General features: G+C 42.4%; 1 protein-coding gene across 1 annotated transcript; it reads right to left on the bottom strand.

Annotated features, from left to right (window-relative positions):
* Nucleotides 1-23,036: 23,036 nt before the first annotated feature.
* On the bottom strand, nt 23,037-45,757 carry LOC140466558 (cathepsin J-like). The gene is made up of 7 exons (XM_072562032.1): nt 45,618-45,757; nt 44,676-44,798; nt 41,086-41,265; nt 36,177-36,395; nt 28,219-28,384; nt 25,895-25,997; nt 23,037-23,432 (listed from the first exon to the last, which is right to left on the bottom strand). Exons 1-7 carry the CDS (start codon nt 45,747-45,749, stop codon nt 23,333-23,335), a joined length of 1,023 nt encoding a protein of 340 aa, XP_072418133.1. The 5' UTR covers nt 45,750-45,757; the 3' UTR covers nt 23,037-23,332.
* Between the last annotated feature and the right edge of the window lie 26,332 nt (nt 45,758-72,089).

Here is a 72,089-nt window from a genome sequence, read left to right as displayed (position 1 = left end):
CAAGGTCAATTGAGGGCTTAGGATCAGGATGATAGTGCCTGAGAATGTGTCCGAGGCAGGTTCATAGACTTGTGCAGCACGGAGACAGGTCCTTCAGCCCAAACTGGTCCATGCCGACCAAATTGTCCATCAATTGTTACCCTATTTCCCTGGACCTGGCCCGGATCCTTGTAAACTTTTCCTATCCATGTATTTGTTCAAATGTTTTTTTAAAATATGTTGTCAATTGAAGGGTTAAGGTACTGAACACATTGAATGAGACTGCTTCTCAAGAATTGAGGGTATGAACATGCTGCCTGATGGAATAATAGATTTAGGGTCCACAAAACACTGCCTGAGAGTGTGGGTAAGGCAGGGTCAATCGAGGGTTTAGCGTCTGGACATGCTGCCTGACAATGTGGGGAAAGCAGATTCGATCGAGGATTTAGGGTCTGAACATGCTGCCTGAGAGTGTTGCTAAGACAGGGTCAATCGAGGTGTTCAGGCCTGAAACGTGCTGCCTTAGTGTGAGAGGGAGGCAGGATTGATGAAGGGGTTGGGGTCTCGAACATTCTCCCTGAAAAAGCAGTGCGAGCAAATTCAATCGGGAACCTGTGGAGCAGAGTTCGACCAAAATGGAAAGGGACACTCCAATACTGCGGCACTTCTTCAATACTAACCCCTGACAGTGCGGCACTGCATCTCTACTGTCCTCATACAGGATAGTACTAAGGATTCGATAGTACAGCACTCCCTTAGTAGTGATCCTTCCAACAATACAGCACTCCCTAAGTACTGATCCTCCAACAGTATGGTGATTCCTAAGTTATGACCCTCCAACAGTGCAGCACTCCTTCACTATTGACCCTCAGTTGCTACCTTTCCTGTTAATTTATCTGCCCAGTTTACCTTCGCTGTTCTGACAGTCATTTCATTGTAATTGAGTTTGATGCAAATTACTCGCTCCCAAACTGAATATTATATTCTGTCATGATATAATTGCAGCATCCGAGAGGATCTTTCACTCAGAGGTCCTCCCTTAAACATGCCCCATTCCCATTTTCAGATCCATTGTAAACCACAATAACAAAGTCAGAACAAGGAGCACACATAGTCCAATTGGCCCATTGAGCATGCTCAGCCATTCAATAAGATCATGTCTAATCTTTTCATGGGCTCAGCCCCACTTCCCACCTTCTCACCATCGCCCTTAATTCATTTACTTTCCAAAAAGTTATTTATCTTCGCCTTAAGACATTCAATGAGGAAGCTTCAACCATTTCATTGGGCAAGAAATTCTACAGATTCACTGCCCTCTGGATGAAGAAGTTCCTCCTCAATTCAGTCCCAAATTTGCTCCCCCTAACGTTGAGGTTTATGCCTTCTTGTTTCAGTTTCACTTGCCAATGAAAACATTCCCTCTAATTTGATACTATCTATTCACCTCATAGTTTGATATGTTTCTTTTAGATCCCCCACTATTCTTCTAAGCTGCAATTTATATATTCCCAGTAACCTCAGCCTCACGTCATAGGTCAATCCCTTCAACTCCAGAATCAAACAAATGAATCTCCTCTTCTCCCTCTCCAGAGCTAGTACATCGTTTCTCAATTAAGGAGACCAAAAGTGCACACAGTGGCCTCAACAGCACCCTGTAGCATACACGCCCATTTGCAATGAAGGACAAAATTCTAAATTACCTACTGTACTTGTATACCAACCTTCTGTATATCTTGTGCAATTCCACTGAGGTCCCTGTCCGCAGCAGTTTGTTGCAATTTTTACCATTCAAACAATATTCTTTTTAAATGTTATTCCTACTAAATTGGATGACATCACGTTTATTAACATGCATTCTTTCTGTCAGACGTTTGTCCACTCATTTAAACCATCTCTGCTCCTCTGCAAGCTTTCACAGTCTTTTGCACACGTTGCTCAACCACTCACACTAATGTCCTCTGCAAACTTTGACACCACTACACATGGTCCCCAATTCCAAACCATCGATGCAAAGTGTGAATAATTGTGGTCGCTACACTGATTCCTGAGATGCAACACTCGTCACTGATCACAAACCAACAATGCTCATTTATCACCACTCTGATTCCTGTTAGTTAACCAATCCTCTGTTCATGCTAACAGATTGCCCATAACGCCACACAACCTTGTCTTATCCAGCAGCCTCTTGTGAGGCACCTTGCCGAATGGCTTTTGGAAATCTGGATACACTGCATCTACTGTGTCCACATTGTTCACAGTGCTTGAAATGTCTTCATAGAATTTCAGTATATTGTGAAGGATGATCTGCCTTTCATGAACCCATGCTGCATCTGTCCAATGGAGTAATTTAAATCTCGGTGTTTTGCTAATTCTTCCTTGATAATAGATTCAAGTATTTTTCCCATTGCTGATGTTAATATCACCTCCCTATAATTCCCCATCTTTTGTCTACCTCCTTTTAAAAAACAAAATCGTTGTCACATTTGCTGTTCTCCGATCTTCCGGAACTGCCCTTGAGTCCAGCGAATTTTGGAAAATTACCAAAAGTGCACTTTGTATTTCTGTCCCTATCGCTTTTCATACCCTGAGACGCATTTCATTAGGACCAGTAGAGTTGTGTTATGTTTAGCTTCATTAGCTTCACCAACACTACTTCTTTTGTGATAATGATCATTTGTAAGTCCTAACCTACATTACACTCCTTGACAATTACTGACATGTTATTCGTGTCCTCCACGGTGATGACTGACAAAAAAAGCTTTTCCATATTCCACACATTTATTCATATCCCATTATTAAATCACTCTTCTTGTCTTCTAAAGGACCAATGTTTACCTGAGCCACAACTTTTCATTTGATATGCTTGAAACCTTTGCTATCAGTCTTTACATGCTAAGCTAGTTTACTCTCATAATTTATCCTACTTTGCGTTATAATCTTTTTGTGGCTTTTTGTTGTCCTTTGATGTTTTCCCAATCTTCTAGATTCAGGCAGGTCTCTGCCACTTTGTATGCCTTCTCTTTCAATTTGATAGCCTCTCTTGTTTCCTTTGACATCCGTGGCAGATTACCACTTTTCCTACAGTCCTTCCTTTTCGCTGGTATATACCTTTCATGAGCACTTTGAAGAATTGTGTTTGAAAGTCCTCCACTGTTCGTCAACTGACCTACATTAAAGTCTTTGCTTCCAGTCTACTTCAGCCATCTCCTCCCTCAACCTATTGTCGTCTCCTTTATTTTAGTACCTGATCTTGATGTGCGATTTTCTTTTCTGAGTTCCATCTGTATTCTAAACTCAACCATACTGCAATCTTACCTACTAACAGGATCTCTGACTAGGAGATCATGAATTATTCCTGTCTCATTGCACAGGACCAGACCTCGGGTAGCTTATTCCATTGTTGGTTCCGTTACTTACTGTTGAAGAAAACTATTTTGGATACTTTCAATGAACTCCTCCTCAGGTCTACCTTGATTGACCTGGTTCAATCAATCGACATGTAGATTAAAATCCCATAATACTTACCATACTATTTTTACAGGCAAATGGTACATCATTGTTCGTTGTGTACACCACTGTGATGCTATTATTTCGTGGCCGACAAACTATGCCTTTCACTGACTTTTTAGAATTTCTAATCTCTACCCAAATGAATTCAATCTTATTCTCCACAGAACGTACATCATCTCTCACCATCGCCTTTATCCTTAAATATGAAAGCTACATTACCTTACTTACCTTCTTTTCTGTCATCCTGAAGCGTCTGAATCACCTGGATATTAAAATCCCAGTTGTGATCTTCGTCAACCATGTCTCTGTAATGGCTACGAAATGATATTCCTTCTCAATGATTTGTGCCATTAACTCACCTACCTTGTTTCAAATGCTAACAGCATTCATGCAAATTGCCTTTATGGTAGTTTTTATAACCTCTTTTTGAATTGTAACATCCCTATTAATAATATCTCCTGAGCTGTCCTTCCTTTCAACTTCTTTCTTAGTTAAACTCTGCGTAGTTAAACGCTGCGTAATTAAACTCTGCACGCATGTAAACATGCTGCTTCCCTGTCGTTTGCCCCTCCAATCCTCCCCACCAATGCACTCGTGTGAATTCCAAGTGACGACCCTATTTGGCCTTTTCGCTGCAACACTGGTTCTATATCGGTTCAGACGTTGACCATCTCATTAGGTCAGATTCCCTCGTTCTAAAATTTATGACAATACCCCATGAAATGGAACCCCTCTTCCCACACCACTCCAAAAGCCATGTGTTTCCTTGCTAATTTTCTTATTACTCAGCAAAGTTGCAAGCGGTTCAGGTAGTAACCCAAAGATTATAAACCTTGAGGACCTGATTCCTAATTACTTTTCGAGGGCTTGATAATCCCCAAACAGATCATCCCGCTGCGGCATGCCTATGTGGTTGGTCCCAAAGTGGACCACAGCAACTGGATTATCCACCTCCCTCTCAATCTCGTTTCAGGCCGGTCAGCGATGTCCCTCTGCCGAACTAGGGTAGGCAACAGACCGTATGAGACCTGTGATCCTCCTTATAATGTATACTACCTATCCCCCAATTAGAAATCCCCTACAACTCTCACTTAGCTTTCCCTGCCTTGTTTTTTCTCTCTGATTTCTCTCCCATACCGCTCCTCTCAGTCATGATATTGATACAAAGCATCCATTAAGACCACTACCGCCATCATCTGGTTTCAGACGCGAATTATCACTGTGGTCCTGAATGCAATCTGTTTTTCTCTGGTTTTAGTTGTCTCCTGAAAGTTCCAATAAAGGTCATTGATTTTACTTTATTTTCTCAAAATTGTTCTTTCATGTCTGTGTTTTTCCTCTTATCTTATTGTTAAGTTTTCCCTTGATCATTCTGTACTCCTGTATAAGTTCTGCTGTCTTCAGCGCACAGTATTGACGATAAGGATGTGTAGAAAATACTGATCTTGAGGGTTTCACGATTTTTATTTAATTGAACATCCTGGCATGTACTCTCCTCACTTTATTCTTGAATGTGCAAACTTTCTGACACTTTCCGACTTGTCGAGAAAACGTCTTCTTCCTGTCCTCTCTGGCCAAACCTCACATGACTTTATTTAAAGCGGCCTTTCTCTCATTGAGAACTTCGATTCCAAACCGATTCTCGTCTTTTGTTTTCCATACAAATCTTGATTAAAACGGAGTCTCTAATCTCTAGCATTTGCAGTTCTCACTTTCTCCTTGATTATAGTGGATTTGTGAACTGCTAGATGTACTTTAAGAATTCTCCTGCCTCTAAGCCATTCACATTATCATTATTCCAATTAATAACCGGAAAGTTGAAATCGCCAAACCAGCTCCATATGAATTTGAAAATTCCTGCAAATTTACCGAAATATATAAAAATTTGTTTATCCCGGAGTAATAGAGGGCATATAGTACATTCCATGGTGATGTAATTGATCATTTTGGGTTTGTTTTTATTTACATTTAATGGGATAACTTCACATGAGGAAATTCTTCATGCTTTATCATTCTGTACTCGTGCAAAATGATCGCTGATCAATATTATGACTTGCCCTCCAATTTTAACTGCTTCTCTGTATCGCTTGAAGCCTGTACATTCTGGAAAACTGACTTACCTATCCCTCTGCTTGCCTTCAGTGACATTAATGACTTCAATCCCTTTCTCTTAACTTGTGATATCAAATCCTCCGTCTTTGTTCTTCAGAACCCTTGCTTGAAAATATGTATTATTCAATCTTAACAATTCTAATTTCGCTTCACCGTGACTGGATTTCCACTTATTAGAACCTCCTAATTTATTTCCGGACTGTTTTTTCTCGATCTTACTCTGTATCTCCCCCGGATGACTCATCCCTCGGGATACCTCCCCCAACCATCTTAGTTTAATCCTGCCACAACAGAATGAGCAATCATTACCGGAGGGATTCAGTTCTCATTCTGCTTAATGTACAAATAGTATGGCTTTGCTCCTACCTGACCAACAATTGTCACAATATCCCAGAAAGCAAAATCATCAAGATAAATTTCATGCAGACTAAAAACAAAAGCAAGATTTATTCTTATCGAGAAAGACCTATGATGTAATTTCATGGTTTGCAAAACAATTTAAGACCAATATAAATAAAATCAATGAGTGAAACAAAGAAATTCAAAGGATGTGAGAGATAAGAGCGGGGCTAATGAGAATGGTCGGGGGAATATCCATCCTAGTAGAGCAGCCGACCAACTGTACAATCCTTAGAAAAAGGATTCTTGAATGAGCATCAGATAAACCATAACATTCAAGTCTATGGATCACATGGTCAAAAGTGGGAAGAGTTGATATACCGTAGTTTTGGCAGAGTAGCCTCGATGGTCCAAAGGCCTTATTATTTAGTGGGTGATTCGATGATCATGTCTTATGACACGAGGTAAACACACACACCCACTCCTCCGGCTCGCTACGTTAAACGAGCAAGACAGATAAGATTTACCCCATGTGGTAATATGAACCTTTGAGATGCAAAGAACTATCCCAAAAGTCACTATTTAAAGGAAAAATTTGCATCTTTGTTGAATGTCTATCAGGGAATATTAACTAACAACTGATTACAACTCATTTACCTCACCCTATCGATTACCTTCCACTCTACAATACTGGTCTGATAAAACACCTGATTAAGCTTTGCTGAAAAATTCAAATTTCAAAAAACAGCCAGCTGTTGAATCTTCTCTTGGCATCTTCCTCTGTAGGTTTGCTCTCCGGGTCGGTGTAGATCTTTTTTTACTGTTCAAATTCCATCTCCAGACAGGTAACTCTCAGAGAGCTCTGTAGAGCAGCCTACATTTGCTCGTATTTTAGCAAATCTCTCTCAACTGATCAAGACTTTTTTTTCTGGTTTTATACACCAAAACATCGGATCACTTCATGGTTTTAATATTGGCAAAATATCAAATTCAAATTTGATTAGAATTTGGTGTCTTGGGCATAATGCACACTGACTGGTTGAATTTGCATTTGCTTTTGTCTCACAGCAGGTCAGCCCGTGCTAGTTGTTCTGACCAAAAGTTACATTATTATCTTGTTCTTGTCTCTGTTCCTCTCTGATTCCTTGCTAGCTTTCAACTGTCTTAAATGTACAGCACCCCTCACGTCATTAATGATTGCAAAAGAATAAAAATTGTTACAAGTCAATTATTTTTTTCAGGTATGTGGAAATCAACAATATTACTCCTTGAAATCACAGCAACCCAAGCTCACACGGAAGTTATGTATCATACGTCATATTTAATGTAGCACATAATTTATTCAACATGTAATACATATCACACAGTTTACATTACAACATCTTGCGAAGGTGGCCAGCACTCTGGCCAGCATCATGGAACAGCACACTCCATTTCAGTGATGTTGTGAATAAAATATATCAAGTTGCATTTCAGCTTGATGAATCCCCACTAGACCTGGAAAATGTTTGAGATGTTCAAAATCCAGTTTCAAAAACGCATTTTTCATAACCTTTGGTTTTCTACAGATACCATGCAGTCACTTGGCAATAATTCCTCCTTGGTCAACAGAGAGCTCCGTTTCATCACAGTTTTCGTCATTTCATTCCTCCCAAAAATTTGTAAGTTCTGAAACAAAACAACAGATTCATGGCCTATTCAAGAGAAGAATATAAAACTTAGAACTTGGGCTGGCATGATGGCTCAGGGGTTAGCATTGCTACGTCACAGTGCCTAGCAGCTGGGTTCAATTCCCGTCGCGTGAGACTATTTGTGTGGAGTTGACACAATCTTCCTGAGCTTGCAAGGGTTTCCTCCCGAAATCCAAAAGATGGGCAGACCAGGTGAATTGTCCATGCTAAGTTACCCGTAGTGTTCGGTGCATTTGTCAGGATTAAATGAAGGGAAATGGGTCTGGGTTGGTTTCTCTTTGGAGGGTTGGGCCTAATGGCTTGTTTCCACACGACAGTGAATCTAATGTACAAAAAAACATGAAGGCACTTCAGCCCATTGAGTGCGTGCTGTCCATGTCGTCGTTCTAAACATACACCGTTTGTCTGCACATTGTCCATTTGCCAATTCGTTGGCTTTTCATGCATGTATCTGAATGATTCTTTGGTGTCCTTATCGTGTCCATTTCTAAAATTTGTCCTGGCAGCATATTCCAGGCCCTGTTCACGTGCTGTGTAAAAAGATTTTTTGTTGCAAATCCCCCTTAAACTGTTCCACTCCCCCTCCGCCACTAACTTCAAACTAGGCAGACTATTATGTGACATTTCCACCCTGGGATAAAGGCTCTGACTATTGACCCTATTAATTCATCCCAACCTTTTGCAATTCTATCAGGTTTTCCCTTGGTCTCTGAACCCTCTTGAGGTCATTAATCCAAGTACATCCTTCTTCTACTGATAACTAATGGATTCCGATCCATGAAATATCCTGGTAAACCTTTTTCACACGCGAAACCAAGACTTTATATCCTTTCCTAAATTTCAAACAGAACTGCATGCAATACTCCAATGTGGCTCAAATCTTACATGCTTACAATATGACTGGCCAACTATCGCAGTGAAGGATCATACCGATGTCAAAAAGCAGAGCATTTGCCTTCTTTATCACCTTATGCACTTGTGTTGTCACTTTCGGGTACAAATGGTATTTATCCCATCTAATACTTCATCCAAAATGAAAAAGGAAATCTGAAGTAAGTTTGGAAAGCGTGAAATTGAATTCAATAAAATCTACAATTACGTTTAGATTTAATTAAAATTAAACTAGTTTGATGGATATCATGTAACTACTTAAACCGCTGAAAATAACATCTAGTTTACGAACATGCTTCTTTGAAGGAAATTTGCATTTCTTACCGGGCGTGGTCTACATGTCATTAAAGAGATATAAACATTCCGGTTGATTCTGAAATGGTTTTTGAAGCAGCATCGGAAGCCAGTCATGTGTGTAGATAATTGTGAACTATAATAGGTCTTGAATTACTCATTGAGAATCAAATTATTCATTTCTAGTGTGTGGTAATGTATACATATCACCTAAGCATATAAACATAAAAATCAATGTATTTCTCGGTCACAGTTAACTGTCAGAATCAACATAATGGGATGATTAACCATCGTAGCCGCAACTTATTATCAATAGTATACAGAACATTCTTGGCTTCGTCGGAATTAATTATTTTCTGACACTTTTGTCCTGTGAAATTTATTTGAAAATGATCACTTCTAATCTGGAAGTTGTGCAGCTCATTAAGTACGCCGACATGGTTGATTTGGGTTCTGAGATGTCACTAATATCGTACAACCCTTGAACATCATTGGTCGAGATGGACAAATGTGATAATTCCTCATTTATTAAGATGTAATGCATCACTTGGTATGGCTCGACTGAGCACATTGGGCTGAGGAACACCTGAATTGGCAAGGTGTGATAATTGTAATCGCTATTAAGCATAACAATCTTGTATGATTCCTGAGTTGACAGTCCTGAGACTTCCCGATGGCTGCAATTGATTTAAGATGCATTTGGATTCTTCGATGTTGTATTATTCAATAGCTTACTCCAGGTCATGGGTAGTTAGCCATAGTATGCACATTTCCTGATCGCGCTCATCCATTAGGCCAAATGGAACAAAATTTGTTCCTTTCATCAAGTTCTGCAGAAATTGTGCATAGTTGAGAGGATGGTATGTCACATCTGATTTGCTGAGACCTCCGATATGTTACTAATGGGAAACAATTAGACAAACTGATCTTGTCACGTTTTCTGTCAAGTAATTGTCATCTTTCCCCAACAATGCACTGGTGCAGACTTGGTCAGTGTGCAAGTCACCCTGAACAATACTTTAGACAATGGGATAGATACAAGTTGCTGCTGCCAGGTCTGAAGCCACTGGAAGATTGATCTCTGCATGAGATGACATGTCTGCACTATTTATAACGTCTGGATTTGCACAACCTGTTCGGAGGACCGGGTTCGTTGACGGCCATATGTCTGTTGAACATTAACCCATTGTTGGTATTTATACATCACAGAACCATGTCAGCTCGAGGTGAAGGTGGTTCAATTTCAGTTTCTTTGTTGAATAGTTTATATCCTTGAAGAATCTCTACTGTTCGGTGAATCATTACAGATTGGGAGATAATCTGGAGTTGAACCTTAAGCACTTGTTGGAGAGTGTCTGTTTTTTGGATGATATTACTCATTATATATTAGATTGAGGGACTGGGCATTCAACTTACAATATGATGTGTTGGGATCATTTGTGTTAATTGCACTTATTTCAAAAGTCGAATACGCTGCATTGATTGCAACATGTGCTTCTTGGAACTGAAGTTCATTTGAAATGTTTTATTGCCTCGAACTTCCGTCGAATCCCTACACTGTGGAAACGGGTCATTTGTCCCAACACATCCACAAAAACCGTCGGGAGGGTATTCCACTCAAACCCATTTGCCGACCCCATTTATCTACATTTCCCCTAATGCACCTCACCTACACATCCCTGAACACAACGGGAAATTAATCTAATCTGCACATCTTTGTGTTGTGATCGGAGATTGGAGCACACAGTGGAAACCTGTGCAAACACAGGGCGAATGTGCAAACTCCACACAGACAGTCGCCCGTGGCTGGAATCGAATTTGGTCCCTTGTGCTGTGAGGCAGCAGTGCTCATCACTGAGGCACCGTGCTGCATGAGGTAGAGTTACTGAATGAGTTGATGTCATAGAAGTAGATTCAGATTTTCAATTGAGTTTCTGTTTCTGTGTGTGCACATGAAGAGTGTTTGTTTTATGTGGTTGCAATCGTCTTGCACAGTTGTGAAAATTGCTGCCTCAGAGGACAAATTGCTGGAATGAACAGAACTTGACAGGCCTGGAGACACTGTTTAAATATAGGTTTGTGAAATTGCAATATAATTCCAACCGTCCACACTAATTTTGAAGGCAGGCTAATTGTAAATATATACATATCAAAGAGGAGGCTTAAATGTACTTTCTAACTCTGAGATATGAAGCAGGCATCAGTAATATTGATGACAATGGTATTATTGAAAACATCGATTTAAAAAACTGCAGATGCTGTGAATCAGAAACAAGAAGCACAGATGTTGCTGGAAAGGCTCAGCAGGTCTGGCGGCATTTGTGGAGAGAAATCAGGTTTAACATTTCGTGTCGACTGACGCTTCCTCAGAACTGTTGTCTCCTAGGTCAGTTTATCTGCAGAAGATAAACTGAGGGAGGAGGTAAGGAGTAAGCGAATATAATCCGAAGAAAGAGATGGAATGTTGAACAAATTGATATGACCCAGGAATGTGACTTGCAAATTTACAAACCTGCCTCACCAGGTCAATCAAGCAATTCTGATAGATGTTGAAAATGTTCCATGAAAGTCTATGGCAGGGGACGTTGATCATAAACTTGCAAAACCAGGAATTGTGAAATTGGAAATGGCATTCTTCAGGCACAGGAACGGAAGTGGGTGATAACACTGAGGAACATGAAGGTGAAGGCCATCGAGGAATTCGCAAACCCATCCTCAAAGAAGGAAGTACTACGAGTTTTACAATTGAGTGGATTCTACAGGAAATTTGTTCTAAACATTAGTAACACTATTAGTTCGTATTTCGGGGGTCAACCTCCACTTCATAATAACGTGGATTTCGCTCTTGCATACATTAGATCATCTGTGACATAGCTAGCGTTGAATACAGCTGCAGCATCACTTTCGCGCTCAAATTAACAAAAGCTCGTATACCATATGCCTTCTAAACGAGGTCACCCACCTGTTCTGATCACAGACTTCTTATGCAGATCAACGAGGTTGACAATCTGGTAGGATAAGGGCTGTCTCACGTTGAAACACTACTCTCTACAATTTCCCCACCACGCCAATATCTGAATCTTCCGTTATTCTCTTGAATTGTTTCCTGTATTATGATTTGCTTTATCTTTGCTTGCAGTTGGGTTGCTGGTTCATCATCATGTTTTGGTATACATGGTGATCTGTACCCTTATGCTGGACCAGTCAACCTTATAGTAACTGCAGAAGACAAATTGGATTGGTTCATGTGCTAATCCCGGTTTGTACTGGTCCAGGTTCTAATCACCAAAATAGAAGGACTTTCCGAAATCCTCAGAGAAAGTTGGCGATACTTGTTTAATTGACTGCTAAGGCTTTATACGTAATACTGAGCAGTTATTTATTTTGCATTTGAAGAAGATAATCACATTTCAGACACACAAGTATGCGAACCCTCTTTCTCAGAACCACTGTCTCCCACATACACACACGAATACACATGCGCACGTGTTTTCTCACATTCTCTTTCACAAACTTTTTAAAAACATTCTCATTGTATCAATTACATTAACTGAAAGTCACACACGCTGTCTCTCTCGATCTGTCTCTCTCTCACACACAAATGTAGTCACATGCGTGCTCTATCAGACATGCAGAAACTCCTCCCTCGCAGACATACGCTGGCCGTTATCCAGGAGTTCGTGTTTTCATTTTAATGCTTATATTTTGACGGTTCATGAAGACTTCGCTGCAGCTAAAGGTCTTTAAGTAATTCTTTGTGGTTCCAGGCATCTGTTCTGCTCTCTGTGTCGAACGAAGTCCAATTGATCAGTGAATTGAGAGAATTCGTACACTTAATGTGCAAATCAATGACAATTTTCTGGAATAACGGGACTTTCATTTTCAACGATTGTCCCTCTGAGAGGAAACCCTCCAGTACTTTACTGAGGATTGTGGACTATCGTGGCTGTTCAGGCCATGTGACCTGTCAGAAGAGTCTTCAAATCTCTGCCCTCAATCCTTTACTTCTGGGTTTATTAGTTGAATTAAGAAGGACTTATGCCCGAAACGTCGATTCTCCTGTTCCTTGGTGCTGCCTGACCTGCTGCGCTTTTCCAGCAACACATTTTCATTTCCGAACTCACTCAACAGGCCAGGCTGAAAGGTAAGTGTGGAGAACAGGCTGAAGGTAGATACTGAAGGGGGCCAGAATTCTTATTATAATAAGTTGTCCTGTATTTCCCTCACAACTGCTTTCCTCACATTATGATGGGCTCTTGCCCGAAACGTTGATTTTCCTGCTCCTCGGATGCTGCCTGAACTAATGTGCTTTTCCACACTAATATATACTCTGCATTCCTCACCTGACCCATAAGTCTCGCCCTTCCTGGAGACAGATGGCAAGGGAAGACGCGCGCCTCCTAAAACATCTGTCAACCTAACGTTCACTCACATTTCGTCTACTTTGCGTCATTCCGACCAGAGCTAAAATGCTGGTCTGCAGCCTTGGCACGTGCCTTGCACGACAGACAATTGGAAAGACTGCTGGCTGGACTTTGTTGACTATAATGTCCTGAGATTGTGGTAAGTTGACGAGGAGCCCTGCTTTTTTTCTTTATTTTTTGAGTGTCCTGTACTGTCCATCAGTCCTACCGGTGTGTCTTTGGTCCGATCTGTTTGTCTTGTTTGTGTCTGGCTTTGTCGGTGCTGCAGCCTTCCTTGCATGCGGTCACTGAAGGGGATATGAGTGCACAGCACCCCAGACTCTGCGAGAGCAGACAGCCCACAGGCACAGCTCTGCCTTTCTCCCTCAGTGAGAATGGATCACAGCCACTGATTTTTTTTTCACGGAGGTCACAAAGCTGCTAAGGTAAAACATATGTTTCAATTTAAATAGGAGATCCTCTTGCTACAAGAGTGTTTTGCTGGAAAAGCACAGCAGGCCAGGAAGCATACGAGGCCCGAGTAGGAAGATCGACATTTCGTGCCACAGCCCTCGATATCCAGCCCCACTGCAAGTCCGAGCTCTGGTCCCAACTCTAATCCAGTACCAGATCCCAGCTCCCATCCCTGCCATGCCTTCACCATTCCCCTGGACATCACCCTCACTGGGGATAAATGTTCAGTCCTCAGTAAAGGCTGCACGTTTACCCCTCTACGGTCCAGATTAATGAGGTGAAAACACGCTGTGACCTTGAAGTTATTCCTCCTCCGTGTCCACTTTTATAACCTAGACACGTTCTCCCACCTCCAACACACCTCATCTTCCTCGACACCCCGTTCTAATCTGTACCTGCCCTTGATCACTTAATTTCAAACTGCCGCTGTGACATCAACTGCCTCAACCTGTCCAACCGCCTCACTCAATCTATGCTCTCACCCTCACAATGCGCAGTTCTGCACTCCCTCTGCTGTAACCCGAACCTCACCATCAAACCAGTGGACACAGGGGGTGCAGTGGTAGTTTGGTACACTGACCTCTATCCCGCTGAAGCCAGCAACCAACTCGAAGACATATTCCCCTACAGTCCCCCTGATGACGCCCTCAACCCCCATCACCAAACCATCATTTCCTAGACCATACACAAGCTCATCACCTCCAGTTATCTCCCACCCAAAGTTTTTAACCTCATAGGTCGGTATCCACGCACCGCCTGATTCAACCTCCGACCCTTGATTCACAAGCCGGAGTACCCCGGCTGATTAAAAATCTGACCCTATTCCTGCCCTACCAAGCTCACCCCCACCTATCTCGATGCTGTCCAATCCCACTGGCCCAGGAACTCCCTACATACATTCTGGAGACCACCCACCCCTCGACCTCCTCCAAAACCTCCGTTTTCTCGGCCGCAACTCCTCATTTTCACTATGGACAACCAGTTCCGCGACACCTCCATCTGCCATGATCAGGGCCTTCAAGCCCTCCGTCTCTTCCTCTCCCGATTTCCTCACCAATATCCTTCCATGGATAATCTTATTCGCTTTGCTGAACTTGTCCTCACTCTCAACAGTCTCTCCTTCCAATTCTCCCATATCCTTCAGATGAAAGGCTTCAGCCCGAAACTTCGATTTACCTGCTCCTCGGATGCTGCCTGACCTGAAGTGCTTTTCCAGCAATACAGTCTCAACTCTGATCGCCAGCATCTGTAGATCTCACTGTCTCCGTGTATATTCGCTCAGGTGACCCCAGAACCGGACTCACTGATAAATAAGGTGTCTGCTTGTTATCTGTCAGCCGCATAGAGAACATGGCAATCACAGAGCAGCCTTATCTAACACCGCCACCCAAACCCGCCCAGACCACAAGACTCTCGCAGTCAGGTACTGCTGCCCTGAAATCTCCAGACATGTGCAGCACGATCATTACAGACATAGTGATCAGTTTCATAGAGGCTATTGGGCAGAGGACTATTGGGCAGCCTCAAGTCAGCAACACACGAATCGGTCCACTCTCTCCCAGCCCTCCCACACAAAGCAAAATTGGTTTTCTCTATCGTGGCAGCCTCAAACCGCTGCCTACACTGTGGCTGAGCCATTTCCCCAGACTTCAAAATCCTCGGGCTGCCTCGCAAAGGAGCCGATGCAGGCTGCCTCCATACGCCTCTCCCAGTCTCTGTCAGCAATAGACAGAATGCACGCGAATTTGGGGGAGAGGATTCTCATTTCAGTCTGGCTTGACTCTGGGCTCATCCACTGATCTGCTCCTTCCTCTGTGGAACTTTCCTGTTGTTCGAATATTGGTCCCACCATGGCTCACTCTGTAGTACCCATTTTACAGTCGTTATCTCATTTGTCAACTTTTACATAAATTCTGTCACAGTCCTGGCTACATCGACAAAGTCTGCATCATGCCCAGTCGCCTTCCTGGGCATGTAAACTGTGTGAATGAAAAGCTAGCATTTCATTGCTCTCCACAAATGGTTACGCTCAAAATCCCTGACACACATCTTTCCATGCTTCAGGCTGCAACTTCCAAATGCCCAGTGTCCTGTGCGCCTTCAGAGTACATCTGTGCCTGATCATGTTCGCACTCACCTAAACGTGACCTCCTTGACCCCCTCCTTTCCTTCTTGCCAACAGCCTTTCTATCCCCCACTGCACCCTGCATCTGCTGAGTGGTATTGACAGAGCTGCCTTTGCCAATTGAATTGCACTGCCTCAGGCCCGCAAGAGCAGACATTACATTACAGTGTGCTTGTGTACTTTCATCTCGCTCTGACAATCCTTCTGGCCCTGATCGGACTGCATTTTGTTAGGACGACAGGAGGTTGCAGCAGAAGTCCAGCTCAATGCAGAGTAGACTGCACTGCTCTGTTACGATTTGGCTGAGATTCCACATGTTCCTCCCATGGTCTAGAGCCCCTCGCTGCCCAAGAACTAGTAATCTTTGACAGTGCGGCTACAACAGCGACCACTGTAATTTGCCCCCATTGACCCTGCCAGTACTCCCTCAGTTCAGATTGCCTAACTAGCGCAGAATGAGTTCTGCGAGGGTTGCGTTCTGATACCGTTGCTGGCCACCTTCAATAAACAGAGCCCAGTTACTGACCCCTTTTACGAAGCACCCATACTGCTTTGCAACTTTCCAGCCTCGGTGTGGACACAGAACTCAAATCATGCAGGCCAAGTTCTATCTTCCCCATCACGTACCATAACGCTCAAGCAGGGAAGTGTCCTCCCGTCAGTACGGCAATACAATCTATCACCGTCGGCAACAGTGGGAATCAAATCAGTCATTGATTCCATCTTACAATATGGCGTCTTAGTGCCTACGACCAGCGTCTGCAATATCCCTGTGCTGCCTATACTAAAAACCACGAGGTCAGGGATATTGGACTTCATTCATGACCTACAGGAAACCAATTCTGTCGTTGTTCCCTGCTCGCTGGTGGTTCCTGAAACTAATGTCATTCTCAATAGTATCACTGCATCGGCCACTTGCCTCTCTGTTATCGTCTTCTTTTCAACCTTTTTCTCCATGTAATTATCCCCTGAGAGCGCGGACCCTTTTTTCCTTCACTTACCGTCGCTGCCAGTGTACATGCACGCGGCTTGCCCAAAGGTATACGGAGAACCCCACTATGTATCCCTCTGCATACAACGGACACGTGCAACGCTCCACTAGCCAAGCCAAATCAAGCTCCTTCTGTGTGCTGACGATTTATTCGTGGTCTTTACCTCCACTGATTCATGCAGACAGGACACTGTTCTCTTATCTCATTGCCTGACTCAGGATGGACACAGAGTCTGCATGGACAAACTGCAACTCTGTCAGAAGAAAATACAATACCTGGGATATGAACTGTCACACAGTATCACAGCACTGTCTAAGGAGCAGGTGACAGCCATTACTAAGCTCTCCCCAAACGGATCCAGCTGCCAGCTTTTCTGGGGATGCTTCAATATTGCAGGCACTGGATTCCTGATTACTGTGTCGTTGATTCACCCTTATGAACGACATCCTCACCAAAGTAGCCAGCAAAGGGGCGCTAGTCACCTGCGATGGAAGAGGCATTCACAGACCTCAAATCTCCGTTCGTGCTCTGTAGCTCGCTGACTAAACACAGCCATTTCACTGAGAAAGTGGGACATGTGTTCGCCATCTTGAAAAAAGGTTCATTGGGATCTCTGGCGCCCTACAGCTTTCTATAATTGCCACCAGCTGTAAGGGGAATACAGGCCTGATTGAGAGCTGTGGAAACCACTGTGGTAGAGTTAGGGACTGCCAGCCCAATTATGCTGGACTATCGATGCACTGTTTTATTTCCCGATTTGGTCTCCCTGCTGTTTTACACAGCATCAAATCAACATTTCATAGCCACTGGGCGAACAGGCTCTGAGGTAATCTTGCTCCCTTGGACCAACCTCTTCTTTCAGAACGTCCCTGCTTTAAAACATTCATTCGGTCACCCAGGAGCTCTGCAGACAACAATGATTGTGTGGACTGAGTGCAGCCGTTTGTTACTCCGCGCCCTGATCTCTCTGAGACACCACGAGATAAGACTGACCTGTTCCACTTCACAGATGGGTCTTCTTTCAGAACCTCAGACCATCAGACACTGGCACAGTACGCCATCTGCATCCTCTGTGAGACTCTCCTGTTTGCCTGCACTACCGGATCAGACATCTACACAAGCTGTGGAACTGTTCGCTCTTACCAGAGCCTTTATTATCTCTGAAGACACCTCAACCAACATTTATTCGGACTCCAGGTATACATTCAGAGTCGTCCACGAATTCAGCAATCTCTGGAATGCAAAGGATTTATTACATCAGCCATTTCACCACACTCAGTTAATTGACAACCTGCTGAAAGCAATCCTCCTACCCTCTGTCCTGGCTGTTATATATTGTGATAATAACATCACGGTCAGTGACTCCATCACTCGCGGAGATACCTCCGCTGACACAGCAGCTCCAGAAGCTATTTTTAACTACACTACAAAGGTACTGGAGACCCGCAGGATACGGGAATTTCCAGAATCACTTTGACGCCACTGACACTTTACGGGTGGCTAAACAGGCTGCTGGAACGGTGGATAAGGACAGTTGGATCCGCCGGGGGGCTTGGGAATCACCATTTCTACAACTACGGATGCACCCCATAAGGCGGTCTTATCTAACCCAAGACCCACGTCCATCTATTAGATCTGGAAGCCCACAGCATGGACCACACAGCGAAGAGAGGGACGATACATGCGGACAGGAAATCTCGGTATGGGATGGGATTTGTTGCCGTGGCCCCAACCCTACTGTCACGCGGTATGATTTGGCTCCAAGACATTGCGGGTTAGCCGAAAGCCAATTATGACCACCTATCTACTCCTGAGGGACCCTTCACCCACCTGGAAGTCATTTAAAAAAAAATAATAAACTCCTAAACAAGGCTTTAAATATATTTTGGTGATTATTGGAATGTTACGCAAGAAAGTGAAAGCATTCAACATGAACGATGACGTGAGGACAGCGTGTAAACTTTGGACGAACGGTGTTATTTCGATATTCAGAGTTCAGGCTAACATTTAAATGGACGAGTGGACCTGGGAATATCATGTAATCATCACGTTCCATATCAGCCCCAGTTATCAGGTGAAATGGCATGCTTATAACTATCCTACTAACATTATCCAGGATTCAGGTCTGTCCTGGCCAGATGCCTTGCTTTAGCCCTTTACACAATACGTGGTAAATTAAACTGGAGCACGGGGCTCACGCCTTTCGAAGTTCTTCCGGGAAGACCCCTGCCGACAGTGACCAGGCTCACAAAACCCCCCACAGGTATAGCGCTACTCCTGACCCAGGAGACCCTGCTGGATTACGTTCAAGCCCTTAATAGGGCCATTTACCTTAACGATGATTTGGGAAAGGCAGCAATGCCGACACTCCACCGTGAGTCAGTTCATACGTTCCAACCTGGGCATTACATAATGAGCTGAAAATGTTTTGCCGGAAAAGCACATCAGGTCGGTCAGCATCCAAAGATAAGGAGAATCAACGTTTCGGACATGAGCCCTTCTACAGGAATGAGGAGAGTGTGCGACGCAGGCTAAGATAAAAGGTATGGAGGAGGGCCTTGGGGGAGGGGCGTTGGAAAAGTGTTAGGTTGAAGGAGGTTAAGGTGAGGGCGATAGGCCGGAGTGGGGGTGGAGGCGGAAAGGTCAGGAAGAAGATTGCAGGTTAGGAAGGTGGTGCTGAGTTCGAGGGTTGGGACAGTGACAAGTTCGGGGGAGGAGAAATGAGGAAACTGTAGAAATCTGAGTTCATCCCTTGTGCTTGGAGGGGTCCTAGGTGGAAGATGAGGTGCTCTTCTTCCGGACGTCGTGTTGCTATGGTCTGGCAATGGAGGAGTCCAAGGACCTGCATGACCTTGGTGGAGTGGAAGGGAGAGTTGAAGTGTTGAGCCACAGGGTGGTTGGGTTGGTTGGTCCGGGTGTCCCAGAGGTGTTCTCTGAAAGGTTCCGCAAGTAGGCAGCCTATTTCCGCAATATACAGGAGGCCAAATCGGGTTCGGGGATGCAGTAAATGATGTGTGTGAAGGTGCAGGTTTAATTTGTGGTGGATATGGAAGGATCAACACGACGGCTGGAGGAAGAGCGCCTCATCCTCCGCCTAGGAACCCTCCAACCACAAGGGATCAGCACGACAGCTTGAGGAAGAACGCCTCATCTTCTGCCTCGGAACTCTCCAACCACAAGGCATGAACTCAGATTTCTCCAGTTTCCTCATTTCCCCTCCCCCCACCTTGTATCAGTCCCAACCCTCGAATTCAGCACCACCTTCCTAACCTGCAATCTTCTTCCTCACCTCTCCGCCCTCACCCCCATTCCGGCGTATCACGCTTACCTTAATCTCCTTCCACCTATTGTATTTCCAACGCCCCTCCCCCAAGTCCCTCCTCCCTACCTTTTTTCTTAGCCTGCTTGGCACACTCTCCTCATTCCGACAGAAGGGACCATGCCCGAAACGTTGATTCTCCTCCTCCTTGGATGCTGCCTGACCTGCTCTGCTTTTCCAGCAACACATTTTCAGGTCTGATCTCCAGCATCTGCAGTCCTCACTTTCTCACTACATAATGATCAATTCACTGGAAAACGATTTTCTCATCGAATTAGAAAGACCCATAACTGTTATTTCTGACAACCCAGACAACTGTCAAATTGAATAGAAAACCAGCATGAGACCTGCTACAAGCGAGCTCCACCGCAAACGGCAACAAACAGGAAACACAGCCAAGGTCAGCTCCGCTCCCTGAGGAAATTCTCGCTGATCGCCGCTATACTAATCATTTATCTCCTCACCCTGATCATCCTGCCACGGGATGATTGGAACTGGGGGCAGGTGAAGAGAAATGTTCGGTGTTCACGAGTTACGGGTCAAGCAGATTAGATGTTGTGTGTGCGCTCATGCCTCCATGCACTCCCAAGAGTGAATTCCCCTGAAACCCATCCCCTTCAACGAATAAGAAATCAATGGCGGCTGGAACGCGACAAGTCCCCGAAGTAACCTCTCTCAGCTTTTCACCGGGAATGGAAAGTTACGGGTGTGAATGTTTGGCCCACTGGAAACCCGCAGGGTACCCATTAAACAAACTTTAGGGATGGGTCTTCGCTTATGCAATCTTTCCAACTATACCCCGGCACTACCCCTCACAGACTCGACCAGACAGTGCAAACCCCTGTAATCTACATCCTCAAAAACAGCCATCCAATCAGATGGAATGCCGGCTGGCGCCAGTGCATGAACTCGTTGCTCCTCACTCCCGCAGCAAGGTGGTCCACAGGAGAAGACAGTTTACTGTTCCTTCACGTCCTCAACGTTACCATCCAAAATACCACCTTCACCAAAACCTAGAGAGAGTTCCAGACCGACAATTTGAAAATCTATAATGGTATCTATGCTATTTGTGGCCACAAAGCCTACCTTTCATTATCCTGACCCAGGAGCTGTTATGAGGTATATGCGGTGCAGTCTCATTTGCATATCATTCCCTGTATTTCCCTTTGCGCCACCACCATATCACATTATCCTCACCGATCTTGACCTGGTTCTCTCTATCATTTCACCCAATTATGCAACCACTCGATTCAAAACAAAAACTCATCAGCTGGCCCTCACCTTGGAGGAGGTAGCCAACGACCAGCTGAATTTCAAGACTGTTGGCATCCCCAATGGCACCCTGCAAAACTGGATGATCCACGACTATCTGCTGTTCGAGAAAGTGGGCGCATGCACCCTCATCGTTTCCAATTGCTGCACTTAATTACCCAACCCCAGTGAGGACATCAGTAACCCAGCGTGGCGTATCCAATGCACTACCGCTGTACTGTTCAACCAAAAACCAAATGGGACCTATGGAACTGGGCAAGAACTGTGACAGTTGTCCTGGAGCACCGCCTTGCGACCGGGATTCATATTCGTCATTACTATCATTGTCGATATCGCACTTGTTGCATGGATATTAAAATGCGTTTAAATCGCCAGCGTTTGTCCTCCAAGGTGCTACCCCGCCCCCTTACCATGCATCAATGAAGGCCCACTCGAACAATCACTTTGCAACCGACACGGAATATGCAGCTTTGTACTCGTACTCCAAATACAACCCAACTGATGCTGCCCCGACGGCGTCAGATAACCTTCTGGTTCTTGCGACACACCCTCTTCATCTCAAACCCAGTTCTCAGACTAAAACAAAAAAAGGAGGAATTGTCGGAGAAAAGAAAATGAACCCCTCTGCGTGTCCACTACTTGATTGCAGAAGCCATGTCGGTTGTTAACTAAACACAACATACACAAAATACCTCAACTGGACGACAACGAGCTCAGTAACAAAACAGCAAAACAAGCCATTTTCTAAACAGCTTCCAGACTCAATGAATACACTCCTGAGATGATCTGACAACAGTATTCCTAGCTCACAATAGCATCATCTCTATCGAAGTGATGTGAGGACATCCCCAGTCTCCTCAAGTACTGAACCCCACAAAGCCTCCCTAGACTGACTGACACCTGATACGACGGAAGGTTGCACACCACCCTGCATGAACATTGAAACGAGGATACTGGAGATGAGCATCTGCACTAGATGAGGAACGGGCACCCCTGTTACAATTACATTGTTTTCCATTCAATATAATTTAATTCATATTGTCTTGGAATTAACAATGCATGACGATGAGCACGGATGTAAAACTATGCACACTATTTGTATCTACAGCACGGGATAAAGAATCCTGGAATTATCTGTGCAGTATGTCCATGCTGTACCACTCCTAGCAATATCTCTTACCCATGATATCGTCAGAAATAAACCAGTAATCGTCTATTTCCCAAGATCTGTGTGTGACCTCTTTTTGACATTTACGATTCTCCAACAGTATTGCTTTGTCATACTTAAAGTACTCAGTTTTCCAGTTTTTCCATTCAGTGCCAATCAATAGATGAAATTGCATATTCGCATTTGTCTGAACTGAATCTCATCGGGACACTCCCATTCTACAGTCTGGCCAGCTTAACATGTTTCCAGGAGAGTTTCTGGTTAGACTCTGTTCAATTAAGCCTTAATGTCCTCAACAACCCCATTGAATTTATTCAGTAACGGTGTTGTTGTCAAAAAACACAGACTCTTTACATGTTCTGTGCATTTGTCTACAACATGTTTGGACAAGATATTTCATAGCAGTCAAGACAATTCATTAGGCACAAAGCTAAATACATTCCTTTGGAACAAACAACCTCTGAAAATGATTGCTGGCAGCCTTTATTATATTGTTGGTCATCAGCAGTACATGCAGATTATTGTCTTCTACAAGCTGGAGAATTTATTTATTCTATCATTTACAGTGGCTATATGTATCAATCAGACAATGCCATTGGTTTTATATGAAGCGATAGAAATGTGCAAACATCGTTATTATTTCACTTTTTAAATTTGCAGCAGACAATTAAAGCAATGTCCTTGAATGAGTCAGCATTATCAGAAATGGTCCGGGTTTTCATTCAGCTGGGATTGATGAAGCTCTGTCTTATCAGTTGGCTCGTTACACGATAGGGTACCGCACAAAACTGGCAATTCCACAGTGATTACCTCTATCCTTAGCAATTTTGATGTACCCGTCATCACCCCAGTCTGTTCCCAAGCTGGAAAATAAGAAATTCGATTGGTGTTAGAATCAAATTCTGATAAAAGGGACATGTTTGGAGAAGCAGCTGTTTTAACTCTGGTATACAATTGGAATTATTATAGGGACTGAATTCTGGAATTACTGAGCTAGACAATGAGTTGGAAAGAATAATTTGCATCAGGCTGGAAAGAGACAATTGTTTCCTTTTGCATCAATTGCTGATCTGTACAGTACGTATGGACTCACTACAACATTTAAAATGACGTGAGGTGAGATCAATATCAGGAATAGGTCTGCAGCTGTAGTAGATATGAAGGGGAAAGTGAATAGGGACGAGTGAGAGCTTGAAATATGGCCTCTTGGAGATTTCCTTCTTGCCTTATGGAAGATGAGATTTTCTCAGTTTTTTTTTACCATCATCGTTTGGAGATTGCCTGCCACTGGATCGAGTCTATGCAGAGCATGAGTTGATTTGGGCACAGGTTATCCAGTGTCTCCTAAACTGCAAGGATACTTCGGCCTTAAAATTTGTTCCATATCCGGTTACCCTGCCCAAATCACATTTCCAGCTTTACCAAACTATTCCAGCACCCATTACATTGTAATACTATCTACCCTATTAAACAACAATGTGTATTTTTTATAAGCTACCCACATACTGTTTCTTCTGGGAATTCTGGGAAATCATGTAGAAATGTGTGTAGGTGTCAGTGTGTGTGTCTGTGTGTGTGTGTGTGTGTGTGTGTGTGTGTGTGTATGTGTGTGTGTGTGTGTCTGTGTGTGTGTCTGTGTGTGTGTATATTCACCCGAACCACAGGACTTATTTAATCAAAAATTTTGTATCCAGTCTGGACCTGAAGATGTGACTGCTTCTTCCAAATATGGCTGCCGTGATTGTAATAACAGCAGCCAGCGACGCCTCATAGAATAAATCGCTGAAAGGAGACAGACGGTGATAGTTGATGGAAAATATTCATTCTACAGTTCAGTTACTAATAATGTACCGCAAGGATCAGTTTTTGGATCCACTTTTGTTCGTTGATTTTTATAGAAATGAACTGAATGAGAGCACAGAAGGATGGTGGATTAATATGCGGATGAAATTACGTTCGTTAGAGTTGTGGACAGTTACTAAGGATGTATGGATTGCAGAGATAAGTAGATAAGCTGCAGAGCTATGACGAAAGGTGGCAAATGCAGTTTAACGTGGTAAAGTGTGAGGTGATTCAGTTTGGAAGGAATCCAATGTAATGGGCCAATGTTCAGATTCGTGCTTGTGTAGATGAGCACAGAGATCTCGATGTCGAGGTACATCGATGTTTGAATGTTGCCTCCCAGATTGATCGGGTTATTGGGAAGGCATTTGGCGTGTTAGCTTTGATTGTTAAGGGGATTCAGTTTCAGAAACAGGAGGTCATGCTTCAAGCCGTACTAAACTCTGTTGCAACCACTTTCTGGGTAATATGCACAGTTTTGGTAACCATATTACAGGAAGAATGTGCATGCTTTGGAACGGGTTCAGATGAGATTTACTGGGAAATCGCCAGTAATGGAGGGAGATAGAAAAAAGGAAAAGCTGAGGGAGTTAAGGCTGTTTGCGTTTGGAAAAAGTTTGAGAGGTGAATTAATTGAGACACATAAGTTAATGAAAATATTTGATAGGTTGGATAGAGAGAGGCTTTTTTTTTTCCTTGAATGGCAATGGCTTGCAGGAGGGCTTTAAAATCCATAGAGATAGATATTGGACAGGTGTCAGTGGTAGTTTCTTTCCTCAGATTGTTGTAGGGGCTTGGAACTCTGACTGCAACAGTAGAGGTATTGCCACATTTCAGAATATTTAAATGGTCATTGACTAGGCATATGTACGAGAATGGAATAGTGTTCATTACATGGGCTTCAGATTGATTCCACAGGTCGGCGCAGCATCGAGCGTTAAAAGGCATGTACTGGGCTGTAAAGCTCTATGTTTTATGTTCCAGAATTGGGGCTGTTAATCTGATCCCATCAGTGCTCTAGTGACAAGTGATTCGAACTTTGTCCTTGTTTCCCTGTGAACAGGTTGGACAGTTGGGTTTGGGATCTGACTTTGCCGCCCAATTCCCCAGTAAATTGCTTTTTGTTGTGCATTGCTGTTAATTTTAACAGTATGTTTTTATTTTGTACTGGTAAGTTTAAAAAATGATTGTGATTCAGGAATAATGACACTCTGATGCCTGCCTCTTTATGAAGCAATACTTCAGTCAAGAAAGGTATACTTGTAAGTGCAGCGTTTCTTGATGGTGGGACACCGGACTCAGACATAGTTTTAGATATCATCTCAGACAGCACAACCATTAAGCATTCACTTCTGGATAAACACAGAGTTACGTGCTCGCTGAACAGAAATACAGGTTGCAGCAAAGAGACAGGAAATTCATTCCATGCCACTGTCCCTTCTCCGTCTGTGATCAGGTGTTTGTTATTTCAAAGAGTACGGACCTGTTTTTAACCAGCCAATACTTCATTCCATCCTCAATTCCAAAACCAACCACCAGCACTTCATCGGTTACATATCCATTGCAATTTTCATCATAGTAAACTCCTGTAAGGAGACACATATTAAATGGTTTATCTGTGAAACATTTAATTCGTCTTAATTTAGCTTTGTTTAATGAGCACTGACATGTCTGTTTGTACTAACTGTCTTCAAATTGATCGTCCTCACTCTGCACCATTACATCTGTTGACTTAAATTAATGTTTCCCAATGACATCGCCTCTGCCATTCTCACTTCCTCTCGGCACATCCTTCAGAGTCATAGACCTTTATCGCGTAGAAATGCTTCGATCTGGTCGATCGAAATAGTCCATGCTGAGGACATATCCTCAAGCAATCTCGTCCTATTTTTCAGCACTTGGCCAATATCCCTGTAAACCATTCCTATTCATCTACCCATCCAGATGTCTTTTCTAATGTTGTATTTGTATCACTCTCCACCACTTCCTCTGGTATTTCATTCCAGACACGTACCATGCTCTGTGTGAAAACATTGCTCCTCAGATACCTTTAAACCTTTTCCTTCTCACTTTAAACGTACGGTCTCTAGTTTTGGACTCTCCTCCTCTTTATTCGTCCCATACCCATTATTGTTTATGAACCTCCATAAGCTCACCCTTCAGTCTCTGTAGTACGAGCGAACAAGGCTGCAGCCTTCTCAGCCTCGGGCGAAAGTGAGGACTGCAGATGCTGGAAATCAGAGTCCAGATTAGACTTATGCTGGAAATGCACAGCAGGTCAGGCAGCATCTGAGGAGGGAGGAAAATCGACTTCATCAGGAAGGGCTTTTGCCCGAAACTGGATTTTCCTCCTCCTCAAATGCTGCCTGACCTGCTATGATTCTCCAGCAAAACTCTAAGCTTGACTCAATTCAGCCTCACTCTAACCCTCAAATACTTCAACCCTTGCTAAGTCCTTGTAAATATTTTCTGGATCCTTTCAAATTTAACAACATCTTTCTTACAGCATAAAGTCTAGACTTTAACATAAAATTCTAAAACTAGCCTTACCAATGTCTTTTGCAGCTGGAACATGACATCGCAAAGCATATACTCAATGCACTGACGAATGCTGCTTTCACTACCCTGTCGACGTGTGATTCCAAAATCATGGAATTATGCACGCGGGCCCCGGGGTCTCTTATTTTTAAAATAACATTCCCTCAGACCCTGAAACTTTCTGCATACATTTCTTTACTTTCTTTAATTGTCCCCTGTCCATTCCTGCTGGCACTGGACCACCATCCCTTTTCTTATTAAATTTTCTTGTTCCACCCAATCGCAGACTATCTGTTTTCCAATTGAAGGTCCGACCTTGATTACATTCTTCCATTTTTAAATAATTATTGCTGTTGTTTTTATATCTTGCTGAGATTATTTTCGGTGTAGAAATAATATACCAGACATTTGCAGAAGACACTGACCATGGTATCTGACCGTGTGAAATATCGGTTTGCTGCCATGTGTGTTAACACTTTCTGTTAACTTACAAAATCCTACACCTGTGGTAATGAAGGAGCTCCACTCTGCATTCAGTATTTTTCGGGTTTGTCTCCAATTGTGGGTTGTACAGTAGAAGTGCTTTGTGATTTGAAATGTTGATGGAGTCAATAGAGAATAGTCCTGCACATGGAGACGAACTGTGTCATCATCACAAGGAAGCTGTGCAGGCGTCCACCTCCCTGTTCATACCACCGTCTTTGCAAGTCATCTCGAGTCGCCACACGAGAGGAGATCAAGAACAGATTAAAACAGCTGCTGAGAGAAGAGGTGGAGCAGAGAGTGAAAGACTCTCAGCAGGAGGCCAAGAGATTTCAAGTCGAAAGTCTCGCCCTTCCTCTTAATCCAGCTACAGTGAGTGTAGCGTCTTCAATTTACAATCAATAAAACGCTGACATGTGCAGGCACTCAGCAGCACATCAGGACAGTTACACCTCACTGTCAGTTCTCTTAGCTACAGCACAACGGTTGAGCTATTTGCATCACTCCAAATGGGAGCAGGTCCATTTCTCATTACCATTCATGAGCTCACCTTGTAGCATAGTCTAGCTTTAACTCGATGATATCTGACAGAACTGGACGGCATGTAACACGAGAGGAGTGTAGGGAGGAACAAGGGTAAGGGTCATGGTCCATGGTGAACTTTGCAGTAATATTAATACCAAAATAGTGACAGTAAATGTGTCTGTAGATTTATGATTTCTAATACCTTTCCTTGAACAGCCGATAATCTGATTCAAAGACATCATCCAGTGCTCTGCGACTTACCTCCTTTATAATGTTGAAAGGATTTCAGACTTGCATTAATCACAACAGACATCGGTCCTATCTCTCTCACTGCTTGTTCCAATGCTGCCTCGCCTCCCCAAACCCATTTGTAGTCAGTGATTTTAGCAGCAATTTTATCTCGTTGAAATCTGCAGAAGCCTCCATCCTATAATTTAAATAAAATGTTGAAAAGGAATGCTCATTAAGTTCATGATAAAGCTATTTTTTCTTTTCTTGATACTTTTCTGCATTCCTACTTTGGCAGCCACTTTGTTTTCCCAAATCTGTGTGATATTTGTTCACTTTTTTTTGAAAAAAATACATTTATAGTGACTTAGCATGAAAACAAGCCGTTTGTTCCAACTCGTCCACGCCAATCATATATCCTGACGTATTGTCGTCCTATTCGCGACCATTTGGCCCTGAACACTTCCAATCCATATACCCATCTGGGTACCTTTTAAATTTTATAATTGCCCCAGCCTCCACCACTTGTTCAGGCAGGTCATTCCATACATACATGAGCCTCGGCGCGAAACAATTGCAAATCAGATCATTTTTCGGGTTTTCTTGTGTCAAATTTAATATTTATTGCTCAATGTATTCGAAATATTCTACACTGAGACCAAGCAATGGTATTGCAAATGAATTGAAATGTGAGTACATGAAGAACATTGTTATTTGTCTTGACAATTCAGTATCCCAATCAAGCTCACCCCCTCGTTAGCTCATAGCGAAACTAGACTAGAAAGAGTTAAGCCTCTTCAGTGTTTTCGGTCGACTCATCTTAAAATTGTGATCGTCCTTTAGTAAACTCAAATCTTCACATGCAAATAAATGTTTCCCAAACCGTCAATACTTGCAACATTAGAGTCATTGGATTACAACTAATTAGTATTAGTCTCAGTGCCTATTCAAATATTTCCCCTTTCACCTTAAGGCCCTGCTCTCTAGGTTTGAACGCCGATCCCATGGCTAAAACATTCGGCTCTTCACCCGATCCATGCACTTCATGATTTTATAAACATCAATAATATCACCCCTCAGCCTCTGTTCCTCCGCTGGGAGAAAAGCCCCGCCTATTCAGTCTCTCCCGATAACTGAAACCCAAACCCAGCAACATCCTCATCAATATTTTCTGCACCCTTTGAAAGTTAAAAACATCGTCCCTTTAACAGAGCAACAAAACTTGTGTAGAGTTTTACAAAAGTGGCCTCGTCGATGTCCTGTACAGCTGCAATATGACGTCGCAATACCTGTACCAATGATTTGAACAATGAAGGTAACTGTGCCAAGTGCCTCCTTCACCATCCTATCTATCCTCGGCTCCACTTCCAAGGAATTATGCACCTGCACACTTGGCCTCTCTATAAATTCCTGCATGTTGGAAATGATGGAGTATATTGATTGTCTAAAGTATGGCCACTATGCCCGTGTTTTAACGAAAATTGGAAAATTATAAATGTGTTGACTTTTCAGAGTGTTGCTACTGTCTGATGGAGTGAAGATTCTGGTCAATAATTTTCAATTACTTCTCATCAATGTTGCAGTTACTTCAGCTTCAGGACACAGGGAAGAACATGATGCCCATTCTGGGGTGAGATTGATACTGGGAGTGATATTGGAATGGGTGTCTGTGTGTAGCAGGAGGGATTGCCACATTCACCCAGGTTTAATTCCAAGGTGGCTTAAAATGTAGTTGTGGCAGACTGTGTCAGCGTTCATTCAAACTTGGCTTGGAGAAGTTGTGATGAGCTGCCTTCCAGAACATTTCCAGAATTTTTGATTGGTTACTATTCTGTTCGAGAGGGAGTTCAAGTCTTTTGACCCAAAGTCGGTGACGGAATGACAATAAATTTCTGAGCCCGGATGGTGACTGATTTGAGGGGATGTTGCAGGGAGTGGTGTTCATTGTATCTCCAGCCCTCCTTGGCGGAAGTGGCCTTCGGTTTAGAAGATTCTGTCGACAGTCCATCAGTCAACTTCACAGCTGTAGCTCGTGAATTGTATATACTGCTGTCACTTTGTGATGATATTGGAGGGAATTAATATTTGTGGATTTGATGCCAGACAAATGGAGTGAATGTCCTGGATGGTGTCAAACCCACTCAGTGTCAAAACATAGAACACTGAACAGTGCAGCACAGTGCAGGCTCTTCGGACCCCAATGTTGCGCCAAATATTTATCTTCATCTAAGATCAACCTAAATACACACCTCTCCAATTGCTGCCGTGCATGTGCTTGACCAGCAGTCGCTTAAATGCTGTGAATGTCTCTAACTTTACTTCCAAAGCTGGCAGTGGAGTCCACGCATCAAAACATCTGCGGAAACAACCTACCTCTGGTATCTTCCCTTTACTTTCTCCAGTGACCATAACTGTATGACCTCTCGTGACAGCCCTTTTCCTGGATAAACGTCTCTGGTTACCTTCCATTTCTTTATCCAAGCCATTTATATAAAAAAAACAAAGAGCAAAGGCGCAAGAACAGATCCCTGCAGGAGATCACTGGTCTCCGACCTTCAAATGAATGACATCCCATCCACGACCATTTCCTGTCTTCTCTTGGCAAGCCAATTCCGTATATAGTCAGCCAAATATCAGTAGATCCTATAACCTCCTAACTTGCTGAATGAGCCTGCCGTGGGGAACCCAGCAAATACTTTACTGAAATCCATTGACATCCTATCCACTGCTCGACCTTCATCAACCTGTCTCAACACATCCTCAAAGAACGCATACGAATTGTGATGCATGACATGCTCATCAAAAAGCCACATTGATTTTCCTTAATCAAAAATCATTATCTAAACAATCCAAAATCCTATATCTGCGAACTTTTTCCAGTACCTTGCTGACCACAGACGTAAACCTACCTAGACAACAATTTCCATTTTTGTTTCTCTATTTAATTCCTTGAAGAGAATTACAATATATTACTCCCTCCAAACATAACGAACTACTTCTGTGAAGAGGTTGGATTCAAAGATCATTGCCAGAGGTGCAGCAATCTCATTTCTCACTTCTCGTAGGAAATGTGGATAGATCTAATCCTGCCCTCGAGATTGAATCATACTCACGCTTTTCACAATTTATACCATATCCACATTCTAAATATCAATCAGTTCCAGCCGAGTAAGCTCTTCCCCAGTATTCTCGCTATCATCAAGCTCCCTCTCTCTCACGACTACAACAGCAAAATAAAACTCATTTTGATCCTTCTCTACCTCGCCACGCTCGATGCTTAAGTTCCCTCCATTGGCTTGGATCCAGCTTAGACTCTCGCAGATCATTCTCTTATTCCTAATGTAAGTGTGCAAAACATTTGGATATTTTCAAATCCTTCTCGCCAAGGCTTTCTCATGCCCCCAACCAGTTTTCCTTCGTCCATTTTTGAGTTCTTTCCTTTCGACGCTGTAATCGAAAACATTTTCGCCAGATCCCGTTCTTCTGCTCTTGTCATCCAGGGCTGATTTCCTTTACAATTCCGCACCGGTCTCATTGGGACAAAGTTATTCAACACAGTAAAAAAATGCTCCACATTTCTGTGGTGCATTTCCGTAGAACAATTATTCCTAATTTACACTCCACAGGACCTGTCGAAGAGTCGTAAAACATCCCGTCCCCAGATTAAATTCCCTCTCATAAAGGAGAAAGTGAGTACTGCAGATACTGGAGATCAGAGCAGAAAATATGTTGCTGGAAAAGCACAGCAGGTCAGGTAGCATCCAGGGAGCAGGTGAATCGACGTTTCAGGCATGAGCCCTTCTTCCTGAAGACGGGCTCATGCACGAAACATCGACTCTCCTGCTCCTTGGATGCTGCCTGACCTGCTGCGCTTTTCCAGCAACACATTTTCGGCTTCCCTCTCATACAGTCCGTTTCTATTCCTACCCACGGCGACTGCACATTTGTGGCATTTATGCTTTCTGTCACCGAAATGCTTTCCCATCGAGATATCTAACACCTGGCCTGGCGAATTGTCTGGCACCAAATCCAATATGGCCTCTCCCAGTCGGCCTATCTATTTATTGTATCAGGAATACTTCCTGGAAAGACCAACAAAATCATCTCCATCCAGATAATCTTCACCACGGATGTTCCAATTAATATTGGGGAATTTCAAATCACCCTTATCAGCAATTCTGTTATATCTTCACATTTCCAAGATTTACTGTCCAATCTGTCCAATGTCTATAGTAGACAACCAATAAAATAACTGTTTCTTTCTTTGTTGTCGGAGCTGTAGTCATCCAGGGATGATGAAGTATTCCACCATATCCTTGCCTTTTCTTTAGTTGATGGAAAGGCTTCAAAGATGTTGATAATGTGAGACTCAGTGATGATTAAATTACCTCACTTGTTGGATTATGTCATTGCCTGGTACTTGTCTGGTGAGAATGTCATTTGTTATTTATCTTCGCAAGTGGAGATATTGTCCACACCTTGCCGCATTGGACACAGATTTCTTCAAAATGTGATAGATTCAAATGTTTCTGACAATCGTGTAGATAATCCCCCTGCTTACCTTTTGGATAGAAGGCCACTGACGAAGCAGCTGAAGGTGGCTGTACCAAGAAGGCTACACTGAGGAACTCCGATCGACATGTCCCGAACAGAAAGCCATCAAATAACTGCAAACACCTTCCAGTGTGTTCGATATAATTACAACCAAAAGATTTTTTTCTTCCAATTTCCATTCACTCCAGATTTTCTTGGGCTCCTTGATGTCACGTCACGCCTGAATGGAAAGGGGTGTCATTCTCACTTCAACGCTTGATATCAGGTCGTTTCCCCAACTATGGAGTGTAAATTAGGGACTAAAGTTGTAATGAATCACAAGCCGAGTATTCGTGCTGGAGTCCAAACTGAGGTTGCCAAATTGGCAATTTATCATACTGAGCAGTTCTGATCCCAATGCCAATATAATTCATTCAGTGGTGAGTGAGGTGATCAACATGAGACGACAACGACATGCAAATGTGTTCAGCATTGATTGTAGATTTAGGGGTTGGGATAATATCAAGTACCAGTTGACAAAGGGTACCCCTGCTGTTATCAGACCTCACTGCACCACACGCCACCCCAGCCAAACACACCCCTCCTCAAAGCTGTGTTGTTATCGTCACCTCCACTCCTCTCACTCAGTCACTTACTGTTGGTCTGTTACCCAAGATCAATACCAGCCCTCAGGTTGTTGTACTGAATGTTACTGCCTTCCTGATGAGCAGCGCCACTGGCCTTTGGCTGGTAATGACCACTCCTTAGCGCTGTCATTTGTGCAAAGCCATTCTCTTGTCCAGCTCAGTGCCTGAGTGACAATTCCTACACTGGAGCTTCATGAAAAGAGGAGACTCTGTTAATGTTCACTCGCCAGCCAGTGAGTGAGAGGCCATCACTTCCATAAAACATAGCCAGAGAATAGGATTAGTGTAGGGTGATGCCCGGTCACCAGATCATGTACGCCTGTCATATGACGAGAGTGTTTCTTTCATTCAGTTGTTTCTTTGGCCAATGAAACGCTGGAGTTTGGAAAGCAGGGAGCATGGGCAGACAATGAACTTAAATTTTGAGTTGCTTGTGGTCTCAGATTACCACGGGAACAATTAAACAGTGTTGACACAAACCTAAAACAAAAGCAATTGCTGTCCTGGATAATAACGCGCAAGTCATCTACAATGAGTCCAGACATGAGAGTGTGGAAGAGCTGGGGTAAGGACTTGAAGAATTAACTGAAGAACAAGGTGAAACTGTGTAACACTGAGACAAAGAGCTGGGATTTGCACGCAAGAGGCTGATCCCAATCAAATCCAAGACTCGGGGCAATTGTGACGTGTAGACAGACAACAACGGCTTCTGGAGGAACAACATCAACTGTAAAGCAACTTAAGCAAAAACGTCTCCTGAGTATCGATTCAAGCCAAGTTTCTTAATTACACCACAATATGCCGAATGTCAACCCAGCAAGTCGCATGGTAAATGATATTCCTAAAGAGTAAACGCCTCTCTTAACAAATCAACATATTTACATTCCTTTTCATGTAAAATTCCAGATTATATGAGAGTGACTGACCAGCCCGTTGGGGCATATGGGAGAAGCAGACAGACATTCCTGACTCTTCAGATCTGTCCATCGCTGTGTTAGGATGTTAACTGTTATAGTGGATGGCGCACGTCCCAGTCTGAAGGACAGAATATGCTGAATGTTCCGTTGATTCAGCCGAACGTCACATCCAGATGCTAAATCACAGTATGATAGAATTCCCAGAGTGTAGAAAATGCCCATTCGGCCCTACCTTATCCCTGTAACCCTGCGTCTCCCATGGCTTAAACACCTAACCTATAATTCCCTTCGCACTCTGGTTAGGTAACATAGACAATCCCCCTAACCTCCACATCTTTGAACTGTGGGAATGGTGAGCATTAATTCACAAAAAGTGAAGTATTCTTAACTCCTCAGACATATTGTCTGAGGGTACGAGGTGTTGTGTCAAGATGTAGGAGAGCTTTCCAAGATAAGGTTGAGATGACTGGGAGTGCTGAAAGATTTTATTCTCTCAGCCTCCTTAATGGTGCTTACACAGTGACACTTTCAGAAACCTGAGGGCAGACTCTTAGGGAAGGATTGACACAGATCCAGGATGGCAGCTCCCATTTGAAAAGCATTGCGTTTCAGGGTCTAACACCATGGATGTTGGAAAAAGTCCGTGCTTCTGAAAAACACCGAAGAAATTTCATTTGAGTTTTTTACTGTCACATGCATGTTCTTTGCACATACAGTGAAATGTGTTGTCTAGTGTTGCCACGCTGCAGCACCATCTCAAAACACATTTAAAATCACAACATACAATATAAAAGAGAAACATATGGAGATATAAAGAGAACGTCCAACTTCATAGTCCTTGCTAAGTGCTCAATCATGGACATGCTGGTCAGGCATGTGTCCCCTTCTCTATCACCGTCGGAATGAAAGTCGCCAAATCTTTGGCAGCATCTTGACTCCGCTGATGCCTTGGTCAAAAGGAGGCCTTGAAGGACCTCAGCAAAGTAGTTGGCACTGATGCTGCTAGGCATGACATTGGTCCAAACACGATTCTGTTGTTACCACGAGGCTGCTTTCGATATCGCTGTCTAATGCAGTCACTGCAGTTGCTGCCGGATCTTGTACTGGGCCTAAGCTCCATTGCTGCCTCCATGAATCTGTCATGGAGACCTGCACTGACAGGTACCCGAACTCACCTTCCCCCCATCTCCATGAATCTGTGCTGGATACAGATCATGACAGGAACCCGAAAACACCTTTCCCGTCCCTCCATGAAACTGTGCTGGATAGCGACACTGACAGAAACAAAACCAATCTGCACTAATCTATGATGGATGCAGTAATGACAGGAAACCAAACTCACCTTTTCTGCCTCCATGAATCTGAGCTGGATACAGATACTGACAGGAAACAAATCTCACCTCCGCTCTGGCTCCGTCAACCCCTGCTGGATACAGGCACTGACAGAAAACTAACCCACTTGCACGCTACCTCAATGAGTCTGTGCAGGGTGCAGATGCTGCCAAAATCCCAGACTCACCTGCACAGCTAATTTTGTGAATCTCTGATAGACGCAGACATTGCCATGAACGAAAGCAGAGCTCATCTGCTGCCTGCACGAAACTGTACTCAATACGGACACTGCCAGGTACCTAGACTCATCACCGCCTGAGCAGCCATGAATTGGCGTCAGGACAGGAGCCATAAGCAACCCAAACTCTCTCGTCTATTTCCGTTGTGAGTCCATGCTGCTCGACACACTCACAGGTTTCGTTGCTCTTCACCAAGAGGTAATTAAAATAAACTCCAATAAGAATTACAAGCGAACACAGACAGGACAGAAGAAATGAAATAAAACGAAATGAGAATGAATCCCGACTCCACCACAATCTTACTAGAAGTCTTGTGGATTTACCTTTCCTGTGTAAGGGTAAGTTTCCTCAGAGTTGATGCCTTGAAATTCAATCACTTGAAGAAAGCCGTGCCATGCGAATCCAGTAGAGCATCCATCAATTGGTATACTACAATCAATCAGATTTTGTTCACTGAGAGAAACCAGGTTTCCATGCCTTTTTGCCCACTGTCCTTCTATGGCACCAGTTGCACTGAAAGCCCAGGAAGAATGACATTGACCCTAGTGTTGACAGAAATATAACCACATTAACTCATATTGATCGACAAATGATAGCCAGTTTGCATCAACATACATTTGGAACACCGTCTCACACGAACTTTTAGAACTTCATCTAAAGGTTTGTTCAGGTTTCTCAGAATTACATGTGCCTGGGTTCAGATGTGATTTGATTTATGTATTGTCACGTGTCCCGAACAACAGTGAAACCATTTGTTTATGACCAATAGAGGCACATGATAGTATGCGAGGATGAAGAGATCAAAAAAGAGTTGGACAAATGGTACATCGCAGAGAGTGGGCACAAGGCAAATTCAATGTCAGCAAGATCAGTAGGATTTGAGCTAGAGAGTTTCAAAGCCGACTAAAAACAGCTGGGGAAAAGCTGTTCCTGCACCTGCTGGTGGATGTGTTCCAGCTTTAGTATCTTCTACCTGACGGAATACATGTAAGTAGTACATTACCGGGGTGAGGTAGGTCCTTGATTATGTTGCCTGCCGTTTCATGGCAGCGAAATGTGTAAGTAGAGTTCATAGATAGAGTATTCGATTCAATGATCGTCTGGGACTCGCATACAACCTTCATGAGTTTGTTATGATCCTGAGCTTCGCAGTTGCTAGACCTGGCCTTCCACTCAGAGGTGCAACTGTCGAAGTTAGTGATGGTCCTTGTTCACATGCCAATATTCCTGAGCTCTCTGAGAAAGAAGAGGCGTTGTTGTATATTTTCCAACGGCACAAACACATGGTATTTTCTGGAAAGTTTGTCCATTATGTTCAGTCTAGGAAATTTGACATTTCCATTCTCTCAACCTCATTCCCATTGATGTAGATGGAGCGTGTTGTTCTCCTTTCATTCTGAAGTTAATTATGTGTTCTTTAATTTTTCCGGAATTAAGAGAGAGAGAAGCTATTCCCATTTCACCACGTCAATGATCCCTCTATCTCCATTGTGACTTTTCATTCATCGTTAACAAATTTCCCTCCTGTTGCAGTGCTGTCGTCAGTGAATGTATAGATGGTGTTCGTTCAGAATTCGTGTGTATAAAGGTAGTACAGTAACTGGATGAGCATTCATTATTGGGGGACGCAAGTGGTGAAGGTTATTCGGGAGAAGGTACAGTTGCCGATCTTCAATGATTGGTATCTGTGGGTCAGACAGCTGCGGATACAGTTGCAGACGATAGAATCATGAACAATGTCACAGGGCTTTGAGTTCAATGTGGCAAAAGTGTGATAAGAGTGTTGAAGGCAGAGGCACAGTCAATGAGTAGAAGTCTGACGAAAGTGTCCTATTCCCAATGTTCAAGGCTTGCAGGGCGAGAGATATTTCACCCACCGTGTTCCTGTTACTTCAATAGGCATATTTTAATTGTCAGTGGGAGGCTGGGAGAATGGAGTTGATGTGGGCCCTCACCAGCTTTTCGAAGCACTTCATGATTATTGTGCTCAGGTCACTGGTCTGTATTCATTAAGGAACAATGCATGAGTTTTGTTTCCTCACTTACGAAGATGATGGTGGTCTTCTTGAAGCAGGTTGGGACTTCAGCTTGTAGAAGAGAGAGTTTGAAGATGTCGGAGAATTTTCCTCACTGGAGCTGTGTTGCCTGGCGGGGACAGTGTTTGGGCCAAGCAGCGTCCTTAGCGTTATTCCCAGGAGGACTGATCTGATTTCTACAGCAGTGACCAACAACTTGAAGCATTGACATGTAAGAGGATTATTTGAATATGAAAAGTCTTCTTAATACCAAAACATGTCTCATTATTCAATTTCCTCTCTTGACAAATTCGCAAAATGTATTGGCTATCAAGGGAACATGGCATTGGCTCTCAGAGAGGGACAGGATGTACGCTGTTTCCGATTGGTTACCAACGACCATGGTGTTCGATCAGACCAAATAGCATCTCAGGGCAAAATGCACAGGCTCCAGTTGTATGGGCCTTGCCCATGAACTTTAGCATCTGGCATTTGCTCGTCCCCAGTCCAGGGATCGACCATAGTCTGGTGCCGGGGCGGGGAGTTGTCCTTGCGTCTGCAATCCAGAGACTTGGTTTCAACAGTCCTTTGGCTACAAAGTGACTAGTTCGGGGATTGGGAACTGTTGTCACTGGGAGAAGAGTTTGCAATTCTTCACCTCTGAGGGCTGTGCGTTGAGAGGTCTGGGAGATTGCAGTTATGAGCGAGGTTGGGTGATAACACTATATGCAATGATGATTAAAATGAATCTTGGATGGGAAGGGATTCCATAAAGTTGTTGGATGAAGTGTGATGGTGTTAGCAGCACAGCCTTACCTCTGCAAAGCTTGCTCCTCTTCCTTCCACATGCGACACCAAGCTCACAGTACACACGTTGGTCCGATGTGACCATGTCATTGGGCATCATGGTGGTGCAGTTTTATTAAGGCTTCTCTCCACCGAGAGAAAAACAGCCAAGTGGAAGGTCAAGCTGATACCACATATCGAAAAGGATCAAATAACGTACGAGGTTTGTCACGCTTGCCACTAAACTTCATATTCCTTCATTGTCTCAGATTTAATGAATACCAGTTTCTGGGTTGGGCAGGAAGGATCGGACACATTGTTGCAGCCTGTTAGCCCTGCAATGGTTTGTTCAGTCAGTCTCGCAGCAATTTTGTCTGTCGGGCGTGAGGGAGCACTAACAATGCTGAGCAGAACTGGGCAGCAGTTTGGAGGTGGAGGCTCAGCCACTTTTATGATATCTGGAGTCTGGGTCTTCGGAGTGACCTGTGTGTGCCTCCTCCTCCAGCAGGGCACTGTCCCTTTTACTTGTGATTAGAAAGTGGCAACTCGACTACAGGCCTGTGGAGCAGTTGGCGATGGGGTACAGATTTATGCCCATGGCCAGCAGACGCTGAGGGTGCTGGGCCTGCTTCTCCATGGCAACTGGCATACTGTCCTTGGACTTTAGATGATTCATTGATTGGGGTATCTGGGTCCCCGCAGCGTATCTGTCATCTTTCAAGTGTACATCCCTGTCTGCTGCATCTGCTGCTCCATGATACATGTAGATTTTTGTCGACACCACGGTCTCTTTTGCCCGTCCCGGGTCGCTGGCAGCCCTCTGAGTGCTGTAGGAAATGACACAGTGAGGTGCTTACCAGAAAGTGCTCCCATACCCTCAATAGCTCACATTCCCAGGGAGCTAGTGGTGTGTGCGGGACGCAGCCTTACTGATATTTCCTCTGAGGTCGTAATACTTTCATGCTCAGAGAATGAGGAGGTGTCTTCTTTCCCTGTGGAGCTAGAGTAGATGCTGATGGAACCGAAAGAAAACGAGAGACAGAAGTTTCTGGGGTCAATGCAAAGACACACTGAGAATTAATGAGTGTGACAGAATGCTAACAAAGCAGTGATGAGTGGTATTTACTCACTCAGTGGAATGTGGGTGTATCATGTTTTCTGGTGAGAAACAGGAGTCACTCCTCACAGGCTGAGGAATCTGGTGTCAGACATCTCTCCACCAATCCAAGAGCTTTCTGTCCTCCAGTGTTCTCTCATCTCCTGGAATGACAGAGCAGGAAGGATTGAGTGAGAGATTTAAGTTTTGCATGGCCGTTGGTGTTGGTACATGACGGGAGGTATTCCGAGGTCGTGAAGTGGCAATGCCAATGCGATGTTGGTTTTGAAGATGAGGAAGACGTCAGTGACATCATGAATCTGGGTAGGAGGGGGTGCTGGGGCTGGGATATAGACGGAGGGGGAAGGTGGGTGGCCACAGCGCTTCTGACACAAAGCATTCTGATGGCAATGTTGGTTGTTTTTCTGTACCATTCTCTGGCCTGTTCGAAAACATTCCTATCTGAGCAGGGCAATGTTACCATGCTCGTGCTCATGTGGGTTCACAGCAGCTTTTTCATGATGGGTCAGCTCCCAGGATATCGGGCACTAATCATGAATCTATTGAATAGTTCCGGGAAGAATGTGTGGGAAGATTAGACACAGAGTGGATATGTGGGATGTTATAGTTGCATTGACGTGGCTACCGAGATGCTTTTGATAACGATAGTGAGAAATCTCACTGAGCCTCATGGTGTTCTCTCACCCAAACATTCAATGCAACTGACACTTAGTGAATTACAGTATAGTCCGATCGTTTACAACTCCCATTTGTACACAATATTTCATATAATTACCAGCAGGCTCTGCCCTCCTCTCGATCAGCCTTGTCCAGTTGGAGAGAATGATTGAGAGAGGTACAAGGCCCAACAGAAGTGAATGTGGTTTTAAAATTTGGGGTGTCGAGCATATGATCGAATATTCTTTGAATAAGACTGGACATGGTATCACAAGGAAGCTTGGCACTGCAGCTCGCAACATTACCATTATTGAGTTGTGCCAATTTACATCTGAACTTATATTTATTACATCGGAATTGTACTGGTAGACTTCAATTTTACAATTAAATCTAACCATTGAATTTGTTTTTGCAGTATGATTTCTCTAGATATTATGAGTAAAAGCACGAACATTATCATTGATCCATATACCATGCTCCCTTGAATACCAGGAAACAAATGCAACAAGAAAACAGGAGAAGCAATTTGTGTTAAAAATTATCTACTGAAACGGAGCCTTTCCTAACAATTCCGACAAGCTGATCAAAACGTCCAATTCTGTTGAGAAATTAATGTCTGCACTTAATAATCTTGAGAGCTTTTTCTGATTTGTTTACCTGGTTTTTCACTGGAGTAACTAAACCTTCTCTTCGCCAGTCAACAGTTGCAGTTCTTAGTTCAAAGTGACTTTCTTTAGATGCACTACTTTCATCTGTTTCATCAGCTTCAATTTCAGTCATGTTAACAGCTTCAATTCGGCGATGTCCATTCATGAGCTTATTGAACTCTTCATTGGTCTGAAAATTCAAACACATTGGTGAAATGATTGACTTTTAGTGGTGATTATGTAGGAGAAGTGTCAATAACGTAAGAGAGCTACATTCTACATATTCGCTGACTTTAGCATGAAGTGCGGGGAAAGCAATGAGGGCATTCATTACTCGTGTTTAATCTTGGACTGAAAAAATGAGCAGCAGGCAAATAAGTGGCCACCCATTTCGTCCCAATCCAATAAAACGCTGTGTGAGAAGGCTCGAGCAGCTCAAATATCTCTGCTCGATCGTTCAATTACCAAACTGGCAATTGCTTTATACATGTGTTTCATTTTGCAAGAATCAGTTCGATAATGGTCTCTGATCATTAAAACCTGACAGGTCAATTTCATCATGGAAGGATAGGTTAACTCACCTCAGATTGGTGGGGTTTATTGGTGTTTGAGATGAACCTTCCCAATCAGGAGGATTTCACATTCCATCACTGGCCTGATCTGAATTCCGGATAACACGTTGGTCTTGAGTTGGCCTAATTGCCCATGGACTATTAGGTTTAGGTACGAAAATGAAATTGCTCTTTTTCAAGAAGATACTGGATTGGAATGGTTAGAAAAGGACCAAATTTGGTGCTATCTATCATCAAATATCGTATCATCAGGAACTTTTGATATCTCCATACCCAACTCAGCTTGCAAACTGGTAGCGAGTCATCTGGTGTCTCTTTTTGATGGGTAGGAAGGGATACATGTCGGTTTGAAAGGGGAATGAACATGTCCCATCCTCTGAGTAATAAGCGGGGCCCTCGGTACATGCAAAAGTCAGAGTTGCGCCTGCCTTTTTGCAGGCTATATGGAGCATGCCTTGTTCAAGTCCTCCTCTGACCCCTGTCAAAGTTCTGTCTCTGATCCATTGATTGTTGCTTCCTACTCTCACCCAGAATTAGAAATAGTAATCAATTTTACTCCGAATTTCCACCCTTCCCCCAACTTCACCTGGAATCTCTGAAAATCTTCCTTTCCTTTCTTGAGTTTAGTGTTTCCATTTCAGGGCTAGACCATCTCCTGTCTCCCACAGTTACGTTGAACTACGTCTCCTCACACCCTGCGATCTGCAAAGATTCCATTCCATTTCCCAGGTTCTCCACCTGTACAGCATGTTCATCGGTGTCACCACCCACTGGGGTGTTTGTCACATCTTCGTTTTTCCTTACCGAAGGACTCCTCTCAATGCCGTTGACAGGCATTTCAGCTGTCTTACTCAGTTTGCGCAATTGTTTCCTCCCCCATAAGAACATAACAAATAGCAACATGAGTAGACTATTGGCCCCTCCACCTTGCTCCATCATTACATTCAGCCTCTCCCTATCGCTCAAATCCTGCAGTCCTGCCAAAATACTTGTAAATCTTTTCTGACCCCTTTCAAGTTTCACAACATCTTTGCGAGTGGAATGAAACCAGACTTGCACGCAATATATTAACAGTGGCCGAACTAATGTCCTCCACAACAGCAACATGACCTCCCAACAGCTCTATTCAATAACATGACAAATATAGGGGAGAATAACAAACGCTTTCTTCACTGAACTATCTTCCTGCAAAGACATTCAGGCCTCAGAGAGAAGGAATTCCTGTTCATCTCGATTTCAAAACGCTGACCATTTATTGCAATTCGATGATGTCAAGTCCTAGCCTCTCTCATTCGCGTCAACATCATCTGTGCATTCACCCTGTCAAACCCAGTAAGAACATGTAAATTTCAAAGGGATCACCTGTCATTCTTCCAAACCCCATTCAGTTAAGTCCCAACCTGATTAGCCATTACTCACAGGACAATCTTTGGTGCAGTTGTTCCCCTCCATCCCAGAAGAAAAATAGGATTATTTCTGTCTTCACTTTCCATAATCCCATTCTCTGTTTTCTGTTTAGCGAATAAATCCTCAACCAATGCCAATATGTTACGCATTTCACCATAATCTTTTATTTTGTTTCGCAACAGCTGATGTGGCCCTGCATGAAATGTCTTTTAAAATTGCAAGTGAGCACAATCTATTGGTTTTCCTGTGGTTAAAAAAGTGTTGCCTGTTTGTTCACTTATTAACATTTGTGTGCACATAGGTCCAGCAAGTTATTAAAGAGGCAAAAGAAATATTTGCCTTTAATGCAGAGCAAAGACAGCATCAAAGTGGGGAAGTCTTGTTGCGATTGGACAAAGTCAGTCAGACAGCACAGAGGGCACTGTGATTAGCATTGATTTCACTTGTTGCAGAGGAATATTAGGAAGGAAAGTTGAAGCAGGTTAATCAAAACTATTCCTACGAAGAAGAGAGTTATCACAAAGAAACAGTTTGACAGACTGGGTCCACTTCTCATGAGGAATGAGAACATTGAGTGCTGAACTTACTGAAACAAATAAGATAAGAAGGCGATTGACAGGGCGAATGGTGAGAGGATGCTTTTCTTGATGGGAAAGGTGAGTACAGAACAATGTCCTGGCATAGACATTGACGCTACTATTTCCTAATCTATGTGACTTAACTCTGTGATCTGCCTGTGTTGTTCGCAAGTCAAAGCTTTTCACTGTGCCTCGGTACACATGACATTAAATTCAATTCGATTCAATTCAATTCAATTAAGTTCAATTCAGCTCAATTCAATCAAATTCAATTCAATTCAAGCCAATTCAATACAAATCATTTCTTTTCGATTCATGGGATGCTGGTGTAATGCTGATGTCATTAGTCACATTTTTTTGAAGTGCCGAGAATAGGGGAAATGACCAACTGTCCTGAGGAGCAATAATACAGAGAGCAGGATTATTCTTTAATATGTTTGGAAAGCGGGTTAGTTTATCCGCTGTGTATAAAGTTTAGCCAGCGATAGGTAGGACAGAGGCAGAGATCCAGCAGACTCAAGAAGAATATTATAGCCGAAGGGAACAGCCTCCACAGTACAGAATGCAACTCCGGCGTCCAGACGTCATAATAGACAGAATCGATGAAGGCTCAACAACACAAAGGTGTATCCATGCCGTGATAGGGTGTGCTCAAGCCAGCCAGTTCTGTATAATGCAAATTAGTTGTACAAAATTTGATCATGCAAGTGAGCAGAAATTGTCAAATTCAAGGGATTGCCAATCATTAGAGTTCTCTTCCAAGAGAGAAATGGAGACTTGAGTCATTGAATTGCTTCAAACTTGAGAGAGATTATTTTGATTTCCAGAAGAGTTACGGGTAATGGAAGCCTGGAATGAGAAGAAAGGAATCAACAAATTGGAGTGAAGTGAGATCAGACATTGAGTGTACTGAATGTGTGAGTCAGCTTGGGGGACCAAATGACCAAGTGCTGCTCCTGTAGCTGAATATAACCTTGGACCAGCTTCACAATTTCACAATGACCGGCATCAAATAGATCGTAGACGATATATCCTGTACACACCAGATCTCCAAACTTGTTCATTCCCAATTTAGATGTGCGTTTCCCCAATGAGTGCTCGAGGTTGTGTTGTTCGATGTATCTCATATTGTCCTCCCATATCATTCTCCTGTAGCTCTCCTCATCCTGAATAAACAGATTAATATAAGTAGACTCCAGCTTCTTTCATTCATAAAATAATATAGACGCATTAAAAAACAGTTTGAGAAATCTGAAATAACATTTTCCTGTGAGGATTCACCGTCCCACCCAGATGTGAAAATGATTACTCAGGTTACCCAAACCCAACTCAACATAACGCACCCATCGCAAAACCTGTCGAGCTGCCAGTCTGAGAGATTCATGCTGAAAGTGAATTAAAATTAAATAGCTGAACAAGGGTCCATGCCTGAAGCAAGATTAGGCCAGTGGCAAGCATGGCATTTTTTGCAAAACAACTGAGGCCACTACATGGGCAATTACTGTCCATGTATGTATCTTCTTAACCTGTTGTGTGAGAGAACTGCGTTAAGCTGCCAGCATAGTAAAGTGGGTTTCGACAAAGAGATGCTTCATTGAATGGGCCGCTTGGGATGATCAGACGGCTCCCCCATCCCTCAGTCTCCAAGATGCCCACTTACAAATGTCTCTTCAACACCAAGAATGGATCTTAATCTTCTAGAGTCAGATTTGTGTTTTTTGTCGTAAATCCAACAGGACTGCAGCGGGATCCTAGTAAATTAAGATAAACCAAGTCGCTGCTGATTCACTTTGTGTTTGGTCAGTTCATTAATGAAGATAGAAACTTGGAGAATACCATTGAATTTCAAGATCAATATTTTCTCAATGTCACTTCACTCAGCAGATGCCTCTCATTGACTGCAACTACATATTCTCAATCTCTGTCAATTGTGTGCAGTCCATTCTTATTCTGAGTGAGCTGAACAGTACAGACTCTCCTTTTACCTTGGTGTACTGGTTCCCACGTTGTGATTTCCAGTTTTTCCAGTCTTCGTCCAATTTTGAATCAAATGTGTCTGTTGAGACTGCAGCCAGAATAGATACCTCCACACTGCACAGAAACAGCCAGACGTTCATGATGCACAACCTAATAGGCAAGACAGGAATTGGGCAACTATCAAGTTAGCCGTTTCCTTATTCTGAGAAGAAACATTGTACAAAAAATACAAACAATAAAAAACCAACATTTCATCCAATGCTGAAAGTTTAATGTAATTCACCTTCACGAGACATCGTCTGTGGACTGGAATCTTCCAGCACTAGATTGATCAAATTAATGACGTTCCAAATTTAAAACTAATTATTGGAAAGAACACAGTATGGTGAAATTGTACTTTTCCATAAACTGCCTCCGTGTGATGAACGTTATTTGACTCACGGTCCACAATTCATGTCTTGATAATTATATTGCAATAAGTTCTTAGAAGGTGTGACTGTGGAATTAGCAACAGGAAAAGATGTAAATGTATCAATATCTTCTGTCACTTTAGACAATGCAAAAAGCATCCGAAGACTACATGTAAACCGCGAGTTGAAAGCGAAGGAAGAAATTGAAACAAATTCAATCAAAATGAAAGATACAGGTAAAACAAATCAAAACGAAAAAGCTCGTATGTCCTCAGTAAAAAGATAGAATTAATAGTTCCCAGATTGAATGTGTGCAGCATTTTTAAAATGTTGATGTAAAAAGTCACAAAGAAATGGATATGACATGAAATTTGTTTCAGAGATGTGTTTCCAAAATGATCACGGCAGGGAACATTCAATTGAGTATTCAAGAATCCTTCATGTTTATGAAGTCAACGAACAAAGCGGAGGGTATTTTGCCAGCTAGTTTGATAATCTTCAATGTGAAAAGGGGATAGTGAAAAGAGAGGCAAGCGTTTGTTTTTTTTTACACAGAGTCTGGTACATGCCTGGAAAATGCTGTCAGTTGATGTGCTAGAAGTAGATGCAATGTCGAAGTTAAGAGACATTCTGACAGACACATGAACAGGCAGGATATGGAGGGTCACATAACATGTGAAATCAGGTGAGGTTAAATTAGAAAATCATCATGGTAGGCGCATGCATGGTGGTCCGAAAGGCCAGTTTATTTGCTGTACTGTTTCAAGTTTAAAACATCGGATATCAGTGAAATAGTGAGAAATGGTTTTGTGGATGTTTATGTGTGGTGATGAGAAAGGAAAATAAGTCTCTGTTGGGTCTCATTCATGTGTTTTTTAAGAGTGTAGATGGAGAGCACACACACCAAGGAACAGTGGGACTTTCTAAGAAAGGTACCGAATTAGTCATTACAATAATAAATTTCACGTTGATTGGATGAATCAAATTGAAAAATACAGCCTTGCGGTTGAATTCATGGGGTGTAACTATAAGAGTTTTTTCGAAGAATACGTTCTAGAATCAACTGGAGAACAAGATATTTTCGTCCTTGTATGTATGAAACGCGACAGGATCATCAATAATAATATCGTAAATGATTCGTTCAACAAAAGTGGTCACAGATTTCCGGAATTTCATATGTAATGTAAAATTGAAAATCTTGGATATCAAGGTAGTGCCGTAATTGAAGGAAGATCAAGCACAAGGAGATGATTACAGCGTTTACCTGAGTGGGAAACGGAAAAAATGTTGAGAGGGAAAAGACTGGATTAACAGCGGGATACAGTTAAGGTAATATTTAGTTGTTCTTATCAAGGAACTATTCGATAATGCAGAATGTAAGAGAAGAATGTACCATTTATGGATAACTACCAAGTTCAAGGCGAGTCTAAAGATATTGATCATCATCGATTAGGACATTAAAAAAAGTAGAAACTGACAGATGACAAACAGAGATGAAGAGAACAAGAATATGAATGTAAATGACAAATAGAGAAAAGAAACTGAAAGCAAGGACGTTTATCCTTATTTAAATGAAGAAGCTAGCTGAAATATTGATTATTTCCATGGTGAGATTTGCGTATGGATAACGGGAAAGAAGAAAGTTGCAAGAGAGTTTGAACAAATATGCATTTTCATGTTAAAAAGACCGAAACAAAAAGATTCAGAATCAAGAGGTAAAGGGAGGGAACTACCTTTATCGCTGAAGGAACAATTACTCAGAAAGCAAATGAGATTAAAGTCTGACATTCACTTGGATCTGAATGATTTAGACCTAAACGTTATAAATATAGTTACTGCAGTGATAATGGCTACAATCGTGGCAATATTACTGCGGTTCAGGAATTGTTTTCGCTACGGGAAATCTGCAAATAGGGCAACCCACAAAAAGGACGAGAATAGCAAATTGGAAGATTTATGCAAGTTAGGAAATATGATGTCATTGGCTAAAATCGAACAAAAATTAACGACTGTTACAGCACACCAACAGGCCTATCGGCCCTACAAGCTTATGTTGACACATATTGCCCGTCACCAATGAACTGTCTTCAATTAGAGGAGACAGTCAACCTCCGTTCCTATTCTTGTTTTCTACCAGGTACTGCCATTGTGTCTGCTTCCAGCAACTCTTTCGGAATGCGCTCTCAGCACTCATCACTTTTTGTGAAATACTTGCCTCTTTTAAAATGCACGCCCGCTCCGCATGTTTCCCTGAGTAACTGACCCCTCCCCCCTGGGAAAAAGGTCTCCTAGTCACCATTCGATCCATGCCATCCATGTCCTATTATCTGACAGGTCACCCCAAAAAGCAAACCCAGTCTCCGTGATAATGAATATAACACATAGAAAATTACAGCACAGCACGGACCCTTCGGCCCTCGTTGCAGCGACCTGTGGAATAAAAGTAAAACACATCTGCCCTACACAATAATGCATTCATCCGTACGTTTTTCAAATGACCATTTAAATGCCCTTAACGCTGGCGGGTCAGCTGCTGTCGCAAGCAGTACATTCCCCACCTTTACTACTGTCTCAGAAAAGGAACTACCTCTCTCATTCGTCCTCTCTCTAAGGTACAGCCCCACAATTTAAAGATGTCCCGTCGTGCTAGCCATTTGAGGAATAAAGGCTGTTAGTCTCCACTCTGTCTCGCTCTCTGACTACCTCTTATGTGTTAATATAGTCACCTCTCAACATTCCTTTCTCTGACAAAACAGCCTCAATTGCCTCAACCTTTCATCATAAGACCTTCCATCCATACCAGGCAATACTCACATAAATCTCGTCCGAAGCCTCTCCAAAGCTTAAACACTTTTCCTAAAATTCAGTGAGAAGAACTGTACGCAATATTCGAAATGAGGACACACCACAATTTTGTACAGCTGCAACATTTCCTCGTGGCTACGAAATTGAATTCCTCTGCCAATAAAAGTGAACACAGCCTGTATGCTTTATCAACAAATTTCTTAACCTGCATAGCTATTTTCACGGATCTCTGTACATGGACACCGAGATTTCTCTGCTCATCTACACTTGCAGGAATCTTATCATTCGCCGAGTAAATTTATTCCTGTTACCCGCTCATACTTTTGCGCGTTGAGTAACATTTGGCTCCGCAGCCCATCTCTGCAGATTATCTTTCTCCCTCCGTACCTTGTAATATACATGAGCACTATCCACAACTCCAGCGACCTTAATGTCACTCGCAAATTTACTATCATCTGTTTGTCCGCCCTCATCCAGATTTTGTCCAAAAATAACAAACAGCAGTGTCCCCAAAACAGATCCTTGCATTACACCACTACTAACGGAATCCCAGTAAGCACATTTCCCAACAACCGCCTCCCTCTATCTTCTCTTAACGAGCCAATCTCTGATCTAAATCACGAAATCACGCTGAATCCCATGCCTCAGGACTTTGTGGAATAGCCAGGCATGGGGAACCTTATCAAAAGCCTTACTGAATTCCATGTACACCACATCATCTCTTTACCCTCATCCAACTCGTTGGTCACCATCTTATAGAACTCAATAAGGTTTGTGCGGAATCGACCTCCCCTGCACAAAACCATGTTAACTATCCCCAATCAACGGATTCTTCTCCAGATGATTATAAATCCTGTCGTTTATTACCTGTCCCAACATTTCACTCACAGCAGAGGAAAGGCTCACTAGTCTATAATTATAAGAGTTGTCTCTACTCGCCTTCTTGACCAAGGAGAGAACATTTGCTATCCTCCAGTCTTCTGGCAGTATTCCCGTGGCCAATGAAACCTCCTTCTTGTTTCCCAGGATCCGAGGATAAATCCTATCCAATCCAGGGGACGTATTTATTTTCACACTTCCAGAATTGCTACACCACCGACTTGTGAACCTCAGTCCTATCTAGTCTCTTAACTTGCATTTCAGTATTCCCGACAGCCTTTCGCCATAGCCAAAATGTCCCCCATGCCAGGCAACATGTTAGTAATCATTTTATGTACACACTCCATAGCATTGACATCCTTCTGGTAGTGTGGTGTACAGAAGTGTGAACATTATGCTGAGTGCGGCCTGAAGTAAAGTTCTGTAAAGCTGAAACATAATCTCTCCACCCTTACATTTACTGCCCTTTCAATGAAGCCAAGCATGCGATATGCATTTCTCTAAATACCTATCGATATACGCTGCTGCCTTCCATGATCTGCGGACCCAGAAACCCAAATCTCTCTCCATACTAACTCTCCTAATGATTCTTCCATTCACTCTATAATTTTCATCTGTACTTGACCTTCCTTAATGCATCAACTGACCTTTTTCGAACTCAACTCCACCTGCCATTTTCCTGCCCATGCAGTGACTGATTTATATCCTGCTGTCTACTCCGAAGGTCATCCTCACTGTCCACAAAACCACCAATCCTTGTCGTCCATAAACTAACTAATTTGGCCAGCCATGTTTTCCTCCAAATCATTTATGTAGATCACAAACGACAGATGTCAAACCACTTAATACTGTGGAATTTCACTTGTCAGAAGCCACAATTTTGAAATGAATTCTGATTCATTCCACAGCTTTTCTCTTTCTTCTCCGGGTAAGCAAGGTCTGCTTTTATCTTGCAAAGCTCACCCCTGAGACAATGTGACTTCACCTTTGAGACCAATCTGCCATGAGGGACCTTATCAAAGCTTTTACAAAAGTTTTTGTCGACAGGATCAATTATTATGCCCTCATCAATTAACTTTCTCAACCCCTAAAAAAAAAAACACGTTCATGAAGTGTGACCTTCCCAACATAAATATATTGAGTCTATCCTTCATACGTCCATTTGCTTCTGAATGCCTACAGATCCTACCTCTGAGAATCTTTTCCCATCGTTTCTCTGCAAACAATGTGAGGCTCCCAGGTCTGTAATTTCCATACATATCACTCTGACCTTCCTTAAACAGTGGGATAACAATGGCTACTCTCAACTCCATTGGATCCTCACCTGTTGCTTCCCCTGGTGGAATGCATGACAGCACAAATATTAAGTAAAGTCACAAAATGGCTAAGGACCATGGGTTTCCACTCTCTCAGTGGACGCAGATGGCATGTCATAGTTAAACATAGGGGCCACCATATCTCAGGAAAGGGGTTAGCTCAAGAATGTGGGACTTTCAAGGTAACCGTATGCGATATGGAAAGTAAAGAATAACAGCACCTTGAAAGATCACACTTTCAGCAAGGTCAATCAACGTCGTTTTCTGAAAGGAAATTCCATTTGTTCAAACGATTTTGAGGATATAACTGCAGGTTGGAAATCATAGGAAGCAGGATAGTATTGTGATTCGGTAGCTAAAAATGTTCAAAATTGTTCGAGATGAAAGATGCAAGAGCTCACACTGACAGAGTTGTATATCAGCGGAAATAGGGAGTTAGCGAACAAATAGCAGACAGGGAGTTGGGATGAACAGATAACTTCTAAGTTGGCAAGTTGCAATGTGTGGAATGCCGCAGCAATTGAATATGGAACATCATCTGTCTATTAGCTATAACGGTAACATAATGAATGAACAGAGTCTTTAACATCCAAATCTTAAGAAATCTGCAATGTAAATTGGGAGGAGGACACAAACTGCGTGCAAAGTCACGGAGAGAATTTCTCGGGAGACAGATATTTGGGAGGTGGAATAAAATATGGCAAAGTGGTCGATTCTCCATTTCGTTGAGTCAGCAGGAAAGCAGAACGTTATTAAATTGAGAGTAGAATGTAGTTGTACTCAGGGATGCAGGACAGCCCCAAACAAATTCTGAGGAAACTCAGAAAGTCTGCAGAATCTATGGAGTGAGAAACAGTGTGAATGTTTTGAGTCTGGTTTGACATTTTCAGAATTGAAAAGGGCTGGATCTCCATGCCGTGCAACAAAACATGCAGTCACAAAATTATGTGTATCCAAATTAATTTGACAATTGTTAGTCCATTTTGCCCATTTAATTTGAACAGTTCCCATAATTTACTGTTGCCTACTTCGAAACTTTCCTCAAATTTAGAAATTGTGCTTTTAATTACAAAGAACAATCTATTAAAATCAACGAGGATTAAGTGAGGACTGTAGATGCTGGAGATCAGAGCTGAAAAATGTGTTGCTGGAAAAGCGATGCAGGTCAGGCAGCAGTCAAGGAGCAGGTGATTCTCCTTGGATGCTGACTGACCTGCTGCGCTTTTCCAGCAATGCATTTTTGAGCAACAATCTGTTAAACCAAAACTTGAGTAAAATGGCCATCATCCTATTCTTTAATTCACATGACCTGAAGACCAGTGTAGGTTAGGTGGGCTTGGATCGGCGCAACATCGAGGACCAAAGTTCCTGTACTGCGGTGTATTGTTCTCTGTTCTATGTTCTACGAGATCTTCATTTCACGCAGAGATCTCTGAATCAATCATTCTGTCGAATATATTTTCAATCAGTGTACAAGACTGTGGTGGAATTCTTATTCATGCCCAATTCTGCCTCACTGTTTCTGATTTCTCGTATTGTCAGAGATATAGACAGCAGGGGTATATACAATGTGTGCGTGAAGTCTTCAGTTCACATATGATGCGGGGCGAGAGAGGCACGTCAGTTGGAAGCTGGGTTTGAGGAATTGGCTCGCTGATGGGTTAAAGATTGGTGGGTGATGGCGAAGAGTATACAGTGTTATGGGTCCGTAAGTCAGGCTGAAAATGACGAGGAATGCTGGGAACTGCAACATTTGATGGTTATTGAGGGTTTAGGATTGTGACTTCAGGGGATCATTTGTTTCACAGCGAGTCAGAGCGTTGTGTCAGTGTGAGAGATGGGGCGGGTGGTGCTGCGATTAGCTGCCGGAAGGATATTTCTGTTGGATGGGTGGTTTTCTAATTTGGTAGATGACACAAATTTAGGAGTGCAGTGGAGAGTGAAGACTATCCCACAGTAAATGGGACATTGATCAGATGAATCAATGAGCCGAAAATGACAGATGGATTTTAATTTCGGGAAATGTGAAGTGTTGCATTTTATTCAGGCAATCGAGAGCAGGGCTTATACACTAAATAATATACCCTGGGGAGCGTTGTTGAACCAAGAGACCTATGGGTGCAGATGCAGAGTTCCTTGGAAGTGGAGTCACAAGCAGACAGCATGGTCAATGAATCACCAACATGGACAGCATGGAAACTGGTCCGTCGGTCAACATTTCCATGCTGAGCAGGTAGCCTCAATTAATCTAGTCCCATTTGCCAGCACTGATGCATATCCTTTTAAACCCTTCCTACTCACACACCCATCCAGATATCTTCTAAATATTCTCATTGCACCAAACTCCACCACTGGTATTTGTGTTCATGCCTTCTCTCACATATGCAATACTCTATTGCAGCCGATAAACAATCCTCCCACCAAATAATTTCTGTCCATTAAAATTTCATATCTTTGTTATCTTCATCTATGTCAACTCAGTATCATGATTTCCCTGACCAATATCCTTCTTCAGTGTTGGATTTATATGAATCTTTTCCGAACTGTGCCACCCTACCACCTTTCCACTTTTGTTTGACGACTCATGAGATAGTCAGCTCCTATATTTGGTCACTCTGCAGTCATATCTATGTAAGCATAACTACACCATAACCGTGTGTATGTATTTACGAAACTGCTTACTTTTCTTTACTGCAAATGCTCATCACAATAAACACAAAGTCTTCACACTTGTCTTTTCAATGTTTTTCATCTGCTTAGCTTTACGTTGGCTGCTTTTGGTACCCCATGCATTTTCAGTTTTCCACTTTCGTGGACAACTGTTACATTTGAAATTTGGCTTCTTAATTTTGTAGACGTTCCTCACAATAATTGTACAGGACCAATTCCTCGTTCTGAATGAGTCATTGGTACGTACAACGAGAGTGTACTGCTGAAAAAGTACAGTCGCGCAGACTGCTGTCGAGGAGCAGGAGAATCGTCGTTTCGGACACAAATCCCCCATCAGGAAATGTTCAGCACAACACTCTCGACTCTGGAAGCCAGCATCTACAGTCCTCACTTTGTCATGTTTGGTATTGAAATGTCAACTTCAAAATAATGACCCCTCCCCCCTTCCATTCTATGTTCCTTTTCTTCCCTGAATAGCTTTCCTAATCCTTTCAATGGCTGGACAAGAGTCTGGACTCTTGCTCAATACTGCAGAAAAAACAACATTCAATACCCTTCACTGTACTGTTTCCTCATCCTACGTTTCATTATTCTTCTCCAGAAGGTAATGTCTTACTCAATTATGGTGCAGTGGTCCGTGAGGTCATCCATCCCTCAATCATCAAACTCCTCCAAAGAAGGTGGAAGAACCAAACATCCGCTGAATAACAGGAAAGGCGTTGTCTCCTCCACCTCTTCGGTCCCCAGAGCTATGCCAGCTGCACCCTACCTCACATCATTATTGATCAAATTGGAAGACCATAACCTTAACACTGTTGCTGGCACCTCAAAGAAAGTATCAAATGTACATTGAAACCTCACTGGTGCACCGCAGTGTCTTCATCTTGGTCAGTAACTTATGAACTTTAAGGAGAATATCTTCAATATTAACTTATCCTTTATCCAATAGCCCGCACAAATCCCACACTCGACAGTCACCACACATCACCTGTTCTGCCATTCCCATTTCATGAAACTTAAATTTTTTAAGGTAATTGATAACGAAAAAACTAAGTACTCTCACTGAAAATTATTAATGCTCCGAATCGTAAGAAAACATAAGGGAAAAAGTATGAAAATATATCCTGGATTTTAAAAGAAAAAGCAAGTGAACTAACAATCGCCATTCAATCACTAACCCATTTCTCTAAGATTCCATGTGATTTTTTCATAACTTAATTGTTTTGGGGTTTCAAAGTGTTCATAGAGCTGACTTTTTGATGGCTTTCTGAAAGTCAACTTTCAGCTCCTGTTTAGCTGCAGAGTGACAAATTAATAAAAGAAAGGATTGTCTAAAATCCCTCACTCACCGAACTCTCCAATGTGCACTCGGTTTCAGATGGGCTACACAACTGCTTTTGAGGACGATATATTGCTAACGTAGGGAGACAAAAAGAGTTCTATGAGTCCATTCCAAATTCCATTGGTACGTTTTCTGAATCGACACCATGGTTGAGCAGAAGTGATAAGTAACTAGTTAATATATTCACATTAAGTTTTTACAGTACATCTGCCCACAAAAGTCTCTGACTGTAGCCGATATGCAGCATTTTTTAAAATTCCACATCCTGCACAGACAACTGCAGAGAGATAGCAGCATTTTAGAACATAAGACAACTGTGTCACCAGGGATTTTTTTCCACAAACCAAAGTGCCATCCTTGAAAGCCAGCAGCTCTCCAATACTCAGTGTGGCCATATGAATGGTTTCTAAGTTAAAGGGTGAAAGGAATGTTCTCTGTCTGGCCTGACAAGCTGGCAGTGTGACAAAGCAACTGAGCCAAATAACTAAGATTAATGAAAAACTCAACAATGCAAACATTCCACATGAAGTAAACAGAGCGATAAAAGAGATTTGATGACAGTATTCCTCTGGCGTGAATGTGAAAATATTGTATCTTCGATTTAACCACTATAACTTGTGAGATCTTTTCAATCTATGAATAAAGCCAACCAAGACCCACATGTTCGGAACAAGGGTCACCGACCCCAAAATATTATCTCGCGTTTCTCTCCATAGATTCTCTCAGACTTCCTAATGTTTTCCAGAAATTTCTGTTTGGGTTTCCACTGAAAACTGTGTTCACTTTCCCCTTTAACAGAATCTCTTCGTGTAATGCCACAGGCATTTGAAAAGTGTAAGGTTGACTTTGAGCTGACTTGATATTTCTGATTCAGAAGAGCGTAAAATAAACTTTTCAGCAAAAAATGCCGATCACAAAAGATAGTTTTGATACAGACAAAAACGTGAACACGCTCAGGACATTAAACGCCAAAGACTGATCTGCTGTGCAGTGCTACACTTACACATAGAGCAGAGTCCTAAAGATTCTATTCTGAGTCTGTCATTGCGCTGTGCGTCTCGAGTTCAGTCAAGCTCACCTTTAGAAAATCAACTTTTTTTTATTACAACCCGGAAACTTATCAATACATCCACTCAGGGCAAATGAATGAAACTCGAAGCTGTATAATCGCATGGGTTGCAGCGTGCAGACGTCATCGCCGAGATTATGAATGTGAATAAGTTTGAAAACGGACAGTGATCATTATTAGTGCGGAGGCACTGTCATTATACAATATCTTCATTTATTCAGAATGCGTATACTGCTGAAGGAATAATTGTTGTTTTGATTTCTAGATTTAATCAAGGTCATTTCTAATTTACAAATTTCAATTTCAATTTACAAATCATCATTCAAAAAACGCACATAAATACTGTCGCGGAAAGAGCAGAACAGAGATTGGTAATGTTAAAACTATGAATGCACCCCCTGAGTCCCCAAAACCAGTCCACGATATAATAGGGACAAGTGAGCCTTATTGACGTATCATTCCCCACTTGTCCAAACAGGTGCAGTTCCAAATCCACTCAGCAGCACGATGGCACAATGGTTAGCACTGCTACCTCACAGTGCTCGGGGCCCGGTTTCACATTCCCGCCTCGGGAAAGTGCCTGGGTGGAATTTGCGCATTCTTCCCGTGTCTCCGTGCGTTTCCTACGGGTTCTCCGGTTTCCTCCCACAGTCCTACGATGTGCAGGTTAGCTGAATCAGCCATGCAAAATGCCCGAAAGCGTTGGGTGAAGGGATAGGTTTAGGGTTGTTCTTTGGAGGGTTGTTGGGCCGTAGGGCCTGTTTCCACACTGCATAACATCTAATCTGTAAACAGAAAAAGAAGCAGAAGTTGCATGAAAAACGTAGATCTGGCTGCATCTGTACAGTGAAATCCATGTTATGTTTTTTTGTGCGCCGTAACACGTTTTTAGAATCCACGGATATTTGACAATTTGCGACCATTCATGCAAAAGCAGCCTACTTAGTTGGCAACATTTCCACAAATATGCATGCCTTCCACCACCGATAGTCTGCAGCAGCAACATGTACTGTCTGCAAAATGCACTGCAGAAATTTGCCTGAGATCCTGACACAACATATTCCAAACTGGATAACCACTTCCACATAGAAGGAAATGGGCAGGAGATGTAGATGGATACGACCAGTTGCAATTCACGTCCAAAGCACACCACAACCTGACTTGGAATTAAACATTGCTCCTTCAGGGTTACTGAGTTCAAAACCTGCATGACACTTCCTAATAGCATTGATCGCTTAACAAGGTCATCACCACCTCTTCATGTTTTAAAGAGGAAAGGACAATAAACATCAAACAAATCAATAAGCGCTCAATCTTGTGAATGAGTATTAAGGAAATAACAACTGGACTGAGACCCGATATTCACGGGACCTGCAAATGTTGCTTACCGTGACATTAAACAGAACTCTTTCCTCCTGTACTCCCTCACTGAATGATCACCGTATCCCAGAACATCTCATATTGTTGCACCTGAACACAGCTGAAGCTGATTCAACCAGAGACGTAAAATCCCTTAGACATAAATATCCACCCTGATCCAAACAAATCGATCTTTAAAACAAATATTCAAAACAGGAAAAGTGTCAAAAAGAAGATAATAATTACTATTGTTAAAAGTAGACAACTTTCAAGGAAAATATCGACATGTAATCATGAGGCTACGTATGTTGAAGGATCCAGATTGACACTTCCAGGTTAAATCTGTGCAGTATGAATCTGCGCAGTTTTGCGACCTGTTAACTACTGTCAGTTAGTAAAGAGCAGGAATGGCAGGATTTGGAACTCCATCACCTCCCAGATCAGGGGAAATGACAGAGCAGAACGAGTCAAAAATCAGAAAAACCCCTCAACGAATCGGGGTTAGTTCGGGTGAGGATGCCTCACAACTCCTCTCTATCGTGGCTGGATACACTTCAAATCACAAATCTCAATGACACCATCACATGCTTCATTTGAAAAACCATATTCTATTCCTGTCTGTCCTGTTCCATCTGTCTACCCATCACTGAAATCCAAAAGGAAAATAATACCTTGCATGAGTAAACTCATCTTTGAGTGAGCTTGTCCATCTAAGTACAGCTGTACCTAAATCTAGTTGAGTTGTGAACTTGTGTCAGTGGTGCGACTTTATATCGACCCAGCTTCCAATATTAATCCATCCTTCAATACTCTGATTGACAAATAGGACTAATTCTCTTATTAATGATCTCAAATGATGATGTGGAGGAGTTGATATTGAACTGGGGTGGACCAAGTTAAAAATTACACATCAGGTTAACGTCTGAATGATTAGATTTCTATAAACTGGCGTTATGTGCTTTTTAGGTATGCTCAAATCAGTGAGTGCAAGTCATTGGGAGAGGTACGTAAGAATTTTCCAACATCGCAAGCTTTAAAAGAACACTGTGTCCCAGTGTGATCATATGATACGTCCACTTTTTTTATTAACATCTTTAATTTCCACAAATGGTTTAACTCCCAGAATGTGGAAACAGGCCGTTTGGCCCAGGAAATCCACAACGACGCTATGAAGAGGAGCTCACCCAATACAATTCCCCGACCACACATCATTTTGTCCCTTATGAATGCAATTAACTGACACATCGCTAAACTCTATTGCCAATTTAGCATAGCCGATTTACTGGACCTGCAAATTTTTGGAATATGGAAGGAAACTGAAGCACGCGGTAGAAACCAGACCAATGCGGGCAGAACATGAAAGCTCCCCTGGATCTAATCGAATACGTTTCACGGACGCTTGGAGACACCTTGCTAACCACTGAGCCACCAGGCCATCGCAAAAACCACTGCTGATGAGGGAGGATCATCAGCATTGCAAAGGGGAGCTTGATCGAAGTGTCACCTAACTGTCAGCATCAAACATGTTATTTTATGGATCCAAAAGTGGACTAAATCTCCTTCTACCCTGCATCAACCTTCAATTAGATCCCCCTGTGGATAAGGATGGTGTTACGAGGGGCAGCGTGACATCGGCATGCCGCAATTATAAGGACAGACCAAGTTCATAATGAACAGTAAAGAACTTGCCATGTTTTGCAAAATAATCTTCAAATTTTAGCTGCACTATCGGCAAGACAACCAATTGTTGCTGTTTCCAAACTGTCAGTAAAGAAAAACAACAACCACCTAGCTATTCTGATTCCATTCTCTAACATTTCATCCATAGTCTTGTAAGCCTTGATATGATAATTACCAAGTGAAAACAAGGTTGGCATTCAACTGAGCCCTGAAACTTCCCCTGAAACTGACCAACATTCAGAGTACATTTCTGGAATCATACACGAGAGGAATTGATTCCTTTTATGATCACCACGAATGAGACTCGCATTGGAGAAATAATTTCATACATAGTCTTAGAACCGATTGAATTGAAAATCCATCGGTTATAGAAGTGGGTTTTGAATCCATATTCCATACTGAAAGAGATGGATTGCAGTGGCTACGATTTTCAAGGTACCACCTGAGGTTTTTGGGTAATCAAAGATGGAGGGCGAGAGAATTTGTGATTGTCAGTGCTGCAGCTTTGAGACGTTTGTCAATGTTAGATTTGATTTCCTCCGGTTTTTTTTCGGAAGAGTAATCACTGTTTTATATTTTTTTTGCATGCTCTATGAGGTTGGCAAAAGAATATCATTAGATAAACAGACATTGCTGAAAACTTTCAGCAAATATCACAGCATCAGAGTTAATTTTTCAAATCGGGTGATCATTCCTCAGAATTCCAAACCTCCAAAGAAGATCAAAGCAATTTACTTTAAAGCAAAAGAGGGAGCAGGGGCCATATGAGAGGTGAAAAATAAAGGATCATTTCGTGTTGCTCAGTCAAGATCATGGATTACACTGCCGAACAACATGACGGGTTTCCCAACATTACATGGACTGCCGTGATTTAAGCTCATTGCCACCTCCTCTAGTGTAACTACGACCGTGCACATTTGATGAACCAGGCAGGGAATTTTCAGACCTGCCTACCTCTGCTATTAGTTTCATATATCACAGGACAGCCCATTTCAGTCGAAGACGGATATAAAATCAAATTAACAGTTGGCCTTCAGAAAATGCGTGATGGGGAGTTCCTCGCAGAACGGAAACTGCGAAGTGGTTATTTTCTCGAATCATTCTCTGTTTGCTTTTAACTATTGAGTAGTTTTATTTTAAAAAAAAGAAGTCCTTCGTCCAATGCTGGAATTGGAACAATGACTCGCCCGAACTGTAAGGGCCAAGGTGAGATCTTAAAGAAAGTTTCCCAGTAGGGTGACTTCTTAAAATATATTTGCAAGTGGGCCCGTGTGTATTGCCTCATTATCGCATTAGACCACAAGTCGGTGAGCTAGAGGAACAGAAGTAGGTCATTCAGCCCATCAGGTCTACTGCACCATTCAGTCATTGCTGAGAGAGTCTCGACCCTGATGTCCTGACTCCATCAGTTTACCTTTGATGGCCTTGCGATTCACAGACCAATCTACCTTTGTCTTCACTCCACTCAGTGACGTTACGTCAACAGCCTTCGGTGGAAATAGGTTCCATAGATTCACCACACTCTTCCAGCAGATAATCCTACTCTCTGTTCTAAAATGACGTCCCTTCATGCTGAGGCTGTGCGTTCGAATGTTCATCTCGCCAACTCGCCGAAAATTATTCACCATGCCAACTTTATCTATGTCTCTCGGTTTTCTGTAACTTACAATGAGATTCTCTATCATCCTGATAAACGCAATTGTGCACAGTCCCAGAGACTCTAATCCCTTCTTAAATGACAAGCCCTTCATTCTTGTGATTATACCTGTGAATCCCCTGGGAACGCCCTACAAGCTCAACATATCTTTCCTGAGATAGAGACACAAAATTGCTCACGACATTTCCAATGAAGTCAGACCTTTGCTCAGAGAGCCTCAGAAGTGAACCCCTGCTCTTATATTTATTATTGCCTGGAGGAATAGTGCCAGAATATTGGAGGATGACAGATGTTGTCCCCTTGTTTAAGAAGGAGAGTAGAGACAAGCTAGGTAATTATAGATGAGTGAGCCCTACTGCGGTTCTGGGTAAAGTGTTAGGAAAAAAAAAATTAAATTGAAAGGTTATATTTCTAATCAACTACAGCTGAATAAGTTGATTAGCGAGAGTCAAAACGATTTCATGAAGGTTAGTTCGTGCCACACAAACCTTATTGAGTTCTTTGAGATGGGGACAAAACAGGCGAATGACAGTAAAGCGGTTGTTAAGGTGTATATGGATTTCATCAAAATGTTTAATATGTTTCTCTACGGTAGGCTATTGTACCCTATATGAAGGCATTGGATGGCGGATGATTATGAGGTTGGGTTTGTCTCGCTAAAAGAAGACAGTGGGTGTTAGTTGATGAAAATTGATCATCCTATAGTTCAGTTATAAGTCTTGTACCTTGCCTCAAGGATCAGTTTTGAGCCCAATGTTGTTTTTATTTTGAATGAATGATTCCGAATGAGGGCATAAAGGAAAGGGTTAGTAATTTTGATAATACACTATGGTCGGTGGAGATGTGAATGGTATTGAAGGATGTTATAGATTTCACAGGCACATAAATAAGCTGCAGAGCTGTTCCGACAGGTGGAAAATGGAGTTGAGCACGGAAATGTGTGAGGTAATTCACACTGAAAGGAGCAAGGCGACTAAAGAATACTGGGCTAAATGTAAGAGTCTTTGTGGTGGAGATGAGCAGAGAGATGTCGGTGTGCCTGTACATAGATCCTCGAAAGTTACCATCCAGATGGATAGGGTTGGTGAGTTAGCTTTTGGTGGTAGAGGGAGACCGTTTCGGTGCCAAGGGGCTATGCTGCAAACGTACAATACTCTGGTATCGCCCCACATGGAGTATTGAGTACAGTTCTGGTCGTCGCATTATGCAGAGGATGTTGACAATTTAGAAAGGATTCAGAGGAGATTTACTTGGATGTTGCCTGGTATGGAGGGAAGATCGTGTGAGGGATGTGGCACTGCTAGAGGGAAGAAGATTGTGAGGTCACTTAATAGGGATATACAAGATAATCAGAGATTTAGTTAGGGTAGACAGTGAGAGCCTTTTCCCTCTGTTTCCGATGGCTCGCAAGATGGGACATAGTTTTCAATTGAAGGGTGACAGATATAGGACAAATGTCAGAGGTGGTTTCTTTCCTCAGAGTGAAGTTCGGCACTGAAAGCACTGCCTGTGACAACAGTCGACTCGCCAACTTAACGGTCATTTAACTGACAATGGATTGACTTGTGGATGAAAATGAAATAGTATACGACAGATCAGCTTCAGGTTCGCTCAACAGTTCTGCGCAATGAAGGCCAAAAAGCCTCTTCTGTTCGATGTTCTATGTTCTATTCCAGCCATCTCCAAATGAATGCTCACGTTGCATTTGCTTTCCGAATTATGAAGTCAACGTGAATGTTAAGCTGACAAGAGTATTCACTCGTATCCTACACTTCTACTCTTCCTACCGAAGTCCACAGCCTCACGAGTTCCCACATTAATTTGTATCTGCCACATTTTGCACACTCTCCTCGGTTGTCCGAGTCCACTTGCAGACTTCCCGCCTCCTGAAGATGACATATCCTTCCTCCTATCTTTGTGCCATCTATGAATTAAGCGACATTGCTTTCGGTTGCTTCATCCCCATTATATCAGGATCTGTAAACTTCTGGTTTATGTGAGCAATTCGGCACAATATATGAGAGAGAGGAAACAGCATGGGTCCGATCGAGTCCGTGGTGACTGCACCGCAGACATAATCAAATTCATCCCTTTTGACCTTTTATTGATAAAACAGAGTTCTAATTTGTGGAAAAGATGTCTTTTTCTGCCCAAGACAGGATGCACTTGACAAGCTAAAATGATAAACTGAGAGTAGTCTGGATTCTGCAGTATATTGTGAAAGCCAGGTTTCAGTTCAGGGTAACTTCTGGATTCTATCCAGTTATTCCATTGATAAGAACATGAATCCAACTTTTTGGAGGTGTGTGGGCCAGCCAAATGAGACTAATTTAGTTTGCGATTACAATCAGCAGAGTTGTACTAAAGAGTCTGTTTCCTTGTTGTATGACTCTCTGAAACTTCGTTAAAGTTGTGAATGATGAAGTCAGATCCTATTCCATGAGCATTGTTTTTAGGGAAAAACTTAGTCAACCAAATATATAAGCATCAGTGAAAGGGTCAAACCTGTTCGGAACCCCATGATATGCACAGATGCGAGCATGCAATGTTGCAGCTTGGTGATCATGTTATGAAAATAAGATAAATTCTGTATCAGAATGGAATGGTATGTTCCTTTTGGCTTTCAAATTTCAGATTGAAAGTGTGACCAATGATATTTGATTATCTTTCTGAATTCTCTTGTAAACTACACTAACCAATAAGAATTAATCTCAGCAACGGTGGAACAGTCGAGATGTGGTGAACGGCCTCCATCGACACCTGTGTCACTAAACTGAGTTGTCTGCGAGTGTTGCAACAGGCCAGTGGATCGTTACTCAACAGTAGGACTATGAGGGACTTGTTGAATGCTGACACTCAAGTGTAACCTGTCTACACAATCTTCCTAGTGCTGATACTATGTCTACAGATATGGAAACGAATCAAAATCGTGACGAAAGCAAGTACCTAATGTAACAATTGCATGTTAGATCAGTGTTCCTGTGAAACTGTGCCTTGCCCTTAACTGAGATGACATATAATTCAGAAACTAAAAGGAAGCGAATGTAATAATCTTTAACATTACAAAAAGTTCTGCTGGTCATGCTTGGTTTTTGGAGAAATTGGATATGTCAGAAGTAAACGAAAGTAAACGCTGTTGACACGTGCATTACATTCCCAATTACGGGTCTGAATATGTGGACCCTCCTGGAAGACTGTGTCCACATAATGTGGGAGTCCAATTTTTATTTGCTGGAGCTGCACTCACTCACTCACTCACTCATTCACTCGCTCACTCACCTTCCGGTCTTCATTGATTAGTTGGAAGGCAAGTGACAGATCAATACTCATTCACTGTGGTATGTTCAGACTGAACAGGGCATAAACTCTCCAGTGTCAGCATTTTGGAGAAATGATAAAACTTATTGGACATCACCAGCTAAATGAGCTCTTTTTTCCTGTTTGTTTTACTATTTGCCATTAGATATCGACGATGCTGTATTTTCAGTCTATATCAGCCACTACATACTAGCTTGAGAAATTGGTCTCGAATCATCAATGGAAATTGCTGCTTTACTGGTGGGGACAGTGCTCCCACAATGGTCTTACGGCTTCTGGAGACAATGACACTGACAAAGAGCAGCAATATATTTCCAGGATGGTGTAGAGCATGAAGGGAAATGTGAAGTTGGGGATTGTACATAAGTCAGTGCTGCTCTCGCCTCCTCAGTGATGGAGTTTGTAATGGAAGGAGCAAGCTCGGTGACTCACTGCAAATCATCCTGTAGACAGTACATACTGCAGCTGCAGGTTAGTAGATATTGCAGGAAGAATATAATCGAGGAGCGGGAACCTCAATCAAGTGACTGCTCTGTGTTGGACGTTGTTGTGTTGTTGTGTCTTCGACATCAGCATGAGTGTGGTTTATTCCACCATGGTGCTGACATGAAGATTTTTGGTTTTGTGCAGTTTCTGAAAAGTCACGAGTTGTGACAATTGACTCACATCCCCAGCTTCTGTCCTGTGTCGACAATCATTGTGTTAGTCTCGGTTCTCCAGTCCATCTTCTGGTCAGTGAGGAGCACTATAAACTCATGGTTGTGAATGTTCGGGTGGTTATATTTTCGGACAAGGAAACCACGATGGAAGCTGCATATCCATGAAATGGTACGTTGAGTTACTAAATAAAAAATAAACAGGAAGAGGAGGTAACTCGACACTCCAATTGCCTAGAGGCATGAGTTGTCTCTCTGGAATGGAAAATTGCAAATGTCACTCTGCTGTTAATGGAGGCTGAATGATGAAAATCGGGGAATTACAGACCAGTTCACTTAACATCTTTGAAGGAAATTATCGTAATCTCTATTCAAGGATGGGTAACTTAATTGAGCAGAAAGCCAAAAGTGAGATTCCTAAAGGTGCAATGACGTTATCATTGCCGTTACCAAATTAAAAAGAAATTGATTGGTCTCGCAATTACAGGTATCAGGAGGTCTATTGTTTGATTTTGCTTATCATTGGAAGACAAAGTCACCGGAATAGCGTTTATATTTTCCACATAATTTCTTCCAAAATAGGGCATGATGAAGTGAGGGTGGGTATAAAAAAATGGCAGTCACTGGGTAAGGATGACCACTGTCTAGAACTGGTGGAAATAAGCCAGAATAAAGTATTTGTCTCCATTCAGTGTTTCTGATGACTGCATGCGATGTATGTTCGCATTGACATTGTCATTGTAAAACCAATCAGAACACATCTGGAAAATTAATTGAATATTGGAGACAAAGTCTAACAGGTGAAATGTAGTCTTCATTGGTCGTGATTATAACCTTTCCTTCTCTAAATTGATTTGTAGCTTCTTCATCATATGGTGTGTGGATTTCTTTACATTATTTTTCCCTTTTGAGAGATTATACCTTGAATGTAACAAATTCATCTCAACTTGGAAAATTAAATCCGCACTTCCTTTGATAATGGCACTAATACTCCCTCTAACCTTTTCTTTGATGCGTGGATCCCCACAATCATGCATGGCGTTCACTTCCCGAGACCGGTGGTTGTTATGTCAAAACAATGTCCGTTGTGTGAGGAAGCTCAGGGTGATTGTGCAGCTCACAAAGGAAATTAACTATTACTATCCCAGGAAATGTTTGAGTTATTGAAGTGCTCCAATTTACCAACCGATAATATTAAATTATATCTACCATCTCCGACATATTCTTCGTCTATATCCTTCCCACTATTCGGTGGTCGTTAGATCGCACTGAACAATGCAATTATATATTTTCTTTCTCCAGTTTTAATGAGAGCACAGAATCGAACGAAAAAAATCATAAAATACCTGGAGAAAATCAAAGGTTCGGTCAGCATCTGTGGATGAAAACCAGTGTTGGCATCTGTGAACTCAAAAAACTGAAATCTTTGTCCTCTCCTCAGATACAGCCATGCCTGCTAAGTTCCTCCAACGATTTCTGATTTTGTTTCCGATTTCCAGCATCCAGAATCCTTTATTTTCTCTTTATCCATCCGACGTTGGGAGGCCGTTCGACTGCACTGAATTGCTAATTAATCTCACTGATTATAAATGTTGACCACAACTCGCACAAAGTCTTCACCATTGTCTGTTAACTTTTTTTTATTAGTTTTCTTAACTTCATTTTGTACTATTGCCCATTTTTTGTTCCATGTCTTTTCAGATTTCACTTTTGCAAACAACTGTTACCTGTGAAGTCCACCCATTTAATTTCGTGCCATACTTCTCACAACGAGAAGGCAAGAGTGTGTTCTGGATTCTTGTTAATTCCTACAAAATACATTGTCAATAACCTTCACCATGTTATATTCGAATGCTACTGCACTTCATTCCGCACCAGATGTGAAAGCCTCCCTATATTACGGCGCAGTGGGTGTCCGCTGAACAATCCTGCAGTCCTCGCCTTCATCTAAATATGCTGCAATACCAAAGATCTGCTGGACACCAGCAAAAGCGGCGTCTGCTCCACCTCTTGCGTTCACAGACAGACCACAGCTACACTCTCCAGGATCTTAGCACTGACCAAATTGGAAGACCCGGTTCTAAATGCCAATTCAAATAATGTATCCAAGTAATATATTACATTGGTGCACCACACTGCCTTCCGATTGACAAAGAGCTCATAAACTCTAAGGTGAATATTGCAAGATGCTTTTGCTCTGTATTAAAGACATCCCACACCCAACGATCACACCCATTAACTGCACTTCCATTATCTTTGAATCCACCTTTAATTTTGTTACTTAATTGACACCTAATAGACCTTACTAGTATCAGTAAGAATTATTAAATCTCTTAAAATTAACCAATATATACAAAGCCATAAAGTTGCCAAAAGATATCTGAGATTGAAAAAAGTTTAAATATCACAATTATTCTGAGATGCTCTGCTATTTATCTCATCTACATCTTCTTTTTTAGGATAGAGAATTGAACACATCAATTTCCTTTCAACTTCTGCTCAGCTGTACAGTGACAAATTATTAAAGGAATCTAGCGCCTAAAATCCCTTACTCACCGAAATCTCTGGATTGTACACTATTTCAGATGTACTACAAAACTGCACCTGAGCACTACAAATTACAACTGCGTGACAGCAAAGAGATGTATGAGGTCATTCCAACCTGCATTGGTTTGTTTGCTCAATCTATGGAAAATTTGGGTAGGAGTAATAACGAACTAATTAAGATATTCACATTATATTTCGACATTAAATCTCCTCACAATGACTCTGGCTCGACCTGTTATATAACGTTTTCCATTTAAAAGTTCATTTTCCTTCACGAACAACTTCACACAAGTAGCAGGAGAAAAGAACATAAGAGGACCCCGTCACCAGAGATTTTCCAAAACACCAAAGTTTCATTCATGAAAGCCAGCAGATCTGCATCACTCTGTGTGGATACCAGCATCTGTCAACCAGCCAATACACCAAACTAAAGAACGAAGATTACGGTATAAATGAACAATGCAAGAAGGTCCTCATGAAGTCGTGTAATTGAATAAAAGGCGTGATGATAGTATCCCTCCGAGGTGGATCTGAGACTCTTATAACTGTTACTGTATTCATGAAACTTCTTAGATCTTTTATGTCAAAACTACCCATTACACACATGTTAAAAGAAGTGTCGCTGGACCCAAAAAAACTAACTCTGCTTACTCTCCAAAAATGGTGTCAGACATCCTGAGTGTTTGCAGCAATTCCTGTTTGCGTTTCCCACTGCAGTCTATATTTATTTTTTTCGATATCAAAGTAATTTCGAGTAAAACAAAAAGCCTAAGATTCATTTTGAGAAACAACTACCAGAGCCAGGATTGAGCAAAAGACTTATTATTTTTGTTCCACACCAGAGTCAAATAAAATTTGAAGTAAATGATCCCTTTCACAACAGACAAAAAGAATATAAACGAAAAATGAGAAACATCCTCTGCATTTCTCATTCAATGGAAATTCGTTCAAAAATAATCTTGGTATTTCAAAGACCAAGATTGATCTGCTGCGCAATGCTACAGTTACTCACACAGCAATGAAAGCGAACGATTCTATTCTGGGTTTACCATTACACTCTGGGACTCCAATGCAAATATTCGCTCAAGTTTACCTTGCGAAAGTCAAGATTCTTTTAAATTCAACCCGAAAATATATTAATTTATCCAGTTGGTATACTGAGTGTCACCAGACGCTGCGTGATCATCTGAGTTGTACAGTGCCAATGTCATCCTTGATATTAAATATAAGAGCAAGCTTTAAAAAGAAAAGGTAATCATCGTGAGTGTGGAAACCCTGTCAATATAAAAGAATTTCATCCATTCAGAATACCTAATCTGCAGATGGAATATTTGTTGATTTTACTAGTTTTATTCAGTTTCGTTTCCTAATCCATCGGGAACTATTTTCTCTATCAAATACAGATTCAACAAAAAGCATATAAACGCTATGACTACAAGAGCAGTACATAGCCGCTAATTTCACAATGAATAACCCACCTCCAGCCTTCCCAAAACCTGCCCAATATCTAATAGACACAAGTCAGGCCTATGATGGACCGTTCCACATTTGCCTGCATCAGTGCAACTTCAAAGACACGCGAGAAATAAAATCAAAAATTGGTGGAAATACGAAGGTCTGGCAGCATCTGTCTGAGGTGTTTGGTTCCAGTGACAATTCCTCAGAACGCTCGAATAATGGACAATTTGATGCCATCTCTGACAAAGCAGCCTCTTGTTTGGCCTCACATCCATCAATATGTGTGCCATCCGCCACTGATACTCAGTCACAACAAGATGCCTTACAGAAATTCACCAAAGGTCCTGAGACAATACATTCCAAACTCCGTGACCACTTCCAATTGGAAGCAAATGGACATCAGATACATAGGATCACAACCACCTGCATATTCCCCTTCAAACCATTGTGCATCCGGACTTGGAAATGTGTTGTGGTTCCTTCAGTATCACCGATTCCAAAACCTGCGTTACACACCTGAACAGCAATGTGCGTTTTCCAACTGCACATAGACCTCAGTGATTTAAGCTCATCACCACCTCCTCAACTGTAACTCGTAACAGACAAAAAAAAACAATAAGAGCTAAATCCTGTGAATGAGTAATGAAGAAATAGCAACGGGACTGAGACTTGATATTAAGAGAAAGCGAGAACTGCAGATGCTGGAGATCAGAGTCAAGAGCGTGTTGCTGGAAACCATAGCAGGGCAGGAAGCATCTGCAGTTACACCGCCACCATCCACCGCCTGTTCCTCCGCTGTATCGATGACTGTAGCAGGGCCAATTCGAACGAGGAGGCTCGACAGTTCATCAATATTACTAACACCTTTTATGCAGACTGCAAATTCACCAGGCGCATCTCATACATCTTCCTCCCCTTCCTGGACCTCTGTATTATTGCCTTCACCGACTGACTAATCATGGACATCTCCTAAATTCCAACCAACCTCCACAGCTACCTAGACAAAATCTGTGTCCAGGGTGACCAATTCCACTTTCGAAAATCCCAGAAGACCTTCCTCTTCCAAGGTCGCAATTCCCCTTCCCATCTGGTTGGCGTTGCCCTCTTGCACATGTCCTCCATTTTCCTCCCCATCGCCCTTGTACCCCACCCCTCCCATTGCAACAAGGACAGAACACCATCCGGTCCTCTCCTTGCTCTCCACCAACCTCCCATATATCGCAGCATTCTCCACCACTTCTTTCATCTCCAAACGGACCCTGGCACCAGAGATATATTTCGCTCCCCACCCCTGTGAGTGTTCTGGAGTGACCATGTCCTTCACGACTTCCTCGTCACGTCCACGCCCCCAAACACCCCACTCCCCACTCCTGGTACGTTCCCTTGCCCCCACAGGAATTGCAAAATCTACGCCCACACCACTCCCTCATCTCCGTCCAAAGCTCCAAAGTATCCATCCACATTCGACAGAAATTGCCCTGTGCCTCTAGCAGTGTCCCATCTTCGTCCCAGCACCACCTCCTCCCATTTATCTCTATGTAACCCAGCCCACAAGCCTCATTTCTCATGAATGGCGTATGCCCGAGTCGTCAATTCACCTGCTTCTTGAATACTGCCTGATCGGCTATACTTTTCCAGCACCACACACTTGATAACATAAAACAAAAAGAAATGTTCGAAGTTAGACAGATTAACTGTCATCAAGAAAGTAACTGCTGTCGCGGAAGACTGTCAATCAAAAGCACTAAGTATTAGAGGCATTTGTTTGACTTGAAATATCTTCGCTGTAAAAAAGAAGGAAGACGACCCAGGAAGATCCTCCAGCCAAATGAAGAAAGGTACTCCTGACAGCAACCGTTGTTTGGGTTTGAAAATAACTTGGTGCGTTTTTTTTTTAAAATTGGAACAATATATAGTTATCGAGTTGGAAGTAGATAAAACCAGTTTAGAGAAAAGATGCGTTAAGGTTTAAATAGTTGTCGTTTATTGACAAATTGACTTTGCTTTCTTTAAATAGTGGAAATTGGAAGTTATCTATCACCCATATTTTTCCAGATTTCGAGGAGCGGTAAGCTTTTTCAGATGTTTAGTTTAATTAATGGATGGGGTCATGGCCTTATCGGAACAAGTGTATTCGAATTGGTTTATACTGAACCATAAATAGCTAGACGAAATTTCCTACATAAACTCCAAATTTGAGGGCAATGTTGGCAAGACAACCAATTGTTGCCAGTCCGTCATTGCCAGTCGAGAAAACAACCACCTAACTATTCTGAGCCCAACTTACTTAAACTTGGCCCACGGTCGTGTAAGCTTTGACATTACAGGTGTCAAGTTAAAAGAATAATTTCTTCCGAATGAGCGATAAATTCGAACAATCTGTAAACTACAAGTCTGGACAATTACACACTGGAGTTAAATCCTGGAGGTACCAGGGGGCAGGGGAGTTGCATGAGGATGGGAAAGGGAGAGAAATGGAAATGTTAATGGATGGAGGAATGATGGCGGGTGGAACAGCAGATCTCTGAGTGCATGCAACATAAAACTCGGCAACAGACAACTAATCAGGATTGTGCATTTTACTAAACCCAGTAGTGTGAACTATGTACAATATTAGTTTCTTTCATTCATAATTAGTTTCTTCCAGCCAGCAACTTATAAATCTGTGATTGTTCCATCAAAAAACGAATAAATTAACTCTAACAATGAAACAAACCTCAATAAAGGAAAAGCTCTTAGAGCCAAAGTTTTCCTCCGTCCTCCATCTTTGATTACCCAGAGAACTTCTCAGTTGAAACATTGGAAATTGTGGCGACTGCACTCCATCTGATCTAAGCTGTTGGAAACATGGATTCAAATCCCAACTTATACACTTGGAATTACTATTTCATTCATCCTCTGAGCTATGTTTTACAGATTTCACAAGAAAATTGGATTGTTTGCTTTTTATTCGTTGATTCTCATTTCTATTAGGGTCAAGAACCATCCAGCTGTCACGTTTATCTTGTTAACTTCTTGACTCTTTATCTAAAATTTTGTACTTTCGTATCTTGTACCTAAAATGTCAGTGTGAAACGTGGACGTTTCAAACTGTTCAGTTTACTCCTGTCTTCCGTACTTGAGCACGCATGTCAATAAAACCAAATTCGAATTCTATTTTCCAATCTTTGCCACTCACTTTCTATTTCAGTTCTCAAAATTATCTTGTGTTTTCGCAGATACATTTTCAAACTAAAATGATGAACAAAGGAACTATATTTTTGTCCACTTTTTCCAAACCAGTTTATATCGACCTAATCCTCCTTGTATTTCAT

This window comes from Chiloscyllium punctatum, chromosome 43 (genome assembly GCF_047496795.1).
Source record: "Chiloscyllium punctatum isolate Juve2018m chromosome 43, sChiPun1.3, whole genome shotgun sequence".
Lineage (NCBI taxonomy): Eukaryota > Metazoa > Chordata > Chondrichthyes > Orectolobiformes > Hemiscylliidae > Chiloscyllium > Chiloscyllium punctatum.
The sequence above is the reverse complement of the archived record's forward strand: the minus strand, read 5'-3'. Positions and strand labels throughout refer to the sequence as shown.

What these genes read in the sequence shown, in the direction of transcription:
- LOC140466558 (XM_072562032.1), bottom strand. Translation starts at nt 45,749, where the DNA reads ATGAACGTCTGGCTGTTTCTGTGCAGTGTGGAGGTATCTATTCTGGCT. An exon ending in GTGGGAACCAGTACACCAAG is followed by an intron (nt 44,799 to 45,617) that starts GTAAAAGGAGAG and finishes CTGTTTATTCAG; the next exon opens with GATGAGGAGAGCTACAGGAG. An exon ending in CTTACCCTTACACAGGAAAG is followed by an intron (nt 28,385 to 36,176) that starts GTAAATCCACAA and finishes TTTAAATTATAG; the next exon opens with GATGGAGGCTTCTGCAGATT.